General features: G+C 34.2%; 1 protein-coding gene across 1 annotated transcript; it reads right to left on the reverse strand.

Moving 5' to 3' along the window:
* Positions 1-37769: 37769 nt before the first annotated feature.
* LOC139859655 (sterol 3-beta-glucosyltransferase UGT80B1) lies at positions 37770-44807 on the reverse strand. The gene is made up of 14 exons (XM_071848434.1): positions 44356-44807; positions 43310-43470; positions 42889-43131; positions 42550-42661; positions 42124-42294; positions 41869-41932; positions 40946-41003; positions 40677-40851; positions 40068-40198; positions 39693-39795; positions 39119-39195; positions 38884-38931; positions 38527-38676; positions 37770-38274 (listed from the first exon to the last, which is right to left on the reverse strand). The coding sequence occupies exons 1-14, from the start codon at positions 44519-44521 to the stop codon at positions 38062-38064; spliced, it is 1872 nt and encodes a 623-aa protein (XP_071704535.1). The 5' UTR covers positions 44522-44807; the 3' UTR covers positions 37770-38061.
* Positions 44808-72089: the final 27282 nt, after the last annotated feature.

Raw genomic sequence — 72089 nt, forward strand, 5'->3', positions numbered from 1 at the left:
AGCTCCATCGAAAATGAGGGAAATGATGACTCAACTACAAGATTTGATAGATAAGGGTTTTATACGTCCTAGTAGTTCACCTTGGGGAGCTCCAGTTTTGTTTGTGAAAAAGAAGGATGGAACAATGAGAATGTGTATAGATTATCGTGAATTGAATAAGGTTACTATTAAGAATAAATATCCTTTGCCGAGGATAGATGATTTGTTTGATCAACTACAAGGTGCATGTTTCTTTTCAAAGATAGATCTAAGGTCGGGTTATCATCAATTAAAGGTGAAGGAAGAGGATATCCCTAAGACGGCTTTTCGCACGAGGTATGGTCATTATGAATTCGTGGTTATGCCTTTTGGGTTAACTAATACTCCGGCCGCATTTATGGATTTAATGAATAGGGTTTGTCGACCAATGCTCGATAAGTTTGTGATAGTATTCATTGACGATATTTTAGTGTATTCTAAAAGGGAAGAGGAGCATGCGTTGCATTTATGACAAGTGTTAGAAACTTTAAGGAGAGAAAAGTTGTTCGCTAAGTTCTCTAAGTGCGAGTTTTGGCTTCGTAAAGTTCAATTTTTAGGACATGTCATTAATAAGAAGGGTATTTGTGTTGATCCGACGAAGATTGAAGCGATAATGAGATGGGAACCGCCTATGAATCCCACCGAAGTTAGGAGTTTTCTAGGCTTAGTGGGGTATTATCGATGGTTCATACAATATTTTTCTAGAATAGCTACCCCACTCACAAAGTTAACCCGTAAGAATGTGCAATGGAAATGGGAAGAAAAGCAAGAACAAGCGTTTCAACTCCTTAAAGAGAAACTTGTTCAAGCTCCTATACTAGTCTTACCGGAAGGGAATGAGAATATGATGGTTTATTGTGATGCTTCTAAGAAAGGTTTGGGGTGTGTGCTAATGCAAAACGGGAAAGTCATAGCTTATTCTTCTCGGCAATTGAAGGTACATGAAAAACGTTATCCCACCCATGATCTAGAATTGACGGCCGTGGTTTTTGCCTTGAAAATATGGCGTCATTATCTTTATGGTGTAAAGTTCTCTATTTATACCGATCATAAGAACTTAAAGTATTTGTTCGATCAAAGAGATTTGAATGATAGGCAAAGAAGAGGGCTCGACTTAGTGAAAGATTATGATTGTGAAATTTTGTATCACCCCGTGAAGGCTAATGTGGTGGCGGATGCTCTTAGTAGGAAGTCGAGCCACCAACCGATTAAGGTAACGAGTTTAGTCATGGTAATATCACCACAAATATTCGATAGTATCCGAGTAGCACAAGATGAAGCATTAACCCTCGAAAACGTGAGGAAAGAAAGGATCAAAGGGCAAGTTAATGATTTTATGGTAGATTCTCGTGGTCTAAGGCTTAGATATGGAAGAATTTGGGTACTGTCACGACCCGGAAAATTTCGACTAATTTTGAACCAAACTCTCGATACGATTTAATATCTTTAACACGATAAGCAAAGTTTGTTAGGTTGGATCTCAAAAATTATGAACTGTTTCATATATTCATTTGAGTTCGACCATTTTCGACGATTCACGAACAATTAGTTTTAAATGAATATGTATATGTATGTATATATATATATATATATATATATATATATATATATACATATAAATATATATATACATATACATATAAATATATATATATATACATATAAATATATATATATATATATATATATATATATATATATATATATATAATAACTGTAAATATTGATATACAACTTAATCGTTAGAACTAAAAAATGTGAACTAAAACACAATATAATTAAATTGTTATGAAAATGAATCTATATGTATATTTAATATATATTAAAAATAATTATTAAATGATTTAGTTGTTATAACCAACTATGTAAAATAAAAATAAAATATGATATTATTATTAATATATATATATATACATATATATATATATATATATATATATATATATAACACTCGTCGCTAAACCATACGAAATAGGATAGTAGTTCAACCTCCTTGGTTTGATATCAAAAGTAATCTAAAACTATCTTTCAAAAACTAGTCATACGTAAATAATAATAACACGATTCCCTTAATAGCTTACCCTACTTGAAATTTGCTTGACTCCACAAAGTCTTCCATTGTTATTGGATCATGCCATAAACGCTCATACATACATCATAAAGTGTCGATAGGATGCTAACAAATAAAATGCACGGGACATAATTAATAAAGTGACTACTACTAAAGTAGTATTAACGTTTTCTTTCAACTTGTGCAATTATAATTGCATAAATATCTGTACTAGTTCTGTCTTCATTGAATTTAATCGATCAAATATTATTGTGTATCAATCATATTAATATTATATATAAACAAATGACTCACATGCATCCACCATTTCCATCAACACCCACTTTACAATCAATTATTTAATGCTTTCTGTTATCCATCTCAATCTATCATTGTTTATCTATATTTATCTACATATTAGATATATACATATATATGATACATGATTACCACACTCCCACACACCTCTGCATTTATATATATATACAAGTACTTATATCTTTTATGCAACTTAAAACCCATTACCTTCTTTCTGATTAAGTCTATCAAACCACCACGGCAACTATGCTAGATCACCTTGAACCTTCTCCGGCAACCAACACTTTCCAACACCACCACACCGCCACCTTTCACCATACAACACCCACCTCATCATTAACCCTACCACCCACAAACTCCTACACCTTCGTTAATTTTCCTGTCACCTTTGGGTACTACTACAACCAAACAAACATATCGCCACTTGTGCTATATTACTTCTACTTCTTTTATTTATTTATTTTTCTTTCTCATATAAACCGGTAGTTTACTACTCGATAAAACCCACCACCTTTAACAACTCTATTAGTCAATCATCACTTACAAACTAAAACCATCTACTCGCTGTCGTTTCTGTTTTCTGATGCTACTGTTATGCAGCCATGAACCACCCGAAAACCCGCTGTAACACCATCTTTAAAACACCATTATGTGCTGCTAATTTATTCGAACTTTTTCCTGTTGAAACCCACAAACCCACACAAGAACACCACCCATTTACAAACCACACTCTCAACTTGATCGATACCCACACACAACCTTCCAGTTATCTATTTCTGTCTCATGTTCGAATAAACCGGAACCCTCACCATTGAACACTAGCTGATCGTGAATGTTGGATTCTGGTTCAATTAATTATGATTTTGACAGCTGACTTATGTTTGATCCAGTGGTACCGAAACCCCACTTGCTAATAAAAAAACTACTGTATGAGTGCGTATTTAAATTGTCTTACTTTATGGCCGACAATGATAACTGATAATCCCACTTGAATTATTAAAGGAGTTTTTTTTTATTATTCTTTTAAAACAGAAAAATTACTACGGCGTATAGTTGTTAGATCAAAGGATCGGGCTAGTGATACGGGCCTGAGTAAGTTTTGGGCTTGTAATATTGCTTTTGGGGTGAAATATTGATGGGCCGAGGGATTCATTATGATGATGATATTTAGAGGGATATAAATGAGGATATAGATAGATGATATAGACGATTATGATAGCTGGATGACGATATGGGATGATGATAATGATAATGATGATGATTAGTGTGATGATAATGATCACGATGATAATGTTATGATGTGGTGATCATAAGTTTAAGGATGTTAGATGATACATGAAATCATAACGGTGATGACAACGAATACATGATGATGACGGGTGGCTAACGAAATAAATTAGGATTGTGATTTCATGTTTTATGATTTTATGATGAAGTTAATGAAAAGGAATGATGATAATGTTATATAACATTTATGATGATGAGATAAGATGATGATTTTAGTGATGGCATGGTATATGATGATGATGGTTAGATTGTTAAGGATGTTATCGGGTTAACGGGACGTCGCGGATTCAAACCCGGACTTGGGCATATTTTTTAAAGAGCTATTTCATTGAGGTTCGTGAATCCGAGGCCAAACCTACATTTGATAAATGACGTTATATGTATTTTTACTACAAAATACAGTATGGTGAGTTTCATTTGCTCCCTTTTTAATTACTTTTGCAATATATATTTTTTGGGCTGAGAATACATGCGCTGCTTTTATGAATGCTTTACGAAATAGACATAAGTACTTAAAATATATTCTACGTTGAGTTGTACCACTGGCATACTTCCCTGTAGCTTGGTAACTACCATTTACATGTGGTATTATAAACGCGAATCCTGTTGATAGATCTATCGGGCCTGACAACCCCAACCGGACTGGACAACCAGTATTCAACGGTTGCACAGTACTTCGTTTCAGTGACTACACTTGGTACATTGTAGTGAGATTTCATAATAAAGGGAATATGCGACGTTGATTAAATGTTAAGTATGGTTACCAAGTGCTCAACCACTTAAAATATTTTTATTAAAACGTTTATGTATATGAAATCTTGTGGTCTATTAATATATTGAAATGATTGTTACGATAAACCTATGAACTCACCGACCTTTTGGTTGACACTTTTAAGCATGTTTATTCTCAGGTATGAAAGAAACCTTCCGCTGTGCATCTGCTCATTTTAAGGACATTACTCGGAGTCGATCATCGTAATGGGACCAAATGTTGATGACTTCATCTAGATGGATTAGGACGGGTCGTCACAGGTGGTATCAGAGCGTTGGTCCTAGCGAATCAGGTCTTGCATTAGTGTGTCTAACTGATAGTTGTTAGGATGCATTAGCAAGTCTGGACTTCGACCTTAGCTGCATATTATACGTATTGTTTATCATTCCTAGTGGAATATTACCTGCTTATTATTCCCAAGTCTAGACACGACTTCCTGCACTTATTGTATAGATAGTGTATAGATAAATTCATATCTTAGCGTATCAGTTACTATAAACTTTGTCTGACCGCTTTCGAAGATTCCTCCGTAATCTATGGGATTTTGGTATTATATATACATATGTAAATTATGTAATAAAGAATACCAATCTAAATCCTATAATCTATTTCCTATCGAAAATCCTTTATCTGACCGTACAAGATGAATCCCGCAATCAGTTTAAATTCCTCGAATCCCGACAGCTATTCGGATATGGATTTCCACACGAACTCCGAAAGCAGTGTAACCGAAATGGATCAACCAATTAGCCATCATCAATTCTGGATGAATTGGTGAGGAGTTCGTAGTCGACTTAATCAATGGAGACGAGAAGAAGGCGATACATTCTATCAACCAAATTTCCCTCCTGGCGAAGAACCTGAAGCACTTACCGGTGAACCTATCCGAAACACCATTTTTAGCCTCATCTCCAGGGTAGCTCGTCACGATTATCTTCTATCTAAAATTCTAAACCTTATTTATCCGCTCGTTCCGACCGACAATCATCCAGGAATAATAGAAGAAGTTAACGAACTTCACGCTCGAGTAATCAATTTGGAGAATATGGTGCAAAACTTAACAGCTTCAGCAATATCACCGGCACCAACAGTACCACCAACATCAACACCAGTACAACGAGCAACCCAAGCCTCAACATCACATGCCTCAATATCACCATCTGTACTTCGAGTATGATCTTCGTTCTACATATCATTCTACATCGATTATCTTCGCTTTACGTATCGTTCTACCTCATTTATCTTCGTTCGACATGGCAATTATGTAATCTCTAATGTTTTAGAGATCATGTAATCTAGTACTAACGATAAATCTAATGAGTTTAATATCTTATTGACTCATTAAATCCATGATTACATCTGAAGAAAATATATATGTATGTATATTTTCATAAAGATTGTAATTAAATATTTTTTTGTACAAACTGTTAATGATGAGAATATTTTAACGGGTAGGTAATACCCGAGGAATATTTGAGTTACACATTAATAAGTTACACTGTACCTTCTTCAAATCTGATTCAACAGTCATTTACTATCCTACTTACATCCACAGAGATACAAATCCGTTCATCGCAGAATAACCATTTTCATTCAATTTCATATTTGGATTTTGACCTATCAGAATCCAACAAGTGGCATAATGAAGAAAACATCGGACAAAATAAAATTTGTTAGAAACAAACAAATTAACTATGAGAAATTTTGTTAAGAATCCACGCTAACAAAATCCTAGCTAACTGTTCCTAGCTAACTGTTAATTTCTTATTACATTTATCGCAATTTTAATTATCGCAATTTTATTTATCGTCATTTATTTACGCATTTTATTTATTGTCATTTAAATACTGTTATTTACTTTACGCACTTTATTTATCATTATTTAAATACAGTTATTTATTTTACGCATTTTAAATATCGTCGGACAAATCGGGACACATGTACACAATACGTCGGATTAATTCTGAGACAATAGTTTGTACAATGGGTCACGATGCGTCTTGATTAATTAGATTATATATTGGACTATTGGACTATTGGACTATTGGACTACTAACATTGGACAATTAAAATGAATTAAAATATTGATTATAACATATGAAACTAAACATCTCTTCAAGTTTGCCACTTGATTTCATCTTAAACCTCATTTGTATCTTGACGAATACAATCTGCATTCAAACCCTTTCAAATTCTTGAAAACACTTCGGATTGATAAATGACAATTCAGTTATGATAACTTTGAATGATGATGAAGCAGCAAAAACTGTAGATGGTCTTAATGGCCAAAAGTTTGATGATAAAGAATGGAGTGTTGGAAACGCTCAACAGAAAATGTGATACTGGAAAGCGAATTATGAAAAACTATGAAGGAGGCTGTGGACAAATCACTAGGACTAAACCTGTACTTAAAGAATTCAGATGATTATGTTTCTGATGAAATCTCTAGCGAATACCTTACTCCTTACTTATTCTAAATCCTTGCAGAAAAGTTCTGCAACATCCTTTAATTCTAGATATATTAAAATTCTAAGATATCATCGTATCTTTCAATAAATATCCTCAATATTTCTGATGATATTTTCATAACTATTCTCATATGAAATTATCTATCTTCTCGTGCTATCTATGTTACATCATAAAAGAAACTGTTTTAGTTTCTATATTCTGTAACAATCGAGTTTAAATTATGAATGATTTCCTAGAGAAGTGTTGGGAATTGAAGCATGAGTTAGTATAATATAATGACGTCAGGCCAACGTGGTTATATTACAATAAGTCATGATAAATTTCTAATGTAACGTGATGATGATTCAAAGACCTTATCCTCATCATGTGTCATGTTACACGACTCTTTCATTCTACTTAATCTCTAAACATATCACGAAAATATTTCTTTGATATTTCTGTTCTTTCGTAATTCCAACAGTTTGCTAATAAATTGTGCTATTTCATTTTCTTTCTGATTAGAAGATTTTCTTTAAATTCCATGAATTCCGGAAATTCACCATGAGAACATCAAAAGTTAAATCTCTATCTTTTGTGATAGCATCACTCATACGCTTCAAGTAATCGAATTGTTTTATCCATATTACTCAATGATGATAAAACTCTATTTATCAATTCATATTCGTCATGAAAACATTTTTATTGTTACCCATGACGACCTCGATCAAATTTCGGGACGAAATTTCTTTAACGGGTAGGTACTGTCACGACCCGGAAAATTTCGACTAATTTTGAACCAAACTCTCGATACGATTTAATATCTTTAACACAATAAGCAAAGTTTGTTAGGTTGGATCTCAAAAATCTTGAACTGTTTCATATATTCATTTGAGTTCGACCATTTTCGACGATTCACGAACAATTAGTTTTAAATGAATATGTATATATATATATATATATATATATATATATATATATATATATATATATATATATATATATATATATATATAATAACTGTAAATATTGATATACTACTTAATCGTTAGAACTAAAAATGTGAACTAAAACACAATATAATTAAATTGTTATGAAAATGAATCTATATGTATATTTAATATATATTAAAAATAATTATTAAATGATTTAGTTGTTATAATCAACTATGTAAAATAAAAATAAAATATGATATTATTATTAAAATAAATAAATAAATAAATAAATATATATATATATATATATATATATATATATATATATATATATATATATATAACACTCGTCGCTAAACCATACAAAATAGGATAGTAGTTCAACCTCCTTGGTTTAATATCAAAAGTAATCTAAAACTATCTTTCAAAAAATTGTCATACGTAAATAATAATAACACGATTCCCTTACTAGCTTACCCTACTTGAAATTTGCTTGACTCCACAAAGTCTTCCATTGTTATTGGATCATGCCATAAACGCTCATACATACATCATAAAGTGTCGATAGGATGCTAACAAATAAAATGCACGTGACATAATTAATAAAGTGACTACTACTAAAGTAGTATTAACTTTTTCTTTCAACTTGTGCAATTATAATTGCATAAATATCTGTACTAGTTCTGTCTTCATTGAATTTAATCGATCAAATATTATTGTGTATCAATCATATTAATATTATATATAAACAAATGACTCACATGCATCCACCATTTCCATCAACACCCACTTTACAATCAATTATTTAATGCTTTCTGTTATCCATCTCAATCTATCATTGTCTATCTATATTTATCTACATATTAGATATATACATATATATGATACATGATTACCACACTCCCACACACCTCTGCATTTATATATATATACAAGTACTTATATCTTTTATGCAACTTAAAACCCATTACCTTCTTTCTGATTATGTCTATCAAACCACCACGGCAACTATGCTAGATCACCTTGAACCTTCTCCGGCAACCAACACTTTCCAACACCACCACACCGCCACCTTTCACCATACAACACCCACCTCATCATTAACCCTACCACCCACAAACTCCTGCACCTTCGTTAATTTTCATGTCACCTTTGAACACCTTTGGGTACTACTACAACCAAACAAACATATCGCCACTTGTGCTATATTACTTCTACTTCTTTTATTTATTTATTTTTCTTTCTCATATAAACCGGTAATCGTCTCTGGTTTACTACTCGATAAAACCCACCACCTATAACAACTCTATTAGTCAATCATCACTTAAAAACCAAAACCATCTACTCGCTGTCGTTTCTGTTTCCTGATGCTACTGTTATGCAGCCATGAACCACCTGAAAACCTGTTGTAACACCATCTTTAAAACACCATTATGTGCTGCTAATTTATTCGAACTTTTTCCTGTTGAAACCCACAAACCCACACAAGAACACCACCCATTTACAAACCACACTCTCAACTTGATCGATACTCACACACAACCTTCCAGTTATCTATTTCTGTCTCATGTTCAAATAAACCGGAACCCTCACCATTGAACACTAGCTAATCGTGAATGTTGGATTCTGGTTCGATTAATTATGATTTTGACAGCTGACTTATGTTTGATCCAGTGGTACCAAAACCCCACTTGCTAATAAATAAACTACTGTATGGGTGCGTATTTAAATTGTCTTACTTTATGGCCGACAATAATAACTGATAATCCCACTTGAATTATTAAAGGAGTTTTTTTTTTTTATTATTCTTTTAAAACAGAAAAATTACTACGGCGTATAGTTGTTAGATCAAAGGATCGGGCTAGTGATACGGGCCTGAGTAAGTTTTGGGCTTGTAATATTGCTTTTGGGGTGAAATATTGATGGGCCGAGGGATTCATTATGATGATGATATTTAGAGGGATATAAATGAGGATATAGATAGATGATATAGACGATTATGATACCTGGATGACGATATGGGATGATGATAATGATAATGATGATGATTAGTGTGATGATAATGATCACAATGATAATGTTATGATGTGGTGATCATAAGTTTAAGGATGTTAGATGATACATGAAATCACAACGGTGATGACAACGAATACATGATGATGATGGGTGGCTAACGAAATAAATTAGGATTGTGATTTCATGTTTTATGATTTTATGATGAAGTTAATGAAAAGGAATGATGATAATGTTATATAACATTTATGATGATGAGATAAGATGATGATTTTAGTGATGGCATGGTATATGATGATGATGGTTAGATTGTTAAGGATTTTATCGGATTAGCGGGACGTCGCGGGTTCAAACCCGGACTTGGGCATTTTTTTTAAAGAGCTATTTCATTGAGGTTCGTGAATCCGAGGCCAAACCTACATTTGATAAATGACGTCATATGTATTTTTACTACAAAATACAGTATGGTGAGTTTCATTTGCTCCCTTTTTAATTGCTTTTGCAATATATATTTTTGGGCTGAGAATACATGCGCTGCTTTTATGAATGCTTTACAAAATAGACATAAGTACTTAAAATATATTCTATGTTGAGTTGTACCACTGGCATACTTCCCTGTAGCTTGGTAACTACCATTTACATGTGGTATTATAAACGCGAATCCTATTGATAGATCTATCGGGCCTGACAACCCCAACCGGACTGGACGACCAGTATTCAACGGTTGCACAGTACTTCGTTTCAGTGACTACACTTGGTACAGTGTAGTGAGATTTCATAATAAAGAGAATATGCGACGTTGATTGAATGTTAAGTATGGTTACCAAGTGCTCAACCACTTAGAATATTTTTATTAAAACGTTTATGTATATGAAATATTGTGGTCTATTAATATATTGAAATGATTGTTACGATAAACCTATGAACTCACCAACCTTTTGGTTGACACTTTTAAGCATGTTTATTCTCAGGTATGAAAGAAACCTTTCGCTGTGCATTTGCTCATTTTAAGGACATTACTCGGAGTCGATCATCGTAATGGGACCAAATATTGATGACTTCGTCCAGATGGATTAGGACGGGTCATCACAGTTACCTTTACAAAGTGGTGTTAGAAGTGAGCTCCTTGACTTAGCTCACAAATCTAAGTATTCGATTCACCCCGGTGCTACGAAAATGTATAGAGACTTAAGAAAAGACTATTGGTGGCCAGGAATGAAAAGAGATATAATAAAGTATGTTCATAAGTGTCTTACTTGCCTTCAAGTGAAAGCCGATCATCAAATTCCGTATGGTAAGCTTCAACCATTAGAGGTACCGGTATGGAAATGGGAGCACATCATGATGGATTTAGTGACTAAGTTGCCTAAGACCCCTCAGCAACACGACGCCATTTAGGTTATTGTTGATAGATTGACTAAGAGGGCGTTATTTTTGGCAATAAGAGAAGCTTCATCGTCGGAAGCAATGTCTAAATTATATATGAAGGAGGTTGTTGCAAGGCATGGAGTGCCGGTTTCCATTATTTCAGACCGTGACACCCAATTTACCTCACGATATTGGAGAAAGTTTCAAGAAGAGATGGGCACCATGTTGCATGTGAGTACCGCGTTTCACCCACAAACGGATGGTCAAAGTGAGCGAACTATCCAAACTCTTGAGGATATGTTAAGGGCGTGCGTCATTCATTTTGGTGGTAGTTGGGATACTCACATACCTTTAGTTGAATTTTCATACAATAATAGTTATCATTCTACCATTGGAATGGCGCCTTATGAGATGTTGTATGGGAGGAGGTGTAGAACCCTAATATGTTGGGGTGAAGTGGGTCAAAGGGAATTAGGAAGCACGGAAGTAGTACAACAAACAACCGAAATGATAGATCAAATTCATGAAAGAATGAAAGAGGCACAAGATCGACAAAAGTCATATGTGGATAAAAGAAGGAAGCCAATAGAATTTCAAGTGGGTGATAAGGTAATGCTTAAAGTTTCCTCGTGGAAGGGTATAATTCGTTTTAGAAAAAGGGGAAAATTGGGTCCAAGATTTGTGGGACCATTTGAAATAGTGGCAAAAGTCGGGAAGGTAGCTTATCGTTTGGCCTTGCCCGATGAATTGAGTAATATACATGACACGTTTCACGTGTCACAATTGAGAATGTGTTTGGCGGATGAATCAACATATGTTCCATTGAATGAGATTGAGGTTATGATAAGTTAAGGTATGCGGAAAAGCCAATAAAGATTTTGGATCAAAAGGTTAAACAATTAATAAAGAAGTCGGTTATGTTATTGAAAGTGTTATGGCAATTTAGAAAGGGTTCCGAATGAATGTGGGAACTCGAAGAATGGCTTATGAAGTATTATCCATCGTTGCACCGAGAGTGGTTCGCGAGGACGCAAACAATCCAACGGGGGGAGAGTTGTAACATCCCAATTATTTAAGGTATTATTTTATGTAATTTATTATGGATATTTATATTGTTGGTATGATTTTGTGTAAAATAAATGGATAATATTTAAAGTTTGTTACTTAAGTTGGAAGGGACTAGTGATGTAAACTTAGATTTAAGGACCTCCCATATTATAGTTTTGGTGGAGAGGGTAGAAAGTGCAAATGAGGCGAAGTTTATTAATTAAAAGAGTAAAATGCTGGAAAATCATTATCAGTTGCAAAAAAAATTAAAGAAGTGTGTGTGTGTGTGTGTACTAGAGTGGCGACCCAAACAAGAAGAGAAGGAGAAACCTTCAATTGGAAGGATTTTGTACATGGAATTGGAAATTTGTGTAATCTAGTGTGCTCTAATCATCATAGCAAGTTGCAATTCTTCAATTTCTTCTCCTTTTGTGCACAATTAGGGTTCTTAAATCCTTAGAGACAAGGTATGAACTTCTATGTCTAAGTATTTCTAAAATTGGATGTTTTAGATGAATCTCAAGCTTAAAAGTTGTTGTATGTTGAAAATGTGCACACTTGTATGATTAAAAACGAATTTGTGATTGATATTGGAAGTAAGTTCATGTATGAACTTTCATTTTGAGTGTATGGTATGAATTTGGTGAATTTGGTGATGTTTTTAGCTTAGAATCAAGTTATGCACAATAGGTGTTTGATGAAATGCCTCAATGAATATATATATATATATATATATATATATATATATATATATATATATATATATATATATATATATATATATATATATATATATATATATATATATATATATATATATATATATATGAGATTTAGTTAATTTATAAAGAAGAAAGTTTATGTGTAAATTGTTGATATTGTTGTAAGTAATGATATTTGGATGTATGATGATTTTAAGGTTGCTAGTATTTAAAATGGGTTTATGCACTTTTGATGTTTGATGAAATGCTTGAAAGAATTGCAAGTAATGTTTGAAAGAGATGAACTAGAGAAATTGTGTAATTAAGGAAATAATGTTTGTATGGTAATTTTGTTATAATAGAAAGTGAAAAGATAAGTTAAACATGTTATGTATGTAAGTGTTCATGTGAATGTTGGAGTAAATAGGGGATTAAGTCAATGTGTAAGTGTATGAAAGTGTTGAAAGCTTTTGAAAGTTGTGATTTCATTGAGTTATGTTATTGATGAGATTAGCTCACGTATAGGTGCTAATCAAGGCAAAGGAGCTTCAAGTGATCAAGGAACCTCGTTTAATCAAGGTGAGTTTATAGGGGGTAAATTGGGCGGGTCAAGGGTGACTTAGTGTTACCGGATTGCATCTGTGCAAGAGGACAACGACTAAGTGCACTAAGTGGACAGCTTAGATAGAATTATTAGGCGAGCCTAATAATTGTATCTATGGTTGATGATTAGCTTAGGCAAGGTCACTAATCTTGCTTAATGATCTTGTCTATGGTATGACTTAGCTTAGACACCTTGGGTGTCTATGTATGTATGTATGCAATGTGATTAAGGTAGCTTAGGCATATGTGTATGCCTATGGTTATGTTAGCTTAGACATAATTACTAGGATTGGCCTTAATAAGTTATGTCTATGGTAAGGAAAGGAGTCGGATCGGAAAGTAAGAAAGCAACCGTTTGGGTTGGAAAGAGTAAGTGATGAAATGATGGTGCCCAATGTCATATGTTATATTATTCACCTATAACTCACTAAGCGTAAAAGCTTACCCCCATGTTGCTTTTTGTTTTATAGGAACGAAAGGATACCGTGAAGGTAAGGAGCCTATGTGAGGATAGCGGAGCTTTGGGTTTTAGTAAGTGGTACTGCAAGTCCCTATTTTGAATCTAGCTCTAATGATACCGCTTATCAATGCCAAGTCTTTTGTATTTGAAAATTATGTTTCTTTTAAGTTTTGGGACCAAATGTTATATTTAAGATGTGTAAACACGTTGCATCATGATTAAAAGATTTTCGTAATGTTTGACGATGTAAGAAACTGCTTAAATTAAGTTTGTTTATGTGTTATGTTGTTAAAACAGGTTGGAACGGAGTTGTTATGTGTTGATAGTCAAACGGGTCACAAGTATTAATTTGGTTGAAAAACTACCATGTCAGGGCCTGATCCCGAAATGGGATTAAAAGATCCCGGAATGGAATCAAAGGTGATTTTTAAGAAATCCGATCAGAACCTGATCCCATAGTGGGATGATGGGATCCCATAGTGGGATCTAAAAAAAAAAATTATCGTTTAAAGGCGTTAAATTTAACCCCAAACACCGTGCTCTAGGTGTCATTTGGAACTTAAACTCTAATGGTCGAAACTTGTATTTTTGAACGAAACTCGTAAAATGGGCGATTGTGGGCTCGATGATGTTAAACATATTTTGATGTTGAAAATCTAATAGTTTTACTTATATTGATATGTTGTAAAAAGGTTTTCGTTTAAAAGTATCGGGAAGCGGGATTTCCGCTCATGTGAGTTGGACCCGTGAGCAGAATCTGGTAGGCCATTTGGACGCCGTCCAGATCTGCTGGACGACGTCCAAGCTTTCTTTGCTGGACGCCGTCCAAAAATTTGGACGCCGTCCAGATGTGCTGCACCAGAAGAAAAAAAATTGTAGTGTGTTTTTGGTAAAGCGAAGTCGGGTTGTTACAAGTGGTATCAGAGCATGGTCTAAGGGATTTAGGCGACTTGAGATAGGTGCCTAGACTTAGACTTATTTATGTATGCGCTTTATGCGGGACTTGTAGGAGACGGGTCAGACCGGGGATTTGTTAGTGCCTAGTTTTAGGTGAACTAACTATGCGCTAATTGTTTTGTGTTGTGTTTAGCAATCATCAAGCGAGATAGACGTTGTACTAGTAAGTTAATGTGGCGTGCTCGCGTAACAATGATTAGCTACCATTGTTACGGGTTTAAATTGTGTCAAACAAGCGATGTACGACGATTGTTGAGCAAGATGGGGTAGTGTGGTGTATATGTATATACATATGTGTTAAGTCCTTTCGTTTCGTTGTTTAATCTTTTTCATTTTATAGAATGAAGATGAGAAATGGACATGACACCAATGACGGAAGTACGAGTGAGGACGTTGAACTTACGGCCAAGGTTGAGGCCATCTTTAAAAGGCTAAAAACGGAATTTCTTGACGATGTCCGAAAGGTTTTCCAAGAGTCGGTTGATGGGCAAGTAACCGAAATGATAAATGAGCGAATGAATGCCGCGATTGAGGAGGCATTAGAAACTAGAAACATTTATCCTCGTGGCGAAGGGGGTGATGGTAACGGTGGGAATGGAAGGCGGGACTTCCATTACAAAAATTTCAAGGATGCTCAACCCCCGATGTTTAATGGGGTACGAGATCCGTTAAAAAGCACATGTTGGATCTCCGATATCGAGAGAGCTTTCTGTACCGCGGAATGTCCTCCTGAGAAGAAGGCGAGGTATGGTTCTAGCATGTTACAAGAAGAGGCGAAGTTGTGGTGGGATGATAAGATTCAATTGTATGGTGAGGAACAATGTATGAGCTTGACGTGGGAGGAGTTTAAGAAAGAATTTTTCAAAGAATACCGAACTTCTTCCAACCTTGATAGAATCCGAGACGAGTTGCACAATTTGCGACAAGGTTCAATGGACTTGGTTACTCTCAAGTCTACCTTTTTGGCAAAGACTCGTTTTTGTCCGGAATATGTTGGCGACGATCACAAGTTGATGAAGGATTTCTACTGTACCATGAATGATGAGTTTAAGGGTAAGATTAGTCGAGGAGCGGCTAAGTCTTTTGAAGAGTTATTTGAATTGGCTCGGGATTTTGAGCTGGAGGTTCCAAGAAAAAGCGATTTCACTTTTTCTAAAAGAAAATTTGAAAGATCAAGTCATTCGAACTTTTCAAACAAGAAGTCAAAGAAAGGTTCCGAAGGGGCAAATAGCGTGAAGAAGGGTGATGCTCCGGGTTACGGGCCCATGTGTTTCAATTGTAAACAAAGAGGACACATGGCTCGTGATTGTACCAATGCGCCGAACAAAGTTACTTGTTATAATTGTGGTAAAGAAGGGCACAAGAGGCCGGAGTGTCCCGGTTTGAACACCGATCATGTTAAACGGTTGGAGAAAGCGGCGGGTACGGCTAGGGGTCGCAATTATTTGATGACCAATAAGGAAGCCAAGCAATCTAACGAAGTTGTCTCAGGTACTTTCATGGTTAATTCTAATCCGGCAAGGATACTCTTTGATAGTGGTGCAAACTTGTCGTTTGTGTCACCAAAATTTGTGCCTAAACTTAATAAACCGTTAGCTAAGTTAAGTCGTCCGATAGAAGTCGAAATAGCGGATGGCAAGACGGTGCTAGTGATCGATGTGTGTAAAAATTGTAATGTTGTGTTTGGTGCCAAAAACTTTAAGATTGATCTTATCCCGATGACTTTGGGTGATTTTGATATCGTTGTTGGTATGGATTGGCTCGATCATAATAAAGTCGATATTGCATGCCATGAAAAATTTATTCGTGTGAAGACCCCAAGTGGGGGAGAGTTAATTATTCACGGTGATAAGCGTAGAAGACTTGTGCTGATATGCACTTTTGCACGGGCACGTCGTTTCCTTGTTAGTGGTGGCATGGATTTTCTTGCCCATGTTGTTGATACTCGTGATGAGCCACCATACATTCGTGAAATTCTGGCGGTTAGTGAATTCGAAGACGTTTTTCCGGACGAGTTACCGGGTGTTCCGGCGAAAAGACAAGTTGAATTTCGCATTGAGTTGGTTCCGGGGGCTACCCCCATTGCTAAGACTCCTTATCGCTTAGCGCCGATGGAAATGCAAGAGTTGTTAAATCAAACCCAAGAGTTACTTGAAAAGGGTTTCATTCGACCGAGTGCTTCGCCATGGAGCGCTCCGGTTTTATTTGTGAAGAAGAAGGATGGTAGTATGCGGATGTGCATCGATTATCGGGAGTTGAATAAAGTGACGATCAAGAATCGTTATCCATTGCCTAGGATTGACGATTTGTTTGATCAACTCCAAGGTGCAAAGTATTTCTCTAAACCGGCTATCACCAAATGCGGGTCCGTGAGGAAGATATTGAGAAAACGGCTTTCCGAACACGTTATGGGCATTTTGAGTTTGTTGAAATGCCTTTTGGTCTTACGAATGCACCGGCGGCATTCATGGATCTTATGAACCAAGTGTGCCAACCTATGTTGGACAAGTCGGTAATTGTGTTCATTGACGACATACTTGTCTATTCGAAGAGCATGAAGGAACATGAACATCATTTGCGGTGTGTGTTAAAGACGTTGCGGAAGGAGAAGTTGTATGCTAAATTCTCCAAATGTGAATTTTGGCTAAGGGAAGTTCAATTCCTTGGCCACATTGTGAACAAAGACGGTATTCAAGTAGATCCGGGGAAGATTGAGACGGTGAAGAGTTGGGGACGGCCGACTACGCCTACGGAAATTCGAAGTTTTCTCGGATTGGCCGGTTATTATCGTCGATTTATCCAAGACTTTTCTAAGATTGCTTCTCCATTGACGAAGTTAACAAGAAAGAACGCAAGATTTAATTGGGAGAACGAGCAAGAAATTGCTTTTCAATTGTTAAAAGAGAAGCTATGTCAAGCTCCGGTGTTAGTGTTGCCGGAAGGGGTAGAAGACATGACGGTTTATTGTGACGCGTCTTTAAATGGGCTCGGGTGTGTTCTAATGCAAAGAGGTAAAGACATCGTGTATGCCTCCCGACAATTAAAGGAACACAAAACGAGATATCCGACTCATGATCTTGAGTTGGCGGCGGTTGTTCATGCGTTGAAAATTTGGTGCCATTACTTGTATGGTTTCAAGTGTATGATTTATTCGGATCACAAGAGTTTGAAACACCTTTTTGATCAAAGAGATTTGAATTATCGTCAACGTAGATGGATGGATGTGGTGAAAGACTATGATTGTGAAATACTTTATCATCCGGGTAAGGCGAATGTGGTCGCGGATGCGTTAAGTCGAAAGAGTCAACATCCGGCGATACAAGTAGGATCGTTATGAATGATTATTACTAACGATTTTCTTGTAAAGCTTGGCGAGACTCAAATCGAAGCTTTTGTTAACAATAAGCATGAGGAACGAATTGTGGGACAAACGGAGTTTATTACCTTAGGTCCGCATGGTTTGTTATCTTTTCAAGGAAGAGTGTGGGTGCCTAAAATGGGTGATCATCGACGAGTGCTACTTGATGAAGCACATAAGTCCAAGTATTCCATTCCCCCTGGCGCGACGAAAATGTATCTTGATTTGAAGAAAGAATATTGGTGGCCGGGCATGAAACGTGATGTTGTAAAGTATGTTGAACAATGTGTCACGTGTTTGCAAGTTAAAGCCGAACACCAAAAGCCGTATGGTATGTTACAACCGTTGGAAATTCCGAAATGGAAATGGGAGCACATTACCATGGATTTCATGACAAAGTTACCAAAGACGGCAAGAACCCAATTTGATACGATTTGGGTGATAGTTGACCGATTGACGGAAAGTGCTTTGTTTCTTCCCATTCGGGAAGTGATATCGTCGAAGACCTTGGCTAAATTGTTTATCAAGGAAGTAGTCGCTCGACATGGGGTTCCTATATCTATTATTTCGGATCGAGATACCCGTTTTACATCTCGGTTTTGGGAAAAGTATCATGACGATATGGGTACACAATTGAAATTGAGCACGGCGTATCATCCTCAAACGGACGGTCAAACCGAACGTACTAATCAAACTTTAGAGGATATGTTACGGGCGTGTATTATTGATTTCAGCGGTAGTTGGGATGAGCACTTACCCTTAGTGGAATTATCGTACATTAATAGTTACCATACTAGTATTGGGATGCCACCTTACGAGATGCTTTATGGGCGAAGGTGCCGAACTCCGATTTGTTGGGGTGAAATTGGTCAAAGAGAAATAGGGAGTACCGATTTGGTTTTAGAGACGAATAGCAAGATTGATATGATTCGGGCTCATTTGAAAAAGGCTCAAGATAGAAAAAAGTCGTATGCCGACAAACGTAGGTGAATGATCGAATTCCAAGAAGGTGACATGGTGATGCTTAAGGTTTCGCCATGGAAAGGTATTATTCGGTTTTGAAAACGAGGAAAGTTAGCTCCTCGGTTTATTGACCCATTTAAAGTTTTAGCTCGTGTTGGCGAAGTTGCATATCTTTTGGAATTACTCGAAGAACTTGCGGGGATCCATAATACATTTCATGTTTTCCATCTCCGTAAGTGTCTTGCGGATGATTCTTCGTGGGTGTCATTAGACGAAATTGAGCTAAACAACAAGTTAGAATATATTGAGGAGCCGGTTGCTATACTTGACGAAAAAGTGAAAAGATTGAGAAATAAAGAGGTGAGAACTTTTAAAATTCAATGGCGTCGTAGTATAGGTTCCGAGTTTACTTGGGAGCCCGAAGAGTTTGTTTTTGTGTATCTTCCTGCTTGTCATGCGGCTTGGATTGCGAGGTCGCAATCCTGTTCAAGTGGGGGAGAGTTGTAAGATCCAGTTTTTCCAAGTTATGTTGGACGCCGTCCAACAGGGTGGGACGCCGTCCCAGTATGAAGGGCTGGACACCGTCCAGAATTCTGGACGCCGTCCAGTTGAACTGGCGAGCCAGCTTTTGTGTTTTTGGATATTTGAAAGGGGTAACTTGGTAATTTCATAATGTGGACGACTTTAAGGCCCTAGATCAGTTTGTGGAGCCTCATTTACTCCATTTACAACCACCAAACCTCTTCCACTTAAATTCTAGAGAGAGAGTGATTCAAGTGTGAGAAAGCCCAAATCGAAGTAGAAGAAGCTTGTTTCTGGTTAGAGCTCGAGCATTAAAGTTGTTCATCTCCTCACTAGCAAGATTTTGATTGTAGTGGTAAGTCTTAACCTTGATTTCCTTACCATTAATTGTTTAAGGGTTAGGGTTTGGGTTAGTGATGTGTATAAAACCCATTTGTTAGTGATTTGGGGATTTTTGGGTGAGTTTGGGTCATGAAGACTCAAAGGATGACTAACCTAGGGTTTTGAAATGTTAAATGTGTTTATGAGTCTTAAATTGGTTAGTTAACTACTAGCACACCTAAATGTTATGTAAGTGGGTGTTATTTGGGTATGTGGCGACCCGAATGAGTGTGGAAACCTCGAATGGGTAAAACGGGTCTTTGATGACCTAAGTTGTCTTGTTATGGTGAAAATATGATAACATTGTAATTATATGCGTATTAAGACCATAAATGGCTAGAGTTAGGGTTTTTGGCAAAGTTGACCTAATATTTGGGTTAAGTGTGCAAATGGGTCGGAATTGCACCATGGGTCAAAATGACTCTAGGATGTTGAGTGAGTTGGTTGACCAACTTGATTGTGTGATTAATTAATTGTATACATAATGTAATAGGTGCTTTAAGTTGAAGGTTGCGAGCTTGGTTTAACATTCACCGACGGCGTTAAGGTGAGTGGAATAATTATGCGTACATGTATATGGCGTGTTTATTTGTGAATGTTATGGTATGAACCACGTGCCGGTAGTGCCATGACATGTATGTGATGAGTATTATGATGTGAACCACGTGCCGGTAGCATCAAGTGTGAACCACGTGCCGGTAGCACTATAAAATTTGGATGTGAACCACGTACTGGTAGCATCAATTGTGAACCACGTGCCGGTAGCACTATAAAATGAGGCGTGAACCATGTGCCGGTAGCGCCAAAGTGTGAACCACGAGCCGGTAGCACTATAAGCAAGTGTGAACCACGTGCCGGTAGCACTATAAAAGAGTGGGACTCAAATGCGTATGGTGTGAACCACGTGCCGGTAGCACCATAGCGTTATGGTTAACCATATTATATTGTTGGATATTGTTTAGCATGCTATGTTTATATATACATTGTGATGAGTATATGCTAATGTGATGTGGTGATAGTGTACGAGTTGTTAGCATTATGAGTAAGACGGCATGCTATTTGAGTTATATTCTCGTATGAGGTATTTGGTGGGTGCGAATGCAAATAGATGGGTTAGATATGTGCATGTATAATTGTTGCACTCACTAAGCTTTGCTTACCCTCTCGTTGTTTATCCTTTTTAGGCTCCGGCGTAGACAAAGACAAAGGTATTCGGTTGGATTAGTGGTCTCCCGCTTGTATTGATAGGGGATGCTTTTGGGTGTTTAGCTTTTTGAAGTTTGACCGAGATTGGGTAGTTTAACCCCAAACACCGTGCTCTAGGCGTCCTTTGAAACTTAAACTCTAATGGTCGAAACTTGTATTTTTGAACGAAACTCGTAAAATGGGCGATTATGGGCCCGATGATGTTAAACTTGTTTTGATGTTGAAAATCTAATAGTTTTACTTATATTGATATGTTGTAAAAAGGTTTTGTTTAAAAGTGTCGGGAAGCGGGATTTTCGCACATGTGAGTTGGACCCGTGAGTAGAATCTGGCAGGCCATTTGGACGCCGTCCAGATCTGCTGGACGCCGTCCACGCTTTCTTTGTTGGACGCCGTCCAGATGTGCTGCACCAGAATTTTTTTTTTTTTTTGTAGTGTGTTTTTGGTAAAGCGAAGTCGGGTTATTACATCTTCGCAGAGTATTTCACTAATGTCATCAATACTTCATTATCTATTCTTATTGACATTCCTCGGTGAAGGATATTAGTGCTTGTGGAATTTTGTGAACTCGCAAGGTACGAGTGATGTTTTCTAGAAAGTTTCAAATACATCGAAGATGAAAGTGTAAAATCAAACATGTAATTGATTAATACACTTAGTTTATTATGAAATGGAATTCATTGAGTTGAAACATAGATTGTAGTTAATGATGGTTAAGTCGTTTAACGAAGGATGTACATCATAGCATATTAGTAATATGAATTAACCGAGTAGTACTTACCCTTTAAAAAAAAAATTCATACATAATAGCTTAGTACGAAAAGATATATTATGGTTTCCAAAATTCATATATATAATATATAAATTCTTTGGAAATAAGGAGTTAATACTCCATAACTCGTTATTTTAATATATCCGTTGGTGATTGTGGTGTCGATATCGTCGGTGGTTATGGAGTTGGTGGAGTTTGTGGTGCTACAGGTGTTACTGGTGTTGGTAATACTGATGGTGATGCTGGTGATGCTTGTATAACAAGTCTAGCTTGTAAATCATGCACTATTCCTGTCAGAGTTTCTATTCTCCCATCTATCCACTCATCTGATTTACGGTCAAAACTAGAAATAGTAATCTCTAAAACTTTTAGAAACTACATATTCTCTGCAGAATATTTCTTCAATGAAGTGATGAATTAATACTTCATCGTTTGTTGTTTTTGGTACTCCTTGGTACCTATGGTGCGTATGATGTTGATGCCCGAGGTACAGATTGTGATGTTGAGGTCTGTGATGTAGATATGGTTGTTGGTGGTGGTAATGATCCTTTTGGTGTTGATGATGGTGATGCTGCTGGTGTTTATGGTATTGAGGCTTGCGATGTGGATGTTGTTAGCGGTACTTGTGTTGTTGATGGTGCTTGTAATCCTTGCACCATATGTAGTGACCCAAACTTTTCCATGATTATTCCATGATTATATATTAAATGAAAACTATATTTGCATGATTAAATGTTTCCAACATGTTAAGCAATCAAACTTGTTAAGACTTGATTATTTGAAATGAGTTTCATGTAGACAATTGACCACCCAAGTTGACCGACGATTCACGAACGTTAAAACTTGTAAAAACTATATGTTGATATATATATATATGGACATATATGTAACTATTATCGTTGTAACGACATTTTAAAGTATATATATCATATCAAGATATATTCATTGTTGGTGATTTGTGTCACCAATATGATTTAATTGTAATGGGATTAATTTGTTAACCAAAATAACCTTGTTAAATATCGAACAAGTATGGGGAAAGTGTGGAGTGCACAATTGTTTGAACTTATCTTGATTATGACGGGGGTTCAGGGGCAGCGCCCCAGATAGCGGGGTCCAAGGGGTGGCAACCCCTGGCTGGGGTCGAGCTGCCAGGTCAGCTTGGAAAAAAAAATTTGGGTTAATATCGCTTTATTAAAAATGTGTTAAAAATTTGATTTTAAGATTTCAACAACATTAAATAAGATCGTTAACTAAGACACATATCAAAGTACTTCTACTTAGCAAAAATGCTTACAATTACATTTCCATTCTTTTTCCATCAACAATTCTACTCGTAGTCATTCAGTATTCGTACCCGTATTACACACAGCTGCTAGACGTACTTACTATGAGTATATACCAATAGTAACTAGCATGAGATTCCACTCTTGATTATTTCATGCATGACTAATCAAATTTAACTTCTACCATGAACTAGTCAACTAACTAGAGCTCCTTTTAACCCCACTCACCACTCATCATTCACCACTCACCAATCAATCCATTTCACTTCCAATTCTCTTTCTAATTCTCTCTAAAAACACACACACACTTAGGAACGAAATTTCCAGTAAACTAATCATCATCTTCATCAAAAATTACTTCAAGAATCAAGCTATAATCATCATAGGAAGAACACTTCAAGAACACTTCGAAAATCCTTTCAAGTTTGCTAGTTTACTTTTAATCTTGCAAATCCATTCCAAGTAATCATCTAAGATCAAGAAACCTTTGTTAATTATAGTAGGTTATCTTTCTTATTTAAGGTAATACTCATATCCAAACTTTGATTCGATTTCTATAACTATAAACTATCTTGATTCGAGTAATAATCTTACTTGAAATTGTTTTCGTGTCATGATTCTGCTTCAAGAACTTCCAAGCCATCAAAGATCCATTCAAGCTCAAGATTATTTTTGTCATTTCCAGTAGGTTTATATACTATACTTTAGGTAGTAATGATGTTCATAACATCATTCGATTCATATATAAATAACTATCTTATTCGAAGATTTGAAAACGTAATCACTAGAACATAGTTTAGTTAATTCTAAACTTGTTCGCAAACAAAGTTAATCCTTCTAACTTGACTTTTAAAATCAACTAAACACATGTTTTATATCTATATGATATGCTAACTTAATGATTTAAAACCGGAAAACACGAAAAACACCGTAAAACCGGACATACGCCGTAGTAGTAACACCGCGGGCTGTTTTGGGTTTGATAATTAAAAACTATGATAAACTTTGATTTAAAAGTTGTTCTTCTGGGAAAATGATTTTTCTTATGAACATGAAACTATATCCAAAAATCATGGTTAAACTCAAAGTGGAAGTAGGTTTTTCAAAATGGTCATCAAGACGTCGTTCTTTCGACTAAAATGACTACCTCTTACAAAAAGGACTTGTAACTTATATTTCCGACTATAAATCTATACTTTTTCTGTTTAAAATCATAAAATAGAGTTCAATATAAAACCATAGCAATTTGATTCACTTAAAACGGATTTAAAACGAAGAAGTTATGGGTAAAACAAGATTGGATATTTTTTGATTGTTGTAGCTACGGGAAATATTGTAACAATTCTATACAAATCATATTCTAGCTAACTTATATTGTATTATACATGTATTCTAATATATTATGTAATCTTGGGATACTATAGACACGTATGCAAATGTTTTGACATATCATATCGACCCATGTATATATATTATTTGGAACAACCATAGACACTCTATATGCAGTAATGTTGGAGTTAGCTATACAGGGTTGAGGTTGATTCCAAAAATATATATGCTTTGAGTTGTGATCTAGTCTGAGATGTATATACACTGGGTCGTGGATTGATTCAAGATAATATATATCGATTTATTTCTGTACATCTAACTATGAACAACTAGTTGTAGGTTATTAACGAGGACAGCTGACTTAATAAGCTTAAAACATTAAAACGTATTAAAAAATGTTGTAAATATCTTTTGAGCATACTTTGATATATATGTACGTATTTGTTATAGGTTCGTGAATCGACTAGTGGCCAAGTCTTACTTCCCGACGAAGTAAAAATCTGTGAAAGTGAGTTATAGTCCCACTTTTAAAATCTAATATTTTGGGATGAGAATACATGCAACTTTATAAATGTTTTACGAAATAGACACAAGTAAATGAAACTACATTATATGGGTGAATGATCGAAGCCGAATATGCCCCTTTTAGCTTGGTAGCCTAAGAATTTGGGAACAGACCCCCAAATTGACGTGAATCCTAAAGATAGATCTATCAGGCCCAACAAGCCCCATTCTGGAATTTGGAATGCTTTAGTACTTCGAAATTATCATGTCCGATGGGTGTCCCGGAATGATGGAGATATTCTATATGCATCTTGTTAATGTCGGTTACCAGGTGTTCGCCATAAGAATGATTTTTATCTCTATGTATGGGATGTATTGAAATATAAAATCTTGTGGTCTATTATTATGATTTGATAATATATAGGTTAAACCTATAACTCACCAACATTTTTGTTGACGTTTTAAGCATGTTTATTCTCAGGTGATTATTAAGAGCTTCCGCTGTTGCATACTAAAATAAGGACAAGATTTGGAGTCCATGCTTGTATGATATTGTGTAAAAACTGCATTCAAGAAACTTATTTTTGATGTAATATATTCTTATTGTAAACCATTATGTAATGATCGTGTGTAAACAGTATATTTTAGATTATCATTATTTGATAATCTACGTAATGCTTTTTAAACCTTTATCGATAAAATAAAGGTTATGCTTGTTTTAAAAAAATGAATGCAGTCTTTGAAAAACGTCTCATATAGAGGTCAAAACCTCGCGACGAAATCAATTAATATGGAACGTTTATAATCAATATGAACGGGACATTTCACCATATTCTCCAAAGCCGTCACGCGAGCGCGAAGCTCGTTGACTTCTTCTATCACGCCGGGATGATTGTCGGTTCGGACGAGCGGATGAATAAGATTCAGAATTTGAGATAGTATATAATCGTGACGAGATACTATGGAAATTAGAGAGAAAACGGGTGTTTCGAATAGGTTCGCCGGTAAGTGCTTTAGGTCCTTTGCCAAGAGGTGAATGTGGTGGATGGAAGGGATCACCTTCTTCTTGTCTCCAATGATTAAGTAGATTATGAACCCATCCCCAATTCATCCAGAATAGATGATGGCTAATTGGTTGATCCATTCCGATCACACCGCTTTCGGAGCTCGAGTGGAAATCTATATCGGAATAGCTGTCGGAATATAAGGAATTTGAACTACATACGGGATCCATCTTGTGTAATCAGGGAAATGATTTTTGATGTGAAATAGATTATAGGACTTAGATTTGGTATTATTAAATACATAATTTACATATGTATATATAATACCAAAATCCCATAAATTACGGAGGAATTTTCAGAAGATGTCAGGGAAAGTTTATAGTAACAGATACGTTAAGATATGAATTTTGTCTATACACTATCTATGCAATAAGTGTATTAAAACGTGTCTAGACTTAAGAATGATAAGTAAGTAATTTTCGACAAGAAATGATAAGCAAAAATCGATAAAAACATATATGGTCATAGTACAGACTCACTAATGCATCCTAAAAATTACCAGTTAAACACACTAATGCAAATTCTGGTTCCCCATGACCTCAAGCTCGGATACCAACTGTGATGACCCGTCCAAATCCATTTGGACGAATACATCATTCATCGATTTCACAGTAAGGTATTGACCTCTACATGATACGTTTTGTAAACATTGCATTCTTTTGAAAAGGCACACCATAAATGAATATCTAATTCCAAGGTTTTTGACGTCTAATGATTTCTACATATAGACAATCACCGTAAATAATAGTTTACAATACTACATCCGTTGACAATGCAGTCAAAATAAGATACATGGTGATGAATTTGTGAATACAATGTTTTCTCGAATAAAGCATGTATGACTCCATGCACATAGCTTGTATAATATATAAGCAAACAACGGAAGACTTCTAGGAACCTGAGAATAAACATGCTTAAAAGTGTCAACACAAAGGTTGGTGAGTTCATAGTTTTAATGTTGCGCATAGTCTGTATATAAAGGTGGATCACAAGATTTCAGTTGTTTCATCCAGAAACGTTTATCAAAATATTCTACAAAATTGAGCACCCTGGTAACTAAACTTAACGTATATATAATAAGTACCCCTGTTTTAACATACATGCAACCAACATGTACAATACATGCAAACCAACGTGTATTAAACTCAAATAGCATACGTCCGCTTTATAGTTCAGGCTAGGGTCTCTATACCTGGAACGGACGGGAATGTCAAGCCCTATGGATCCATATACTACTACTCGCGCCCACCAGTTCTTATAACCGGCAGTTACTAGTTACCAAAGCTAAGGGATTTTCGGTTCAAACTCAGTGTAGAATTTAGTATGTACTTGTGTCCATTGCGTTTAAAATAAAGTGCATGTATTCTCAGCCCAAATATATAGATTGCAAAAGCAATTAAAAAAAAGGGATCTATAAACTCACCTTAGCAGCACATAAGGTCATTCACCAAAATGTGACCGAAACTCGGAATGCAAAATAACCGTAGATCTCAACCTAGAGAACATATGTTGGTCAATACATGTCTAACAATCTAGGTCAGGTCATAGTGTATCACAATCCTAATGCTCGAGACCGACATGCAAAAGTTAACAAAAGTCATTTCAAAAGTCAATCTGACCCAATATGATCTTTAAATCTATACAAGTTTATTATATTAACATAGTATAAGTCTTGAAAATTGAACGAATTTATAGTTTATCAAACTCAAAATATTATTTATTTTAGGAGTTATATTATATTTAAATTATCATGGCAATCGAAAATGTTTTATTATTTCATATAGTTTTCCAATACTTGTAAAATCAGATTATAGTGTTTATAAAGCTTTAAAACATGATAAGACAGTCAACTTTGACAATTGTTCAACAAAACGAGACGTGTCTTATATAAGAATTCATTTACTCGACTAGTAGTATCCAAAAATCCAATTTATTAATCTTATAAACAAGTTGTTTAAATATTAATTTACAGTTTCCAACACAATTTCAATTAACGTCAAACATAATTCAGTTGACCATATCTTTTAATCCGTTCATCGAAATCACGCGATTTCTAAATGAAAACTTATTAATTTTTCGTCAGCTTTCCAAAAACATGCATATCATATATCTTATATCAGTAGTATATATATTAAATTCGTGATTCATCATAAAACTATCTAACGACGAAATTTAGCATACAAGCATGTATAAATATATATACTCGAGCACTAGACATGGATACACTATTAATATATAAAAGATAAGATATGAATGCTCACGTATCAATATTGTGATTCAATATTGCAGGAAAGTATGTAGACGCAACGGAGATGATAAATGCTAGGTTGACCTTTGACTCATGATCATAACCCCCAAGCAATACCCATGACCTCCATAGTTATAACCCATAATTTCCTTAGCTTTAACCCGTTTTGAAAACACTCGAACATCACTTCGTCGTAGTATTTTATGTATATACTAATAATAATAATACTACTAATGATAATAATAAGATTAATAATAATAATATTAATCTTAATAATAATAATAATAATAATAATAATAATAATAATAATAATTATTATTATTATTATTATTATTATTATTATTATTATTATTATTATTATTATTATTATTATTATTATTATTATTATAAATAAATAATATACGGAGTAATGTGAGATAGATAGATTGAAAGTTTTGTGAATTCATCGAACCAGAATTCGTTCGATATATATAGAATAAATATAATAATATAAATATAATATAATAATAATATAGAATCAAAAGTGACAATTAACATTCAATAATATCTGCCGACAGTTTTCGCGGACCGGTATTTCGTACTCTGTTGCTAATAATTGACGGGTAAAAGTATAAATAAAAAATATTTCACTTTTTATAATTGAATACATATATTTATTTTGGTCTTAAGCTTTATAAAACTAGTTATAAAAAGGTTCATTTATTTATAAAATTACTATATACGTTCGATGTAGAGTATACGTACTAGTCTGCTGATCATTATGTGCCACCGTGAATTATTGAATTCGTTTAATTCAAACGAATTAACGAATTTTAATATTTTTAAAAGTCGTATTTATTAAATACTTCAGGGGTATTTTATGTAACTTATAATTAATAATTTCTATCATGTCGCTTTCATGTGAATAGTAAATTAATTAATTTCGTTTCATTTAGTATTCATATGAATAGTAAATGAATTAATTTCGATTCAACTATTTAAGTTACATTGTTGTACGTTGTGCTTTACAACTTGTACATCTTTGAATTAACTTCGTGTCTTCTTAAAAACTAAAAAAAATACATCATAAAAATAAAACGATTATATACGTAAACTTTTTAATTCGAAACTGCATCATTCAATAGTAAATTTTTATCATTTCGTATATAAATATTATTCGCATATTTCCGTATATATATATATATATATACACACACACGCACACACACACACAATTATATAATTATCATAAGTTACGACGTTCGTGAATCGTCGGACAAACAAGGTGGGCAACCGTTATATAAAACTCATTTACAAAAGTTTTAAAACTTGTCAAAATGCATTGCTTATCATGACGAAAATATTAAATCATATAGAGAATTGGTTTAAATAAGTCGAAATTTTCCGGGTCATCATAAAAACTTTGTTCACGAACATTATAGATTGGATGAAAATATGAACATTTAATAAAGACCAAGGTTGTAAAAGTTGACGCGTCGGCCGAGTCGGGGGACGCGTCGGGGACGCATCGGTCGTTGACCAACGTTGACTTTATTAATAATTTCTTAAATATATACTTATATATATATATATAATAGTTGATTATGTACCATAAATTTCTTAAATAAGAACTCGAATTTAAAAACAATCAAACTTCAAACTCAATTAATGTTACCGATTACATAATCAGTAAGGACACAGAGAAAAAAGCGACCCAAAAAATAAAAACAACCCATAATTTAAAAATATATCAAATCTTGACAAAAAATTTGACTGACTTTGACCATTTTTGACCGTCTTTGACAGACTTTGACCGAACTTTTAGCTCTGGCCGTCTTTTGAGTCGTTTTCTGAAAAACGGGACGGAGAACCCAAAAAAACGACGCATCGGCCGACGCGTCGGCCAAGTCGGCCGACTTTTACAACACTGATAAAGACACTTTGTGATAAATGTTTTTATTTTGGCGGGAAAACGCTCGAAGAAGTAATATATAACAATTATCGTGTTTTTCGAGCGTATGTTGAGGTTTTATATATTAGGGTTTATAGGGTTTAGATATAAGAGTTTAAAATTTTAGGGTTTAGATTTAGGGTTTAGATTTAGGATTTAGATTGAGTTTTTAACACGAACGGTTTAGAGTTTAGGGTTTAGGGTTTAGGGTTTGGTGTTTTGGGTTTATGGAATAAACCCCAAACACCAAACCCTAAACCCTAAACTCTAAATCGGGCTAAATTTTACTTCACAAAACATGAAGAAGAAAAAAACGTTAACATTTTTCACGAACAATATTATCTTGAATGTTATTTTTATCGATCGTTTTCCCGCCTAAATAATAACATTCATCACGAAGTGTCCTTTCTAAATGTTCATATTTTCGTGTGATCTTGATGCCTGAAAAAAAAATTCCAAAAAAAAAAACGGAAAAAAAAAATTGCTTTCCCCCGCTTCCCCCCGATTGGTTACTTCCCCATTGATCCTGCCCCTATATATATATATATATATATATATATATATATATATATATATATATATATATATATATATATAGGGGCAGGATCAATGGGGAAGTAACCAATCGGGGGGAAGTAACCAATCGGGGGGAAGCAAAATTTTTTTTTTTTTTGTTTTTTTTGGAATTTTTTTTTCCGGCATCAAGATCACACGAAAATATGAACATTTAGAAGAGACACTTCGTGATGAATGTTATTATTTAGACGGGAAAACGATTGACAAAAATAACATTCAAGATAATATTGTTCGTGAAGAATATGAACGATTTTTTTTCATGTTTTGTGAAGTAAAATTTAGCCCGATTTAGAGTTTAGGGTTTAGGGCTTAGGGTTTAGTGTTTGGTGTTTCGGGTTTATTCCATAAACCCAAAACACCAAACCCTAAACCCTAAGCCCTAAACTCTAAACCCTAAACTCTAAACCGTTCGTGTTAAAAACTCAATCTAAATCCTAAATCTAAACCCTAAATCTAAACCCTAAACCCTAAATTTCTAAACCCTAATATCTAAACCCTATAAACCCTAATATCTAAACCCTAATATCTAAACCCCAATAGCTAAAACCTCAACATACGCTCGAAAAACACGATAATTGTTATATATTACTTCTTCGAGCGTTTTCCCGCCAAAATAAAAACATTTATCACAAAGTGTCTCTACTAAATGTTCATATTTTCATTCCATCTATAATGTTCGTGAACAAAATTTTTTCAAAAAACGAAAAAGAAAAAAAAAGTTTTTTCTTCCCCCCGATTGGTTATTTCCCTCTTGATCCTACCACTATATATATATATTGGATTTTACTTCACTAAAGAAATCATCATGAACTGAGAACAAAATCAAGTACTACGTATATTGCTTGGCCAAGTAAAGCAAAGCTGCAGTTGGTACAAAAGCCGCTTGCAGTATGACCACTTATTTCCAATATGAGCTAGTTTTTATCTTTTAAAAGACAAAATTGCTGAAATAGTCTATGTGGTTTGTACTAAAATACTGATTTAGTCACTGTACTTTTTTTTCGACTGATTTCATCCTCGTGGTATGTCAATGTTGCTGATTTAGTCCCTATAACTGACGGTCGTTGATTATTGCCGTTAAGTCAAGTCAAGTGCAAAACATGTGAGGGTAAAATTGTCATTTTAAGTTTTCTTCATCTTTTATCACCTCCATCTTGTTGTCCCTAAATTAAAACCTAATTTCTTTATCAGGTGACATTTTCACAAAATCCACCAAATCTACAGACTAAATCAAAACCCATTTATGTATAACCAAATCACAAACCCATTCATAACAAATTACAAAACCCTAACTCTTGAATTAAATCTCATTCATTAATCGATAACTACATGTAAAGAACCAAACAAAGAACAAGTTTAACCAAATTGACACCATCGTTAAACTCCAACAATTTGTTCACAATCTAACCATATACACATCTGTTCCTTATCTTTTTCAGTAACAATGAAATAAATTAGAAACATAACAATAACAACATCATGACCCTGTGGGCAATTCTAAATTAGAATAGCTGTAAAAACATAGAAACATAAGAATAGCAGCAGCAGAAACATATAAACATTAGAAACATAAATTAGAAATATGTGAAATAAACAAATTATAAACAAGTTTAACCACAAAATCGTTACTGACATCGTAACCCTAAATCGAGATGAAAAAACACAAAATCGCTATTGTTCAAACCCGATTGTTCTTCGCTTCAGATTCGATTCTTCAGATCCGATTCTTCAGACCCGATTTTTCAAACCCGATTGGTTCTCAATTTTGAATAGTCGGAGTTTTGAGTCTCACCGGAAATTACGCTGCTGTCTCTGTCTAATCTCGCCAAAATTACGTTTATAACGATGGTTCGCCGGAGTTCGTTTAGAAAAAAACCAACACATCAGATCTGTTGAAATCGATGGTCCCCGGCGAAACAAACCACCACCACCCAAGTTCGAAGGCCCCATCGTTGATTATATATCATTGATTTTTAGGTTTTATTTCAGTATTTATGGTTGAATGTGTTTATCATTAGATTCAGATGAGTTTTTAAAATGGTAAAGATAAAAGATCAGATGTGTTTATAGATGTGTTTATGCTCTACCTTCAGCATAGGTTTTTGAAAGGAGTAAGAATAAGAAAAGAAAATAATAAAAGAAATAAAAGGAAAAAAGATAAATAAGGATAAAATGACTAAATTACCCTCACATGTTTTGCACGTGACTGGGTTAACGGTAATATTTAGACGTCCGTCAGAAATATGGACTAAATCAGCAACATTGACATACCACGAGGACGAAATCAGTCGAAAAAAAAGAACAGGGACTAAATCAGCATTTTGGTACAAACCACAGGGACCATTTCAGCAATTTTGTCCTTTTAAAACTAATACTCGTACTCCGGAATCTATCGAACAATAAATGTCCACCACAAAATATTTTCCAATCCTTCGGTGAAAAGAACTCGTGATTCCAATCACTACAGGCTATTTTGTGAGGATTATATATATTATATGTGTTGCAAGTGTGTAACTAACTTCTATTGGAGTAGTAGAAATATATGAAAAATGATCGTGCATTCTACATAAAATAAAATATAAATAAATTAAACAAATAATAATAATAATAATAATAATAATAATAATAATAATAAACAAATAATAATAATAATAATAATAATAATAATAATAATACACTTTGCATCGTCTCGCCGGAGGTCCCATGTTTTCTTGCTGATCTTACACTTGCATACCAGTTGGGGAAGAAATTGCAGTTGAGCTTTTCATTTATCCAATCAATTGGATCTTTAAATGTTTTGTTATGAATGCAATTTTAATAATAATAATAATAATAATGATCTGATCCACCACCGCTGATCTGATCCGATGAATACCACCACCGCCGGCCCAGCTCCGATGAATACCACCACCGCCGGCATAAAAAAAAAATCAGGGATGTTGTACCTGGCTTTAGAAGCAAGATTTGCTGCAAACGATACATGTTTAATTCTTGGAGTCTTCTGGTAGAGAGCTTGAATTGAGACAGAATTAAGATATATGGGTTTATGATGATGATGGGAGTTAAAGATTATAAGGGAACGTAAACATGGGGCAAACCAATTGCCATTTTCAGACTTGCTCTACCAATTGCCATTTTGTAAGCTTCCTTTTTCTTGTGAGTGCTCAAACTTAATCCAAGTCGTGATCATTGTTTAATAGAGTCATCAAATTATTATTTTTGGGTGCGCACCAGGTGTTTGTTAAAAGTCCCTGTGAGTTTTATCTTGGCTTCATGATTATAATTATTTTACGGTGTATGGGGATTTTGCATCTGTCATTTTAGCTATGCACTACAAATAAAGGTTGTGTGTAGCTATGTCGCATGCCGCTGTGAAGTTTTATTGTCCCTTTGTGGGTCTTAGTGGCTGTCATAATGGGAGTGGAAATGGGCTAGTTAGAAGTTCTCTTATCAAGCATCTTAGTGATCGTCATTGTGGTATCGATGCGCGGGATATCACTCGACATTCTATTACTTCTAATTTGGGTGTTTATACTGAGGCTGATGTTACTTTTAGGCGTATGGGGATTTGGTTATGTGGTGTTTGCTACAAAACACACACGGTACGTGCTAAGTGCCGTCATGGTAGGGGCCCGGATGTGCCGCCCCCCGATGAGGGAAATGGTGTTGTTCGTTTTGTGCTTCATAATTTTACCAAGCCACTAGCTCCCTCTTCTCCTGCTCGACTTTGCATTGAGGATGGTTCGGTGCGTGATCATAACGATGGTTTTGACGTGGCTCTCATTGATTGTTTGTTCTCTAAGGGGTTTCGCACGGTTAAGTCTATCCCTCCCAAGTGTCGTTTGGGGTTTTCTCGGGTTTTGAAAGGTGCTCTTGATAAGGTGATCTCTAAGCCTGATGACATTTCTAGTTGGGTCTCTTTGTTGGTGTTACCCCTTTGTACCCTTAAAACCTTTCGGCCACGGAGTAGTCGTGAGTCTAGGTCTTCGATAAAGCGTCGGCATCAGGAAGAGAATATTTCCCGTGCTATTTGCTCTTGGGGGACAGCGGGTGGAAGTTTACAACTTGTGAGGGAGTATTTGGCAGAGGATTCTCCTATGTTGTCAGTGGTTGATGATGAGGTCCTTGATTTGGAAGTGCGTAATATTAAGCAGTGTCGTAGGAAGATTTGTGATGGCCATTACACCGCTGCAGTTCGTGTTCTTTCTTCATCAGGCGTTGCTCCTTATAATGAAGCCACATTAGTGGACTTGCTGTCTAAGCACCCTTCTTCTATAGCTCCATCTTTGCCTAATATGCCGGTTGATCACCCTCACCTCGTTACGACTTCTGCTGTTGTTTTGGGCCAGATTAAAAGTTTTCCTCGGGGCACATCATGTGGTAGGGATGGTTTACGTGCACAACACCTTATGGATTGCTTGAGTGGTGCTGCTGTGGCAGTCTCGGATGAGTTGGTTGGCTCTATTATCGGGGTCGTTAATCTCTTTCTAGCTGGAAGGTGCCCTGTGGAATTAGGAGAGTATATAGCTAGTGCTCCCCTCACACCGCTTGTCAAGCCCGGCGGGGGTCTTCGTCCTATAGCTGTGGGTACTGTTTGGTGACCTCTTGTTTCGAAGGTTGGCGCTGCTATGGTTGGCCAGTCTTTGGGAAGTTACTTCGATGGTCTACAATTTGGTGTTGGGGTTTCGTCAGGTGGCGAGGCTATTCTTCATACTGTGAATCGGTTGATTGAGGATCGTGGCTCTGATGTTGGCCTCTCTATGTTATTAGTTGATTTTCAAAATGCATTCAATCTAGTTGATCGTACGGTCATGTTACGTGAAGTTCGCCGCCTTTGTCCGAGCATTTCTCGGTGGGTTGAATTTTGCTACTCTAATCCATCCAGATTGTATTATGGGAACCACACCTTATGGTCTTCTCAGGGGGTGCAACAGGGTGATCCCCTTGGTCCGCTGCTTTTTGCTTTGGTCTTACAACCCTTGGTTTCTAAAATCAGAGATAATTTTGAGGTTTGTCTTCAGGCGTGGTATTTGGATGATGGCACTATTATTGGGGACACTTTGGTGGTGGGGAAGATTTTGCATTTGATTATGGAGGATGGGCCTCGTTTTGGGCTACATCTCAACGTTGAAAAAACTGAAATTTTCTGGCCTACGGAGGACCCTCGCAGCAGGCAAGTAGGTGTCTTTCCTCCTAATATTTCTCGACCTTTAAATGGTGTTAAGTTGCTTGGGGCCCCCGCAAGTTTCGATCCTGGTTTTTGTAGTGAATTGGTGATGCAAAGGGTGACCAAGTCCATTGCGCTTATGGATAAGGTTGCTAAGCTTGATGATCCTCAGTGTGAGTTGTTGTTGCTTAGGGCATGTACGGGAGTTTCTAAACTCTACTTTACCTTGCGTACTTGTCCTCCTAGTATATTTGAGGCGGCTCAACGCGCTTTCGATGGAGCCCTTCGATCTTCCTTGGAGCGTATTGTTACTGCTTCAGGGCCTGGGTTTGGTGATTGGCAGTGGCGGCTTGCCACCTTGCCATTTGCATTTGGAGGGCTTGGTGTTTATTCTGCGGGAGATGTTCGTCATTATGCTTTTCTAGCTTCTCGATTACAGTCTGCTGGGTTGCAGACCAAGCTCCTACGTCATGCGGGTATTGTTGGTCTTGGTCGTGCTTTTGAAGATGCATTGGGTCTGTTTAATAAAACGGTTGGGTTTGATATTTTAGGTAATCCGAGTGAGGTCGCTGTCCCAATACTCATGAAGAAATTGGCAGATGTTTATTTCACAAAGGTTACCGCTTCTGCAGAATCCTCTTTTTCGTTATCTCCCCGACAATCGGCCTTATGGAAATCACAGCAGGGTGATCACACCTCTGATTGGCTAAGGGCAGTCCCTATTTTGGGGTTGGGTCAGACGATGAACGCAAAGACTTACCGATGTGTGTTGTGCTACTGGTTGGGTGTTCCATTGTTCTCTATCTCGACGGCATGCTCTGCCTGTTCAAGGGTTTTTACTGGGGATATTTTTGGGGATCACGCGGTGTCTTGTGCTGGTGTGGTGGGTATTAAGCATCGACATAATGTTGTTCGGGATTCACTTGTTGATGTTTGTTATCGATCTGGGATTTCAGCGAGGAAGGAGGTTGACATTGGGTTGTCTGGAGAGAACGACAGAGCCCTCAGACCTGCAGATGTGTTACTTTATTCCTGGGATTGTGGTCGCGATGTTTGTGTTGATTTGACAATGTCTTCTCCTTTGACACAGTCTGGGCTTTCTGACTTTGTCCATGGACGTGCTGTGGTTGATGCGGCTCGTCGGAAGCGGGTCAAGTACGGATCTAGCTGTCAGGCGATTGGTTATGGTTTCATTCCTTTCTCATTTTCTTCCCTTGGGGAATTAGAAATGGAGGCTGTTTCTTTGCTAAAACGGGTTCAGAAGAGTTCGATGGCTCAAGATATTGGTGCCGGTGCTGCTGCTCATATTTTTACTAGGATAGGTTTTGCTATTGCTAGAGGTGTGGGGACCCAGATTGTCTCTAGGCTTCCCACTAATTTTTTGTAAGTTTTAAAACTTTTAAGTTTATTATTATTATTATTATTATTATAATAATAATAATAATAATAATAATAATAATAATAATAATCATCATCATCATCATCATCATCATCATCATCATCATCATCATCATCATCACGTGCAGTCTACAAATAAAAAAGAATCACTTCTAAAGAAATGTACAACTATCAGTGCACAATGTACAACCCTCACCACACCTGACCTACATAGAAATAAGATCTTTTTGAATACTGTTGCAAACCATGACCATGTGAACAATTTAAGCACTTATTTTCTAGTGTTCAAAACCATGAACAGAACGAATGAAATGTATGAAGAAATCAATCAAGTAGGAAAAAATGGGGACAAAGATCGTCTATACATACATTCACGTGATAATCTAGGTACCACAACCACAATGTAATGCGATCTTAGTAAACAACCATTGAAGAGCGTTTGGATAATCATCATCGTCGTCATTATCTTGCTTTGAAGGTGGAGTTGACGATAGTGGCATATCTGCAGGCAAATGGCGGTGAAATGCATCAACTGCATTTGCAACTCCATCTTCGTTCTCTATTTGCCTCGCCAAATCCATCGCTCGAGCTTTTACCTAATACAATCCATTGAAAAAATCTATTTATTTACACGTATAATTCATAAAGCAATTGCTAATTCATTTGATTTTTCCAGACACGAGTTCTGAGAGCAATTATGTTGTTTGAGTTATCAGAAAAATCATTTTTATCAACTTTTAACGCACAGTATAAACTTTTGGTCAACTAATAGTAGCAAAAATCTTGAAAATGAGTAGGTAATGAAAATTTTCCTAACCAAATAAATGATGGTATCAATTTTTACGTACCTCAGGTTGCAACATGAAATTGATTGCGTCTGAAAGAGGTTCAACGGTGAGTTGTGATATTGGTATTGGATTTGGGCCAAGTCCTCTATGATATATTCTATCACCCCAAAAATATTGATCTCCAAAGAAGGGAACGATAGTTGTAGGACACTGCATTTTTAATTAATATTACAATGAGTATATGTAATAAAATCAATATAACTTGATGAACATGTTTATGTTACAGGGCACAATGTAAATTACACAAATTGATGAGCATTTGTATCACAAGTTATTTCACAGAAAGAAAATTACATGAAAAAATTACTAAAAGATTAACATTCACAAACAAAAAAATAAATTGGAATAAAATATTACCCCGGCTCTCAGTCCTGTAGCAGTCGTTCCAGCACCTCCATGATGAACCTGCAAAATTTGCAAGATATATTATCAGAATATATAGAAAGTTGAGTTGTGTATTAATTGGTGGTATACTGTTCAGTTGGACCATTTAAGCATTTAACATGTTCGTATTATGAATCGGTTTTATATGATTCACAAGAATTAAAATGTGAATTCATGAGTAGAACACAATAAGAAACTAATAACTCACCACGGCAGCACATTGAGGGAAGAGCCAATCATGAGGGCAATCACTTAGTAGAAACACATTTTCCGGAATATCTGGAACTGCCGATCCAAATTTTACACAACAATCAAGAAATCATGAAACAATAAGATGTCAAACAATCTAACAGAACTCAGTTTCATACTTGCAATCAAATATTGACTTCAAAAGGCATTTTTCTAATTCAAATGTAGCTACATAGTATATTCAAAAAAAGGGTAAAACCGACACTCTGGCAGCCCCACGCCGATTGGTCCCACAGCCAACATGTGAGAGGAAAATCGTGTAGCCCATGCTTAAACGGACAAGTGATAACTCAGCCTCAATAAAATATTTTAGGTGTGACCACTACATGTATATGTGGTAGCAAATGATAACTTTTACATGCTATTATAACTAGATATCTAATCCAATATAGCAGAGAGTGCAATTTCAACCCATTTACATACGAAAGGTTCGATATGTAATATGTCTCATCCCTATGAAAAGGCAACTATATTAATTTGTCTTTTATTAGATTAAAAAAAAAAAAGCAGAAGTAATTGGAGAAGAAACTTACAAGTCCCGAGATCTCCCCATCCACGGTCAAGTATCCCTCTTTGTCCTGTTTTTCTCAAGGCCTCCAGAATTATATTAGTGGTTTTTGCCGAATCCTCAAGTGGCTAAAAAGAAACAAGTAATTTTTCATATATTATAATAATCCAAATAAAAACATGATCTAAACTCCTAAAAATTGAATTCACTTTAGTTGTACTCATGTGCTATTTTCATATATAAACAAATCATATCTTCAGAGTTAAAATTTGTTTTGTTTGACCTCAAAAGTTAAGGTATACCGATTTGCTGTACTACACTAAAATAAGGTTCATATAAAGATACGAACTTAAAAAATTGAGTACACAACCAAGTTATGTTAAAGATTTAATCTTCATACCATGCTGCCGAACCCGATATATATGGGACTTGTTCCTTTTCCAATCCATTTGATGAATTCTTCGGGTGGTTGATACTTAGAAGCAAGATTCAAGAAACAATAACCAACAACATCAACTAATGGACCCCAATCTGCATATGATACATATACAAGCACTCAGAACCCGTATCCAAATTCTATACGACATAACTTGGAAGTACCGATTACGTATCATGTTTTATTTATAAAATCTTACACAATGATATTTCAAAAATTAAAGAGAACGGGTCAGATGGGTAAACCAAAAATAATTAGCTAAAAGGATGTAGGTCGAATAAAATTGGAAGCCGCCCAAAGTCTCAAACTTTTATTGCCTTAAACCTCCAAATCTTCGATTAATAAAAAAAAAAAAAGTGTTATTATGAGAAGAGTAAACTACATTTATCACATCACACATTAAGTACTCATTTACAATAAAATAAAATAAAATGAATGTTTGGGAGATAAAAGGTGTTAAACTCAACACAACTTGAACCCATTCTAACCATATAAGAAGATGACACGTTTTACCCATCATATGTGACCCTACATCCCAGTTTAAAAGGTGCACGATAAACAAACTATTGTTACCATTAGGTTTAGATACGACATGAGGACTCCACATGTAGCCAGTTGGGAAATGAGATATTGAACCACGATACATGCTAAAGTAAGCAATGGGAGCAAGATTCAACTTTTTCCTGAAGTCATTTATATATCCTCTAATGCCCCACCATATCAGAAGATCTACAACTATATATGAGAGCTGGATACAAATGAAACATCCGAACAATAATGATCTTAAAAATTAGAAAGGTCACAAATAACTGCAAGTGAAAAATTCATGCGTTAAAACGTACCCAATAACCAGCACTTTGAGGCACACGTGCCAACGGAGAAGGAAACTCGGATGTCGGCCTGCCTATACAGAAGATATGTAAGAGCTAAGAGCCTAACACTAAACCAGTTTTAAACAAGAACTACAAGAAGATTAAAGGATGGGTCTTTTTTAATTATTACATAAATAGATGTGAAAAAATGGGTCAAAACTAGGTAATTGGTTAAAAATAACCAGTTAAAGATTAGAGATCAAACCTTACTTGAATAAGTAAAGTGAACATCTAATAAGTTAAGTAATGAAGCCAATAATAATTTACTAGATTTTATGCTCTTTGGTAATACTATAATATAATTGAAGGCATATTATGAAATAGGATCAAGTTAAAACGAGTCATTTTCTAGTACAAGGGGAAACAAGTTAGGCTATCATTGAATCTATGGACAATAATTTCATTAAAATTATATTGAGAATTATGAATTTATGACATAACAACAATATATTACAACATAAACATAAATGTTTAATTTTGAGGGTTGTGCATTCAAAAAAAGAGTCCGGGCAACTTTCAACCTCGTATTTCTCTATTGATCCATTGGACTAGCTCGAATTAAACACAACCAAAATCGAACCATTCACAAGTAAATGGGTAAACTTGCCACTTCGAAATATCGTGGCCCTATATAAATAATCAGTGTTATGATCAGTTATCTGGGTTAAAAAAAAAAATCCACTTATAATCTGATCTTAAATTAATTAATCAAAACCTATTAGTTATCTAGACCACCATAGTGGTTTGCAGCAAGTTCCCTATTGGCCCACATGGTATATCGATTTAACGTATTTATTACTACAATGGAACTCTAATGGCAAGCAAGAAGCAAAATATATATCAGGAAAAATGTCAAAATGTAAGAGAAAAACGGAGATTCGGTTACAACTTACGTCCAAGGCATTGTGAAGAACATGTGAAGAGGTACTCCAAGTGCTTCAGCAACGTGTGCATGCCCTATTAACCAGCGACAAGAAAGTTAACAAAACAAGTTTACGTGTTACTACCTTTTCTAGCTTTCAATTGTACATTGTTTACGTGCAAAGAACATTCACGCAAATAAGTAGAAACAATGCCACCACCTTTGTCTTGATAGTATACAAGAATGCATATATAAGCGAAGCTAAAATGAGAGCATATGAACTGACCATAGGCAGGAGGATTTGCAATGATTGCTTGAGCTCGAAAAGATTTCCCAGTTTTTAAATCTGGTTCGGTGCATGCTGGAAGAAGAGATTCAATTATTGCTTTTAATTGCTTCCTCTGTATAGATATTTCACCAGGTGCTGATGGGATGAGACCTTTATTTCTAGCCATATCTGAATTTCAAAAAACAAATATCTTCAAGTATTAATACCAAAAAATTATTCTTAAATATAATAATAGCAATTCGAAATATATTTTATGTATGACACCTTTGACCTGTTAAAAATTAAACAAAATATCAAATCTATTAACTCACAAGTAAATGACTCATAAATAGTTACTAATAGAGTAATAGAGTTGCAATGAAAAAAAAAAAAAAAAAAAAAAAAAAAAAAAAAAAAACTTGACTAGCATCAAAGACCTCTTACATCCTGCCAAAATACGAGGATCACCGCCCAAAGGATAAAACTCTACACCGGCCGACTCCACAAAAGAGCGGAAATTTGCATGTGTTGCCAACCTAACATGATGACCAAACTCCTGTAAATAAATATATAACAATCTTAGTGAGAACAAGGTCACAACAATGTATATTTAAAATGATCAAACTACTTGTAAATGTTTTATTATGTATTTCTTGGGGCAAATTCAACCCGTTTGGTCCCCTTGACCACTCCCTTTTTAGCTGACTTTTTTCTTTTTGAATTTGACCCATTTGTTATATCTCTATTTTAGAATGTATAATTGTAAGAGAATTGTAGACATGCCTGAAGTCTCTTAGAGATAGCAAGAAAAGGCTGAACATCTCCTCTAGTTCCGACCACAAGAACTGCAATTTTTAACTTCGGTATCACTTTATTAGTATCAGTGACGATTAAATCCATATCTGGGTGATACCCTTCAATGGATTGATACTCAAACAACTCCGAAGCTACCGGTGCACTTTTAGATAGATCCACCTCCACTGTACCATCACTTTGGATCTTTACAAGTTCCACAATAAGCTTTTGCTGAAAAAATAAAAAGTACATATGCAAAGAGAAACTTAAATTTTATAAGCCATCAAAATACAAGAAACAATTTAATTTTTTTAATAACAAAGGTAGAGATTCATATGCTCGAATACATATGCTTATGCAACGTTAAACCAAATCATAGTATAGGCGGGTGAGAAAGTGTAAGGACAACCTTTTCACGCTCTGATAATCGATCTAATTTAAGTTCGTGTCTCGGGATCCACGATTGAGTCCACCACTTCTCAGTCATGGACCTAGAATATGCAGCCTCCTTATTATCAGGAAAAAGACTTCTGCGAACAGTTGCCGGTGCGGTAACGCTATGATCCAAGGCTTCAAAAAACAAAAAAATATGTCAAAATTCTAAAGAGCTTAACTATACAAATGGCCTAACACTTTTTAAGTGTGATAAAAGTTACTTACATGCAACCATTAAAGTTCAGATATATGCATATAAAGTGAGAAAATATTTTACTCTTAATTCTGGAAAATAACTTGTTATACAAATAGTTACAGAAAGATTACATATAATAAAGTTAGAAAAGGTAGCTTCAAAACACCTATTCTATCTTGATTTTTCATTTTTGGAATTAGATCCTTTGTTGGGGATAAAGATTGATTATAAAGTGGGCCCACTTTTGAAACCAACCAAATTAAACCACAAGTGTGCACGTTGTATTAAGGACTAACCATACATTCGAATTAACTCGAAAGCAGCATGTGTATGAACTCAGAAACAGCATGTGATATGATCATTTACCGATTTCCACCCGAAATCCCATTTAATATACATGAAAAGTGAACACATCATTCGGCAACTTCATCTAAAGTCAGGGGATTGTTTTCGTCAACCCTAAACTTATTTTTTTTCTTGGGATATCCTTAACAAAAAATTTATAATAAAAAAGATACTAGAACTCATAATACAAAAAGCCTGTAAAAAATGATCAACCTCAATGTTAAGAACAAAGCTGTAAATGCATATTTAAATGATGTTAGGTTCTAACATCACTGTAGGGTCAACAAGGTTTACAACAAAGTCTTTACAGTAAAGTCGATTAAATACAGATGCCACTACATACATACAAATATACAGTTATAGGACAACAGCTGGCTCAAAATTGATCAATGCACAAGATGATTAATTGAATTTTGAATTTAGGATTATAAGCAACTAGCAAAAACTAAATATTGCAGAGTAAGAATATGAGAACTAACCCTTTCTAGGATGTGGCGGAGCACTAAAACTTAATTCCTTTATGGGTTTAAAGATCTCTTTAGGTGTTGAAACACCTTCATTAGAAGTACTTGCCCCATAAGATTCTTCATTTGTAACTTTACTTACTTTTTTGTTTAAACCCTCACCAATCCCGTCGCTATCCATTTCATTTGATAAACTTCAACAGCGCAAAAAACCCTAAAAATCCTATTTTTATGACTAAATTCCCAAATTCTTGAATTTGATGAGCTTTATTAAGAAAAACCCAGTTTAACACTTGAAGGATAATTGAAACCACAGCTCACCTAATTCTTGTAGTTGTAAAAAGTCAACAAAACCCCACCAAAACCCTTCAAGAAACAACTTCCTTTAAATCTTGAAATTGAACAAAGATTGTTAAAGTCGACACCTTTTGAGATCAACTTCAACAAATACTAATTCAAGAAAACACGACAGCCTTGAATCAAGAATACCCACAAATTTTTTTTTTTTTTTTTTTTAATATAATTTACAAGATTGACACGTGAATTTTAGTGAAAGAAACACAGCAGAACAAAACAGGGGTCTACAAAGAAAATGATATCAATTGACCAGCTTTCCGTCAATTAAGGTAAACTGGTAAAGATAAAAATATAATATAAATATAAAAAAAATTAATATAATCATAATCATATTCATCATATCATATAATTCATAATAATAATAATAATAATAATAATAATAATAATAAAATTTATACTATAAAAAGAGCTAAAACTCTAAAAGGGCATAAAGCATGTACTTGAGAAAAGAGAGATGATATTTTCAACCTGCGTTTTACTTGTTCTATCATAATTAAGTTTTTTCCCTAAAATATTTCTTAATATATTATAACAAAAAGTTTTAAAATATTTGTGTAAACATATCATTAATGGTATTTTAGACATTTTACGTGGAAGATGTAAAAATCATGGTGGAAATATCAATTTTCGAAAATATCTTGATGGCTTTCCACATGATTAATTGAAATGTATATAATAATCTTATCATCAATAATTAATCATGACACAAGAAAAAAGTTTGATTTGTGATCTGGCATGGTGATATATAAGAAAAACTAGTCCGGGTCCGGCCCGGGAGATGCGGCGGCAGCTTTCGGCTTGCGTATTCATGTTTAACGTAGCGTTGTGTATATACAGACGGGAAAACGGCCCGTTTGTTAAGACCCGTTGTAGATGTCGGTGTGGTTAGCGTTTTTTAAAAAGTGTCCATTTCGGGCGGAGTTAGTTTCGTTTTGTTCATAAAATTATTTCAAGTCTAACGGTGTTGTTGAAAAAATTTAACTCGCGGCGAGCAGGAAGATAGGGGTTGTCGTTGTGTTTAGCTTTTTTAAAAAGTGTCCGTTTCGAACGTACTTAGTTTCATTTTTCTCATAAAATTATTTCGAGTCTGACGGTGCTGTCGGAAAAAATTAACTCGCGGCGAGCAGGAAGATACGGGTTGTCGTTGTGTTTAGCATTTTTAAAAAGTGTCCGTTTCGAACGTAGTTAGTTTCGTTTTGTTCATAACAATATTTCGAGTTTAACGATGCTGTTGGTGAAATTTAACTCGCGGCGAGGAGGAAGATGCGGGCTGTCGAAGTGTGTGGGTGGAGTTTTTATTTTAAATAAGAGAATTTTATGTTTTATTCCCCTGAAGTTTGGTGTAGTTTTTGTAAGTTGATTATACATGAGGGGGTTTTTTGCGTTTTTTGTTTTTGAGTTTAGGTTGACTGCCGTTTTGACCCTGTTTTAGTCTGTGTGATGTGTCAAACGACATAATCCCGCATGAGATTTAGTATATTAAGGAGTTAATAATGAAATAATATGATGACAAAATTACGTTTGTCGTCCTTGAACTTGTATCCAGCCTTCTCAGGTCATCCTTAAACTTTTTTTCTTGCTGGCGTCATCCCTGATGCCGTAAATTATAACGTTGGTCGTCCCTCTGTCTAGTTTCCGTTCCTTTTCTCTGATAAGTTGAATCATGTGTATATAATATGCGGGTATTTTAGTCTTTTTATCTTTTCTTCCTTATATTCATCCCAATATTTCACAAATCCTATTTTCTTCTCCATCTTACCTCCTCATTCTCTTATTACAAAATCATTACCTCCTCAGACTCTTATTACAAAATCATAAATACTAGTATCTTAACAATTCCAAACCCAATCCAAATTCAAATCCAAACTAAAACTTAAAATTAAATATAAATCGAAACATAAACATAGATGTTTCAGCAAAGAGTTCTCTATTAACAATACCCTCATGTACCTCGCATTACACAATCAAAATAAAAATCAATATTAACAATACCATCATGAAGAATACGAACGTTTGACCGGAGTTCAACGTAGATATGGAAATCGGCAACCTGCAAAACTTAAATCAAGATCTCAAGTGAAAGAGAGAAATCCGACCACCTTCACCAACAAACAATTGATAATCGAGTTCTCTATTCAATGACGGTAACAGCGGTGGTGTGAATAGTGTTGGCGGCGGCGGTGATTTCAGCAAAGAGACGAAGAAATAGATCCACCATTTACTTTCAGCAAAGAGACGAAGGAGATACGTTTTAGATCCACCGAACGACATAAATGTTTTCATAGAAGTTGTTTAAATAAAAAGGAAAAAAAAAGCCACTGTTATGTGTTTAAAATAGATACTCCGTCAAAAGATCTTATCAGATCTTGTTTTTTTTTTTAGGGTATATGTTCAAATCTTGTTTGTTTCAAATATGAAGGGTGTATGGTTTGAGTAGATCTCGTTTTATGTTTATGATTTCTGAAATATGAAGTTTTCTGAAAAATGATTTAAGGTTTATGATTCTGATTTAATTGCACAAATTGTGTGATTTTTAGATTTGGGTTTGTAGATGTGAATTTGGTTAAAATTAGGGTTTGTGATTTGGGGATAATGAAGAAGGAAAGTGGAGGAATGGAAAATGATATAACAAGAATAAAATGACAGAACTACCCTCACATGTCTTGCACATGCTTTAGTTTGACGGAGTATTTAGACGGAATGTAGATGGAGGGACGACCGACGTTATAGTTTACAACATCAGGGATGACACCAACAGATAAAAAAGTTTAAGGATAACCTGAGAAGGCTGAATACAAGTTCAGGGACGACGAACGTAATTTTGTCTAATATCATTATGTTATGTTTGCTATGTATATAAAGGAACATGTGACTGAAACGTTTGGTTGTTGGATTTTTTTAAAGAATTTGACCAATGGATATTAGTGTCCTAAAAAGTAAAATTTTACTATATGGATCACATAACAACATTGTGATGTGGTCCAACGGTTGGTGGTCTGCTTTCTTTAGGGGAGGTTAGGAGTTCGACCCCCACTGGTTACATATTAAAAACACAATTTCATCTCTGTCATGAAGTATCCACCAATTGCACATTTCTCATATCGTTTGAGGGGTAAAAGGGAGGGGTTTTTACTTGGCCGTGCCCTTGGATCGGTTTCAAGGTTTCCTCCCGGGCAGCGATGGGGGCGGTGTTACTATCGTTGCATCAGCATAGTCGAAACGGGAGATGATCGCAACGAGTGGTTTAGTCCCCCTCGGGTGATCCAAATCGTTGTCCAAAAAAAAAAGAAAAAAAACGTACTCCATAATCTATAATCTATTGTATACAAAAATTAAATTAAAACTAGTTTTTTGGCCCGCGCTTTCGCTGCGGGTTGGTTTCGAAAAAAAAATACTGTAGCTACAGTAGCGGGTATTCGGGTCTGGTTGGTGGAGCGGGTCAGAGAATCCGGATGGTATTGTGTTAGTGGTCTGGGGAATCATGTTTTGAAAAAAAAAATTACTATTCACGGATGGTGTCAACCAATCATAGGTTGACACCATTTACCACAATTTATATATATATATATAAATAAATCTAATTATCTAATTGAGTAACAATTAATTTGGAGCTATCGGTATGAATTAGTCGTTGATGTACGTATGTACTTATATAAACTATTATAATTGTTTTTAAAATATAAAGTGAAACTATTTCCCGCAACAACGCAAATGCACCTCATCGCTAGTTTATACTAATGTAAACAATGAATTATGGGAAGCTGACATCACGTTTGGCTGAGGAGTGCGAATCTGTTGATGAATCCGCCAATGTATTATAATACGAGATAGAGAATAGGTCCGGAAAGAATATTTTGAACGAGACGGTTAATGGTAAGTTAAAATGGTCGGAGTTAAAGGTTGATTTCACTTAGTTCGTTTGGTTTGGTTCCTGTTTTTATCGAGTAGTTTTCGATTTGGTATTTGTTAATTTGTTTTATTTTTTTGTTTGTTTGTTAGATGATGTTCGTTTATAGATAGTTTTCGTTTAGTTGGTTGCTTTCTCTGTGCAAGCTTCCCCGTTTATCTGTATTCTTTGTTGATAGCGTTTTCCTTTGAAAAACGACTTTGTTTCTATATGATTTTCGTTTTCTTTTGTAAAAAAATAATAATACAAATGTTACTACCTGTATAGCTATACTTGTTTTATGAGCATGTGCGTTGCACGGAAGTTGTACAATTAGTATTCGATAACGTTGGTAATGATCAAATGTATAATACAGTTACACTGAAAAAATCAATTATTACTAATATTATTTATATAGAGAGCATTAGTATTGTATTCTAACATGAGCTCGTGCATTACACGACACTTGTATAAATTAGTATTCGATAACGTTAGTATTAATATGTATTAAATGTATAAAGCGATTACAATGAATTTTTTTTATTACTAATAACATTTGTATCGAAAATACTAGTATTGAATACTAACATATAGATTATGAGCCTGTTTATGTGGCAGATTTTGTATTTAAAAATATAAATATCGTAGCTTTTACTTATTAAAATATTAAATTTAAAAAATAATAATTGAAATTTGAAAAATATTAGTGGATAATATATGAGTCCTTATTATATAATATTATAGATAAAAAATTATTTATTATGTGATAGCATAAAAGTTTAATGAATTACAATAATTTAATCTATATAAGAATATAATTCTATTATTATGATATAATGTTTAAAAGTTTCACTTTCTTTATTATACTTATATCTATATCTATTATTAAAATTCACCATAAATATGTCAAGACTTTACTTAATACTCCTAAATGTATAATAATTACGTACATCTTTTTTATAAATATATAGAAACTTTAAATTACATACCTTTAATTCTAGGAAGTTATTTTAGGGAGTTACTAAGAATAATTCAAGTTAATTAAGAAAATAACACGTGGATTATTTGGATTCAGATTAATCGAGAAATTTACATGTAGGATTATTGGCACGTGCTTTATAATAATGTATAGATAGATATATTCCATCTTCCAACCACATTTATTTTCGTCACTAAAATCCTTTAATAATGTTTTCCTTACAATTCCTTACAATGCCAACTAGTACTTCAAATTTAAGGAAAAACATTTATTCGCCATTTAATGTTAGGTTTGGTTAAAACTTAAAACGCCTTCAACCAAAAATCGTAGAAGGGAAGAACCCCAAATCCAATACAAACCATTGGTTAGACGAGGTGTAAAATATATCCGATATGTTTGATACAACAAGTGAAATACATCACGTAGTCGGTCAAACTTCAACTTTAAAAAAAGTTAAACTCAACGGGCAACAAGTCGGGGAAAAAAAATTGACATAGAAAGAAGAAATGCTCAAATTCGATGTAATTATGAAGAACATGGTAGACGATGAACCTCTAATAAACGATCCAACACAATGAGGATCGCCTCGAGTATGGGAATTTTTGGTGGTACATTTCAATGATCAATGTTCAAATTGTCACAATCCAAGAAACTGAAGTGAAAGAGCGTCAATTGTTTTTTGTTGCATGATGTTTGGGTCAGTCTCACAAAAGTTGGATGGTAAACTTGCCGACAGTCTACTCCTTTCTTTTAGGCACAATCCTGTTTCAAGTCTTTATATCAATTTGATTTCATTTTGGTAGTTTGGGGTATACGGCTCAATTTGGGGGCTTTTGTTTTTGTAATAGTGGTGAGGACCTTTGTCTTGGGCCCAAAGCAAGTGGACATGTTAATTAGTTTTTTGAGGCCCATTGTTTTCCATTAAACACAAATTACAAGGTTGACGATATTCGATAAGGGCACTTCAATGGTGTAGACAATTTTTTGTCGGGTTAGCAAAAGATGGAGGTCGTCTGCTAAGTTTGGTTGTTCATTAATCAATTATTTCAATGTTTTCATATACATCGTTGGAGAATCATATACGATTCTCCTTCTTGTAATCTCTCGGGTTTTCATATTTCGATAAAAATTTTCTGTATTATTTGTATCTTTATGTTTTTTGCCAAAAAAAAAAAGAAAACTTAAAACGCCTCTATAATACTTCTATAGTTCTATTGTATATCGAGTGTATAGGTTATGCTAAAAACGCCCGTATAATACTCCTATTATTGATCTATATCAAACTCTAAGGTCGGATGCAATCATCCGTTAGCCACCACCGCCACCCTTTCACGACCACCACCAGCGAATCATTAAGGGGCCGCCAGTGGTCCCTACAACGAAGGTAACGAGCCGATTCTGTGGGTCCCAGTTGAGTTTTCAAATATGACCCGTTGTTTTTTTTTCTTTTTTCCAACCCATTATATATATATATATATATATATATATATATATATATATATATATATATATATATATACAAACACACACACACACACCATTATCATACCATTTCACTCTCATTATCTCCACACTCACACATACATTTTTCACTCTCAATGTTTACACAAAAAATGGTTATCACAAACATGGTTACGTTTGAGGTTCACGGCGGCGGGTTGTTTTCCGATGACATAGACCGATACGACGGTGGGAGGGTTGATACCTTAGATGTGGCGGTTACCGGCCTTTCGTTAGCGATTTGTTCAATCATTTAAGGCGAACCGCTGATTGCGACGAGGTTTCGCATTTTGCATACTGGAATGACGAAAAGAAGGTCTTCGAGTGGCTCGAGGATAACAATAAATGGACGTGCTACTCGGAACCGCAATAATCAACTCGACAAATGTCGTGTTGTATACGAAACATATTTGGGACGATCTTCTTCACGTAACTGATCGTAGTGAGGATGATTATTATACTGATTAATCGGTATTTAGTTTATTTACTCGTGTTTTTTTATGTATTCGTAGTTTAATTTTAATTAATGTAATCGGCTTTTTTATTATTTTTTCTTTAATCCGTATTTTTTATTTTTTATTTTGTTTATAAATGTTATTTATATTTATATTTTAAGTTTTAAATAATAATAAAAAATGGATAAAGTGGGGTGGTGAAGTTATGATTGTGAGGGTTTAGTGAAAAGAATGTGAAAAGAATGTTAACGTATTTGTGCTGATGTGACGCTGATGTGACGGATAACAGTAGTGTTAAACTTGTACACCATTGTATGTGGCCTAAATCATTTCATGCGGTCAATAAAAAATCATGAATACACATGGGTTATTAACTTAAATATTGAGAGCCTTTTTTATATATATTCTCTAATGTGCGTGATTTTTATATCTGAAATTCTTAAACCATCTTTAACAATGTTGGGTAAGTCTGGGGTGCTTGATCGGTGGCGTATTGAGTGACATTTTGCTGGGTAGGAGTAAGATATTTTTTAATTCTTTTTTTATTTTTTAAATTTATGATTTTATTTTAGTTTTTATTTTTTAATTACTTATATTATTATTTGTAATTATGAAAACAAACTATTATAATGAAACACACTTAAAATGAAAAGTCCTAATACAATTATTGTACTAAATTATTATAAATTCTAAAAACATAAATAAAATTACCAATTATTAAAAATCCTAAAAACATAAAATTGCAATTATTAAAAATCCCAAAACATTAAAGAGTCCCATTCAATCAACGATCCCGATTCGGGACTACTTCCAGAATCGGAAGGGACCAGATTAACGGTCCACATGTTGAAATCCACAAGATACAATTGAATTCGATTACGGGTTACCCTGGCGTCTTTCTTAAGCTTCTTCCAAACGTTATTATGGCAGCGCAATATTTCATTCTTCTCTTCGTCTAGATCCAAAATATTCGACCATGGGACACGTATTTCTCTTCTAAGTAATTTTTCCAACTCTGTAAAATCAAATTCGTTAATGTAGAAGTCGTTAAAAAGCAGTTTCTGACCGCCTTCGTATGACTTCATGTTGTTCCATAGGCGACCTCCGTAATGAACATCGAAATTAGCTGACATCGTTGCCATAGAAACGAAGTTGAACTGTATATGTATGTGTATGTATATAGTTGAAGAGTATGGTTATCTTCATCAGTATGTACATGTATATATATTGTTGAAGTAAATATGTAACCGTTGCAAAAACATAGTAAATATATCCGTTTAACTTCAAATACATACACAACCAACAAATAAAAACACTCCACGTTGACAAAATGGGTAAAAAACGCTCAAAACCTTCCCGTGCAGGAATCCAGCACGCCATCTTCTTAACCCTGCAACACGCCTTGTTAACGCCGTGTTACAGGTGTGTTTGATCCAACACTGGTGCAACACACACAATTACTCATGGTCTAGTAACTTAAATTCGTGACTTAATTTCAAACTACATTATTGGATCATATTGATACATTCTAAACCCTTATTTTAACAAGGCACATTTTTCAAGATTTATGTCTATTAAACTTGTACATCATGCATAAAAGAGATACGTGACTCTGCATTTTTACCTCAGCCTTTCTTTAGACCATTTTTAACTCTCAGGGACGTGTTGGCGTGTTACTGAGTGGGGGTGGGGTGCTTGATGAGCGTGCTGCCAGACTGTTGTGTAATGGGTGGCGTGTTGCTGGGTAGGAGTAGGGTATTTTTTATTTCTTTTTCATTTTTCTTGTATTTAATTTATTTTGTTTAATTAGTTATATTATTATTTCGAATTATAATAACAAATAAATTTAATAAGACACTAAAATTATTATTAAAAATACGTTTACAATCCTAAAAATAGAAAATTACAATAAATAAAAAGACGACATAAAGTTACTTTATTTTTTTTTTAAAGTCCTAAAAATTTAAACTTCTACTCGTCGTCTTCATCCGACAACTGAATTAAGTCGCCGTACTCTTGGAGCAAGTTCTTCTTCATCTTCATGTAAAGCTTTCTCTCTTTCGGGTTCGGGATGTTATTAATGTCCAAGTTCGACATAAATTTTGTGGCTTCGAGTGCGGCTTTCATACTTTCTGCTTTGGTGATTGCGTCCATTTGTTGAAGCTTTTTCTGTGCAACTTCGGACTATACCCGCTAACTTGTTCACATAACTCTTCAAACTTTGAAGAGTTTGTTGAACGAGAGCTTTGCGTTGCGTCGGAAGATGCGGAAGTCCTAGCCGCCTTCTTTGCTCGATTCCTTCCCATGGGCCTTTCTATCGGATCATCATCTAAAAGCACGTTCACGTTATAAGTACGATCATCCGCGATATCAATCGTGTGTACCGCGACCTCCTCGTCATCCTCATCACGTAAACCTCCATAAACCGTTCCACCAATCGCAACAGGCACAAGCCACTTTGGTTTATCCTTTAAAAATTCCCAAGCATCTTTAAACGCCCACGGCTTCATCTCATTGGTACAATACGCCTTTATCGCACCCTCATAAAAGCACTGTTTGGTTTTCCCACTAAGCCTTGGATTGCGTTTTTCCGCCTCATAATAACCTTGAAAAGCTTTACAACCCCTGTCCACATAACGCCATTTCCCCGATAACGCATCTTCATTTCGACGCCATCTGTGCTTGTTATTGTTGAATTTGTTCATTACAGTGTGCCACAAAGATTGATATTTTTGAGAGTTTCTGACGATCGGATTTTCGGACGCATCAAGCCAACATCTCGCCAACTAAACCTCTCCGGCCGATGTCCAAACTCTTTTTTGGATTGGTTCAAGTGCCTTTTCTTTGCCTTTTCGTTGGTGTTTTCTTCTCCTCACTCCATCGGGTTGTTCGGGCTCATCGTCGGATTGAGTTTGTGGTTGAGTTTCTGCTTGTGTTTGACCTTGAAGTTGTGAGAGTTATTGCGGGCTAAGACCGAGCTCTCTTTGAATCTCTTGTAATTTTTGGATTTCCTGTAATCTTTTGATTTGTTGCTTAATTTCTTGTTGGCTCATATTAAGCGAGCTAGTAGTATAGTTGGCAAAACCAAGAGATGAAGGTCGAGATGAAGATGATGAGCCCGGAGTAGTCGGTTTACCAGTGCCGTTCATAATATTGTTATAAATCGACCACTCATTCGGATGAAACATTGTTTGTGTTTGATTTTGATGAAGTGTTTTTGAATTGTGTTTGAGTTTGAGTTGTGTTTGAGTTGTGAATATGTAGTGTATATATATTATGTATATATGTATTTATAAACTGAGAAATAAAAAAAAATAAAAATTACCGTTGCCATATATGTGGTGGAAAGGAGTACACGTCGACAATTACACACGAACACGCGACCAGAACTTGTGTGCTGAGATGCAGCACGCGGCAGTTTCAACCCCCCAACACGCCGCGCTAACCCGTGTTGGGTGGGGAGTTGGGTCCATTTTGGGTGCAACACGTACGCGTTACAAATGTTCTTAAAGTACCAAAGCTCAAAGCTTTTTTTGCTTAAGAGTGATAGATCACAAAAAATCTCTCTCTAAACCTTTATAATTTTGCAACTTTTAGGTGGGAAAAACAAGAAGGGGTTCAATGGAAGTGAAGTATAGCAGCGTTGTGAATATGATGATGGTTTTGAGTATGATGATCACTCTGTATCTACAACAATTTGGTCATTCAGCAACACTTGTTGTTGATGGTGTTTCTGAATAGAAAAACCAGACTCCATCAGTAAGTTACTACTTTTTTTCTTTTTTATCAAATAAATTAAAATCAAAATAAATTGTATAGTAGCAATTTCAATTCAAGAAAATGTGTAGCATTTGCATAATTTCACATTTTACCCTTCAACTTTTGTGAGCTATAATGACGTACGTCACGCCACGCTGCGTCACGTGCAACGCATGACGTCCAGCCCACTAAAGATCCTTGGTCAGGAACGTGGAGGACGTGAAGTAGGTTGTAGGCATGATTAGAAGGTTTTAATAGCAGTTATAGAGAGTGGGCACTAATATAGCGGTTATCATACATAACCGCCAATTATCCATCTATAAATAGTGCCCCTAAGCCTCATTTGAAGGCTAATAAATACACACACAATCTTCTTTTCATATCTACCTTGGAGGCTCGGCAAAAGACAAACAACACCACACCTCTCATATTCCATTTAACCGGAGGAACCCCTTCCAAATGTTAGATTTTTCTTTTTATTCACTTGCACTCGAACCAAATAATTTTGGTTCGATCAAGCTATAAACTCAATTTTTGCTCAATACTTTTCTTCTCATTATGTTGAACAAATCCAATCGTTATACAAATGTTGTCAAGTATATGCGCTTTGATTATAGTTATAATTAAATAATTAAATTAAATGTGACAAATTCTTGTAGGTTTCTAATTTATACTCCTTATGATTGCGAATACGGTAACACATATCATCTATAAAACACCTAAAAGTGACTACATGTAATTATGAATGGGATTACACACCAATGAATAGTATCTGTAATTATATTATTATATTTGTCATTGCATGCAATGTTAGTTGTTATTACTTTCATGACCCGTCCTAATCCATCTGGACGAATACATTATATTTGGTTACATCGCGAGGTACTTGACCTCTATATGATACATTTTTACAAACATTGCATTCGTTTTTAAAAGACAAACTTTCTTTACATTGAAAGTTGACGGCATGCATACCATTTCATAATATATCAAACTATAATTGACTTAATAATAATCTTGATGAACTCAACGACTCGAATGCAACGTCTTTTGAAATATGTCATGAATGACTCCAAGTAATATCTTTAAAATGAGCAAATGCACAGCGAAAGATTTCTTTCATACCTGAGAATAAACATGTTTTCAAGTGTCAACCAAAAGGTTGGTGAGTTCATTAGTTTATCATAAACAATCATTTTCATTATTTTAATAGATCACAAGATTTTCATTTCATTTCTCATAAACATCATCTCATATCAGGCATTTCGCAAACTGCATAGAGATAAAAATCATTCATATGGTGAACGCTTGATAACCGAACTAACAGGATGCATATAGAATATCTCCATCATTCTGGGACTCTCATCGGACATGATAATCGAAGTACTAAAGCATTCGTAACCCGAATGGGGCGTGTCAAGGTCCATAGATCTATCTTTATGATTCGCGTCAATTAGGGGTCATTTCCCTAATTCTTAGGCTACCAAGCTAAAAAGGGGCATATTCGATTCGATAATCCAACCATAGAATGTAGTTTCGATCACTTGTGTCTATTTCGTAAAGCATTTATAAAAGCAGCGCATGTATTGTGACGACCCGGAAATTTCTGACCAAATTTAAACTTAATCTTTATATGACTTCATGTTTCCGACCCGATAAACAAAGTCTGTAATGTTGATGTTTCAAAAACTTTGATCTGTGTTCATATATTCAATTGACCTCTGACTATTCCCGACGATTCACGAACTATTGTCTGTAAATAAAAATGTAAAATATAATGTTATATATAAAATCTGATATAAATTGTTATATTACTATTATTGATATTATCATATCTGAATTATTATTTTTATTTGATTTAGTATTATTACTAATATAATTATTAGTATTAGTATTTTATTATTAATAACATTATTAAAATTAATGTTTATGAAATATATACATATATAATCAAATACATAAAACATATATATATATATATATATATATATATATATATATATATATATATATATATATATATATATATATATATATATATACACACACACAACTACATATTAGGAATCTGTAATTTGGAATATGTATTATATACAGATACGTATATTATATATAGATATATACATATAAATACTGGTATGTACAACTATAATTGCATAAATATGTATTCTGTTCTCCATCTCAATCCAACTTTATCAAATTGTTTTCCTGTCTGATCGATAACTTTATCACTTACAGCAATTATATGAATTAGTTTGATGTCTCCATCTAATTCCTATTAATTTTCTGTTTTTATTCTACTGGAACGAATATTTTTCTGTCTATTTTGTCCTGCAATTCGTTAGAGGTCTATATCACGAATCAATTGAAATCAAACTTAACTATTAAATCATGTACACCACATTATATGATTTACATACTGCAAAATGATATTTAAATAAAGAAATTCAAAGAAAACACCCACGAAACCTCTGTTCTTTGTACATTTTGCAAAAACCTCGAATCCAAAACAAATTTCAAAATCCTTAAATGCTGTTTCGTTAGGAATCTCTTACTCAATCTATATGCAAAATCTCAACTTCCAATCCTTCAAAACGAGTTCTATTTTTCGAAGTCAAACTTAATTTTCAAAAGTCAAAGCCTTTGTTCTTGGTAAAATTCGAGTTCAATTGTGTGTTTCAAGTTAAATTAAAGCTTCAGAAAGTTTCTAAATATGATTTAAAATCCTTTTCATGTTATAAGTTTAATCGAATACGTCCTACAAATCTGAATTTGATTCTGGGTTTAATCGAGCTGTAACAGTTTCTTCTTTTTCTTTTTCTTTTATTTTCACTTTGTTTTTAATTAAACCAATAGGTCTCTAAATTGTTTCTGTAACGATTTATATCCTAAAATTAATAAATTTAATTGTTATAACATGGTTGTGATTCTGGTCGACTAAAATTTGGGGAAGAAGAATAGGAATCAGGAAATTAACAGAAAACGAGTCATAATACTTTTGGAGGGTTTATAAAATAGAAAAATGGGTGCAGCCCAATGGTTAGGTGTTAGTCGGGTTATCGAGAGGTCTCAAGTTCGAACCTAGGCATGGACGTTTTTTTAAAAAGGGCCTATATCTTGAGGTAGTAACTTATTTTTATTATTTTTATTATTATTACTATTATTATTATTATAGATATTATTATTTTTGGTTATTGTTAGTATTGTAACTAGTACCAATATCACATTTATATTAATAAGTATTAAGAACATTATTATCATTATCATTAGTATTAGTATAAGTATTATTTGTGTAATTATTATTATTGATTTTATCATTTTAGTAATTATTATCATTTTTAAGATTATGATTATTATTATTAATTAATATTATTACTACAAGTATTATAATTATTAATACTATTATTACTACTAATCTAAGAATTATGATAAAATTTTCATTTATTATGATTATAAATACAAGTATGAATATTAATATTATTATCACTAACAGTTGTATTATTATTATTATAATATTATTATTATTATTATTATTATTATTATTATTATTATTATTATTATTATTATTATTATTATTATTATTATATTATTATTATTATTATTAGAATTATTATTATTATTATCATTATTATGAAAATAATACAAGTTATCATTATTTTCATTAATATTAGTATTAGTAACACTTTTGTAATTATTAGCATTATTATTAACAATATCAATATTATTATTATTATTATTATTAATATTATCGTTTTTAATAAAGTTATTATTATTATTATTATCATTAAATCATTAATATCAAAACTATCATTTTTAAATAAATAAATATTTTGTAGATAAAAATATACCTATTACACATATTATAATTATATTAGCATTTCACATAATTTTATATATATATATATATATATATATATATATATATATATATATATATCAAATCTACTAATATTATTTATATAAATACTTACATATAACAAGCTATTGATTTATAAATATAACACTAAACAACTATATATATAAAAATAGGGATATATTAATATAACTATATGAATATTAATCATTTTGAATATATACACAAATTAAATATATATAATATATAAATTGAGATATAGTAAACAAATTTGTTCAGTTATGATTATATGTTTTAATATATATATACAAATGATATAGGTTCGTGAATCCGAGGCCAACCCTGCATTATTCAGTTGTTCAATACCGTCATATGTATTTTTACTACAAAATACAGTATTGTGAGTTTCATTACTCCCCTTTTAAATGCTTTTGCAATATATATTTTTGGGACTGAGAATACATGCGCTTTTATAAATGTTTGACGAAATAGACACAAGTAATTGAAACTACATTCTATGGTTGAATGATCGAAGCCGAATATGCCCCTTTTTGCTTGGTAGCCTAAGAATTAGTAAATCAGTCTACTAATTGACGCGAATCCTAAAGATAGATCTATTGGGCCTAACAAACCCCATCCGTTGTAGCGGATGCTTTAGTACTTCGATGTTGTTTTATCATGTCCGATGGATGTCCCGGAATGATAGGGGATATTAATTTATGCATCTTGTTAATGTCTGTTACCAGGTGTTCAATCCATATGAATGATTTTTGTCTCTATATATGGGACGTATATTTATGAGAAATGAAAATAGAAATCTTGTGGTCTATTAAAATAATAGAAATGATTGTTATGATAAACTAATAAACTCACCAATATTTTGGTTGACACTTGAAAGCATGTTTATTCTCAGGTACGAAAGAAATCTTCCGCTGTGCATTTGCTCATCTTAGAAATATTAATTGGAGTCATTCATGACATATTTCAAAAGACGTTGCATTCGAGTCATTGAGTTCATCAAGAATATTATCAAGTCATTTATAGTTTAGATATATTATGAAATGGTATGCATGCCTGTCAACTTTTGATGAAATGAAAGTTTATCTTTTAAAAACGAATGCAATGCTTGTAAAATGTATCATATAGAGGTCAAGTACCTCGTGATGTAATCAACTATTGTGAATCGTTTATAATCGATATGAACGGGTCCTTTCAGTTGGTATCAGAGCGGTGGTCTTAGCGAACCAGGTCTTGCATTAGTGTGTCTAACTAATAGATGTTTAGATGCATTAGTGAGTCTGGACTTCAACCGTGTCTGCATGTCAAAAGTTTTGCTTATCATTTCGTATCAAAAATTACCTGCTTATCAATCTTATGGAATCACTTGCTTATCATTCTTAGTTTAGACACATCATACTGCAATGATTGCATGAATAGTGTATAGACAAAATTCATATCTTAGCGTATCTGCTAATTCATATCTTAGCGTATCAGTTATTGTTACCTTTGCCTGACAGATTCCGTAGATTCCTCCGTAACTTATGGGATTTTAGTATTATATATGCATATGTAAATTATGTATTGCAGGGTAATAATCTACATCCTATAATCTATTTCTTATCGAAAATCCTTTATTCAATCATACAAAAATGGAACTCGCCATTAGTTCAAGTTCCTCGGATTCCAATATGGAGTTTCACTCGAGCTCCGAAAGCAGTGTAATCGGAATGGATCAAACAATTAGCCATAACCTATTTTGGATGAAATAGGGATGGGTTCGTAGTCGACTAAACCAATGGAGACAAGAAGAAAGCGATCTCTTCCATCCACCACCTTTCCCTCTTGACAAAGAACCTGATGCACTTACCAGCGAACCTATTCGAAACACCATTTTCTCTCTCATTTCCAGAGTATCTCGCTACGAATATATCATAACTCAAATTCTAAACCTTATTCATTCGCTCGTTCATACTAACAATCATCCTGGAGTAATAAGTCAACGAACTTTGCGCCTGAGTTGTAGCCTTGGAAAATATGATGCAAAAACTTACCAGCTTCAGCAACATCACCGGGACCAACAGTACCACCAACAACCCAAGTTTTAACATCACATGCCTCAACATCACAATCCGTACCTCGAGCATAATCATCGTTCTACACGACATTCTACCTCAATCATCTTTGTTATACATGACGATTATGTAAACTCTAATGTTTTAGAAATTATGTATCATAGTTCTAATCGTAAATCTGATGAGTTTAATATCACATTGACTCATTAAATCCATGATTACATCTGAAGAAAATATATATGTATATATGTTTTCATAAAGATTATGTAACGACCCGACTTTTTCGACTTGCTTTTGTGCCTTGTGTTTTTGCGAAACTGCGTATTTGTGCGTACTATGCTACTTTATACTCTGGAACCTTTATATACATGGTTTACTTTCATTTATATATTAAAACATGCCTTAGAGTACGTAGGATACTTAATTTGTTCATTGGAAACCTTTATGACCGTTAGTGTCACTTGACGTTTCGAATAAACTGCGAACTACGTACACGTTTAACTTTTATCGTAATCGAAATATTATGACTACGAAATCTTAATTATTATTTTATAATAATAATTACTTGGGTTTATGGATGCTTAATTACGCGTAGTAATTTAATTATGCTTACTAGTTAGTCTTGTTGGACTTTCTACCTTGTTGGACTTAAGCCCACCCTACTCTAGCTAGTAGCCCATTTATTTAGCCCACTTATTAATTACTAGTGACCCAATAATAAGTAAGACAAATGCCCATTTATTAGAGGAAACATACTAGCATTTATGTCAAGTATTATCCTTAATGTTACATGGGATCCTAACATAAGCACCAACTTTAGACAACCATTAACCAAAAAACAACTTTTTGTCCCAAAACTCACGGCCAAGAGGCCTCCCTCCCACCTCATTTCCCTATAAATACTAGCCTTATTCATCTCATTTTACACTTGCTCTCATTTGTATTTCACACACACTTACTCTCTTATTTCCTTTCTAGTCTTTCTCACTCTAAAACTTGTAAGTTTTGAATTTCTTCTTCTTCTCCTTTCTTTTTCGTGTTCATCATCATCCATGGAGGATCAAGCTTTTTAGCTTTGATCTTGATTACATCTTGTAGATTCAAGCATGAATCCTTCAAGAACATGGAAGATTCAAGCTTTCTATCTTTGAATCTTCACCCACTTTGTAGATCTATATTGATATTGCTTTAAACATACATATATTTCGACGCAATATCATTTATATTTCATCGACTTTTACCGAAACGAAGACATTCAAATGCATAATTCACGAGAAAAACGGCAAAAGTAAACTCGAGCTTGAAGTTTAAAGAAATGATAATAAACGACGGGTTTTAACCAAATATATATCGACATAACGTTTATCCGAATGAAAGTCCAAAATGATCGAAGAGAAAAAGTTCAAATGAAAGTTCCAAGTCGATATACGTCAACACGGGATCAACAAAGAACAAATGAAAAAAAATAAAATTAAGAAAACTGTCGATTACTCCTACGCGGATCGTGTGGTGTTCTAGCCTTACGCGGATCGTGTGGTGTTCTACACGAAACGCGTAATGTTGAGACCAGATTCAGATCCAAATTCACATGGGACGGTTTCTTTTTAGTATAATACTCCTACTTTTTCAGCTTTACAGATGATTATTACAGTTCAACATCACTTTTGACCTACTACCTCAACTCTTCAATGCTATAATACGGAGTACGAGTGCAAGGGATAGAAAAAAAAATAATATACAGAAGAACATCATTCATCGGTCCCATTGCGAGGTTTGCCCTCTATATGATACGTTTTACTAACATTGCATTCATTTCAAAAGACGCGCTTTCTATATAAGAAAGTTTTAAAATCTGTATACATTTTTAAAACATGTATATAAATGTTTTCGACTTGTGGTGATTTCTACATATAGACAATCCCAATAAATGATAGTTCATAATAATACATCAATAGACTAAACAGTCAAAATATAATACATATTAATGTTTGAATGCAAAGTTTCCTTGAAAAATATGCCATGTAAGACTCCATGCACATAGCAGTTAAACAGCGGAAGCTTCTTTAATACCTGAGAATAAACATGCTTTAAAGTGTCAACCAAAAAGGTTGGTGAGTTCATAGTTTATCATAATCAATCATTTTTATAATAGTAATAGACCACAAGATTTTATTTTCCATAAATATCCGTACACTCGCAAGTGTATAAAAGTATTATATAAGTTGTTGAGCGCTTCGGTAACCATACTTAATAATTAATGTGGCATATTTCCTTTATTATGAAATCTCCCTACACTGTACCAAGTGAAGTAAAAACGAAGTACTATGCAACCGTTTACGATACTAGAGCGACTAGCCCGGTTGGAGTTGTCAAACCCGATAGATCTATCAATAGGATTCGCGCTTACATGCTCTTACAACATGTAAATATTAGTTACCAAGCTATTAGGGAAAAATATGCAAAGTGGTACAACTCAAAGTAGAATATGTTTTTAGTACTTATGCCCATTTCGTAAAACAGTTATAAAATACGCATGTATTCTCAGCCCAAAAATATATATAAAAAGGGAGCTATGAAAACTCACGTATGAATATTGTGGTTCAATATTGCAGGAAAAGTATGCAGACGCAACGGAAATGATAAATGCAAGGTTGACCTTTGATTCACGAACAATACCCCCGATCAATACCCATAACCTCCTTTTTTAATACCCATGAATTCCTTAGCTTTAACCAATTTGAAAAATCCATTTTGAAATCACTTGAACATAACCCCGTCGTAGTATTTTATGTATATTACTAATACTAATATTAATGATACTACTTAATAATAATACTTAATACTAATATTAATATTAAGAGTAATAATAATAAAAATAATAATAAGAATTTAGTACTACGGAGTAATATATCTATATCTATCTATGTGAATGAATTGAACTAGAAACATAATCGTTCCATATATATAGTATAAATATAATAATTTAATAATATTGAAATAAAATAAAATATTATAATAAAGTAATAATATAATAATATTAAAATAATATAATAATAAAAGGAATCAAATGTGTGAATTAGAATTCAATAATATCTGCCGACAGTCTTCACGGACCGGTATTTCGTACTCTTGTTGATAATAATTGACGGGTAAAAGTATGAGTAAAAATTCCACTTTTTATATTTGAATACATATATATCTGTTTTGGTCTTAAGCTTTATGAAATTAGTTGTAAAAAGGTTCATTTATAAAGTTTATAAGCGTAATATGTGTTTTCCAAGTTTTTAACTGGACAAAGATATATAATATAATATAAATTTTAATATAATAATATAATAAGTATAATAATATAATAATATTGAAATAAAATATAATAATATAATAATAAATTTAGAATTAATCGTAAACTTTTAAAAAGTCGTATTTATTAAATACTTCAGGGGTATATTATGTAACTTATATTTAATAATTTCTATCATGTCACTTTCATGTGAATAGTAAATTAATTAATTTCATTTCATTTACTATTCATATGAATAGTAAATGAAATGAATTTCGATTCAACTATTTAAGCTACACGTTGTTGTACATTGTGCTTTACAAATTGTACGTTTTTAATTTAACTTCGCTTCTTAAAAAAAATTACAAAAATTATATCATAAAAATAAAACGACTTAATGCGTAAAATTTTTAATTTAAAATAGCATCGTTTAATAGTAAATTTTTATCGTTTCATATATAAATCATGACGGGTTCGAGTTTTAAATTATAGGTTGTTCGTGAATCGTAGGGTAAAGTCCAATGGTTAATTAAATGTTTGAAAAAATATATTTTAATGCAACACATCAATTTGCTTATCTTGTCGGAATTATCATAGTTTAAATTTGACCAAAATTTTCGGGTCATGACAGTACCTACCCGTTAAAATAAATTTCGTCCCGAAATTTGGCTAAGGAAAGTTGATAACGAAAACGAGGATATTTTCGTATCACGAAATATGATATAACTTGAATTCTTTAAATAAATTCGATTGTTAGTATAATCATTATCAAAGAAAATGATAAGATCGATGAATGGAGTATTTCGAGTACCTTAAATGGGTCGGGTTCCGTTTTATGATAAGCACAAGTTTAATAAATTTCTCACTATTGAGAAATACAAATGAAATGATAAAGATTTCTATGGAAATACGATAGATAGAATTTCAAATGAGCATAACTAGTGTTATAAGCAGAAAGAAAAATGTAATGGCACGATTATATTAGCAAACTACTGGAATCACGGAAAGTATAGAACTATCAAGAAAATACATTCTTGGTATGTTCAGATGTTAAGTAAAATAAAAGAGTCGCGTAACATGGTACATGGTGAGGGTAATGTTGATCAAGTACTACCTTCATCATGTGCCATTAGAACTTCCGCATGACTTACTATAATATAATCACGTTGATCGGGCGTCATTATATTACACTAACTCATGCTTTCATTCCAACACTACTCTATAATTTCAATGAACTTAAATTCGAATGTTACAAAATTTTTGAAACAAAAACAGTTTCCGTTATGATGTAATATAGATAACGCGAAGAGATAATTAATTTCAGACAAGAATAGTTATGGAGGTATTTTTCAGAAATATTGAGGATATTTATAATGGAAGATACGATGATATCTTAGAATTTAAAAAAAAATTAAAATCAAAAGATGATGAAGAAAATTCTTCCGCAAGGATTTAGAATACGTAAAGAGATTGCATATCTTCTGAGATTTCCATCAAAAACTGAATTATCTAAATTCTTTAGGTACGAGCCTTCATAGTTTGCTCAATCCATTTTTCAGTTCCAAATTTCTTTTCTAACATACTTTTCTTTATTATCAACTATTGACTATTAAGACCATCAACAGCTTTGGCTGCTTCATCCGCATTCTCATATATAACGAGTCTGATTCGTTGATTTTCAATTTGAGGTGCTTTCAAGAATTTTTGAATTCGAGTGTTTGAACGCAGGTTGTATCCGTTAGTATATAATGGTGGAGGTGAAATCATCGCGAATTATGAAAGATACGAATAATATTCTCCTCGGTTTTATGAATAACATTTTGAATTCAAAGTATGGTTTCGACGGATGTAGGAATTTAAGATTGATGACAATTCTTAAATCTTGACTTGGATTTTGGTTTGTCAAAATCAGAATATGTAATTGAATTGGCATGGAAAATGGTTGTCTTGATTTTTATGAAATGATGTATATTGCTATGAAAGGAGAGAGTATAATTAACGATTGTCGAAACATCAACGTAACATATTAATGTGAACTTAAGTATTTCTCGGGTATTACCTACCCGTTAAAATAAAATTTCACAAGTAATATTTTGTACAACAGAATTTTTATTACAGTCTTTATGAAAATATATGTATGTATATTTTCTTCAGATGTAATATGGATTTAATGAGTTAATATTATATTAATCTCATTTGGTTTACGGTTGGAACTAGAAATGAATAATCCCTAAAACTTTAGAGATTACATAATCTTTGCGGAGTATTTCACTAATGTAATTAATACATCATTATTTATTCTTATTGATATTCCTTGGTGAAGGATGTTGATGCTCATGAAATACTTGTGAATTCCGCAAAGTACGAATGATGTTTTCTGGAAAGTTTCGAGTATATCGAAAATGGGAGTGTAAAATCAAACATGTAGTTGAATAATACACTTGGTTTATTATGAAATGGAATTCATTAGTTTGAAACAGAGATTGTAGTTAACTAAGAATGTACATCATAGCATATTAGTAATATGAATTAACCGAGTAGTATCTACCCTTTTTCAATTCATACTTAATAGCTTAGTACGAAAAAATATATTATGGTTTCCAAAATTCATATATATAATATATAAATTCTTTGGAAATAATGAGTTAATACTTCATAACTCGTTATTCCAATATACTCCTCGGTGATTGTGGTGTCAATATCATCGGTCGTTATGGAGTTGGTGGAGCTTGTGGTGCTACAGGTGTTACTGGTGTTGGTGATTGTGATGAACCGAAAAATTTCGACTAATTTAAACCAATTCTCTTTATGATTTAATATTATGTAAATATACATATATGTATGTATATATATATATATTATAAGATGTACAAGTAAAAACGACTTTCCTACAGTAAAACATTAATTGCTACAGTAAAAATGACTTTACTACAGTAAAACACTATTTGCTACAGTGAAACCGTATTTTGCTACAGTGCTACAGTGAAAACGACTTTGCTGCAGTAATTTGCTACAGTAAAACACTATTTGCTACAGTAAAACACTATTTGCTACAGTAAAATACTATTTGATGTCGACGAACTAGCAAACAAAAACAGAAAAGGCGGCCATGCGATCGCATGGCAAAAACACTAAAAACTCATGCGATCGCATGAGCTACAGTAAATCGAAAAGTACTATAAAAGGTCAGTTTTGCTCGACGTTTTTTTTCATTCTTATTCTGTACTTAAAATTATATTTATAATTTTAATTATAATTTTAATTTTAAGTTTAATAATAATAAAGTATATTCGAGGGTATTTTTAATTCGGGTTTCAAACCGTTTTAAAATAAGGAAATATTGGGTATTGTTCGGGGTATTGTTCTTGAATCCAAAGCCAACCATACAGTCGTCTACCATCATTACGTCTACGCAATTTGCCTGCAATATTGAGTCTCAATATTGAACTGTGAGTTATAGTCTCCCTTTTTAAATACTTTAAATATTTTTGGGCTGAGAATACATGCAATTTATTTTAAACGCAATAAGACACAAGTACATACAAAATTCTACACTGAGTTAAACCGAAAATCCCTTAGCTTTGGTAACTAGTAGCTGCCAGTACATAGGATATGGACTGGTGGGCGCGAATAATTGTATATGGATCCATAGGGCTTGACATCCCCGTCCGAGCTAGAGCGCTAGCCTTTTAACGGACGTATGTTATTTGAGTTTAAGACACGTTGGTTTGCGTGTATTAAAACGAATGGGGTAATTATCACTATAGCGTTAAGTTTAGTTACCAGGGTGCTCTGTTACGTAGAATCTATTGATAAACTTTTGATGAAATCTTGTGGTCTATCTTTATATATGTTTATGACTCGAGCAATTAAACCTATAACTCACCAACATTCGTGTTGACTTTTTAGCATGTTTTATTCTCAGGTCCTTAGAATGCTTCCGCTGTGATGTGCTTGTTGCCTGCATGGAGTCTCTCATGCTTTGTACAAAGTTTATTGCATTCAAAATAAAACTGCGTTGTGTAATAAATAATTGGACTGTGATGTCAACCTGTAAATTAAAGACTTATGTATTTCGGGGTTTTGCTTATACCTAAGCACTCGCCCACATGTTTATAACTTTCTATGTTTAGAAAGTCACTTATTTTAATGAATGCAATATTTTATCAAAACGTATCATATAGAGGTCAAAACCTCACTGTGGAATCAATGATTAATGTGCCGCGTCAATAGCGATTTTGACGGGTCGTTTCAGTTGGTATCCGAGCTTGAGGTCATAGGGAACCAGAAATTACATTATTGTGTTTAACTGGTAATTGTTAGGATGCATTAGTGAGTCTCGACTATGACCATATCTGTTTTTCCTGATTTTGCTTATTATTTAGTCAAAAACATTATATGTGATATATTTATATGCTAACGTAATTGTTGTTTCAATTATGTGATAGATGACTTCCTCTAATCCTATCATTTTGTACGACTCGGAATCGGACACTGAATCTATTCTATCCACAACTGAAAAGGGCGTTCCAATACCTATTAAAGAAGAAATTGTGTTAGCCGGGGAATCTCAACTCCCGGTAAACCCAGAGGAGGTTCCAGCTCCACCCAGCTTTAGTTTTCCGGAGCCACAGTATCGTTGGCATGGACCCATGATCCCTGGAGTAAACAAGGATCGTCCATTTCTAAACAAATATGGACATTGGTCCAGATATACCGCCGACGGGCGGGTTGTGCCGATTACGCCTGGCAGATTTCGGTTCATGACCACCGGTACATATTCTTGCAGTTCGTCATCATATTCTCCTACACATGACTCAGACAGTTCATCATCAGACGAGATCAGTAAGGAGGAGGATTTCGCTAATGAAATAAAAGAGATCACTAAGGGGAAATTCCCACTTGCTATAGATAATAAAAACAACCACAATAATAAAATGTCCTTAGTTATTAAAAAAGAACAGGACCATTCGATCCGTAACCACCCTTATTGTATTAAACCCACTGAGGCAACGAGTACCTAAAAACCCCAACTAAAAATAAAATACACTGCCAGAATGTCTGTCGGACCATGTGCACACAAACAATTGGCAGAGAGAACCAAATGGGAAGAAGTTTCTGATAGTTCTGAATGAACGACCTCGCAACCATAAATCTTCCATGCGCTATTTTATTGCTTATGTGTGCTACTCTATCTTGTTATGTAAAATAAGCATATGTAAAATATCAGTATTGTATGGTATTGTATTATTTTGGTTTATTAATAATAAATGCATGGAATGATTATTTGTATTATTACTACTTCTTATTATTATTATTACATAATAATGTAGTAACTCGCTATAATTTTTCATAGTGGAATATTATTAGGATTTTAGTAGTTAATTCCTGGTACTAGCTATTATGTATGAACTTAACGGGTAGGTAATACCCTAGAAATAATTATAAAATGCTAATAAGAAGAAAAGACTTTTATAATAATCGGTTCATATTATTAATATGCTACGATTAACTATTGACAACTCATTTTACCTATAATATTCTATATGATTAAATTATATCTGTTGTGTTTATTGAAGAAACATGTCTCAAATGTCGGATGCTGAGTTTGAGCAACTAGTCGAGAAACGTCTGAATGAAAGAATTGCTGCAACCGAAGCAGCAAAAGCAACAGCCGAAGCAGCAGCCAAAGCAGCAGCCGTAAACACAAACTCACGAAACGGATGCTCATACAAAACTTTTCAAGGATGAAAACCACAGACGTTTAGTGGAACCGAGGGACCAGTCGGTCTAACCCGATGGTTTGAAAAGATGGAGTCCGTTTTCAAAATCAGTAATTGTGCGAACGGAGACAAGTCAAAGTATGCTTCGTGCACGTTGCAAGACGGTGCACTTACTTGGTGGAACAATTATGCTAAAGCGGAAGGAATAGATACGGCATATGATATCTCTTGGGAAGAACTGAAAAAGATGCTAATCGAGGAGTACTGTCCTCGAAACGAGATCAGAAAAATGGAATCTGAGTTACGTAATCTGAAGGTTATCGGCACGAATCTCAATAACTATGAAAAGCGTTTCATGGAACTAGCCTTGTTGTGTCCCGAATTTGTGCCAAACGAGAAACGAAAGATAGAAATGTATATTGACGGTTTATCGATCAATATCAAAGGAAATGTTACATCATCCAAACCAAATACGATGCAGGAAGCCATGACAATGGCACACCAACTCATGGACCAGATCACAGAGAGTTCGATTAAGGCACCAATTACCGAAGTCAAGACAACTGAAGGAAAGAGGAAATGGGAAGACTATAAGGGCAAAAGTACTCAACTGAAGAAACAAGAAACTTTTAAAGGTAAACAAGATGGGGCAACTGCAAGTCCAAACTATAAGGGACCCCCTCCGTTCTGCAAAAGATGTTACACACATCATGCAGGTTATTGCCAAGTGGTCTGTGATAAGTGCAACAAGAAAGGACATGTGGCGAAAGATTGTTATGCCACCGTTTCTGAAGTAAAGACAAAACTGACCGATGTCAAGAAATGTTTTGGATGCGGGAAGTCTGGTCACTTTATAAATCAATGCCCTGATAAGGAGAAGAACAAAGAACCCGCACGTGGGAGGGCATTTAATGTTAGTACCAGTGAAGCACGTGAGGATCCTAATCTTGTCACGGGTACGTTTACCGTTAATAATCAAATAGCTTCTATTATGTTTGATACGGGTGCTGATAGAAGTTATATGTGTAAAGACTTTAGTTCTAAACTAAAATGTGCATCATTACCTCTAGACGATAAATATACTATAGAATTAGCTAATGGTAAACTGATAAAAGCTGATAAAATTTGCCATGGTTGCGAAATGAATCTCGCTGGTGAAACCTTCAAAATCGATTTGATACCCGTAGAATTAGGAAGTTTTGACGTAATTGTTGGCATGGACTGGATGTCCAAAACAAAAGCGGAAGTTGTTTGCGCTGAGAAAGCAATTCGCATCCCTCGTAAGGATGAAACGTCATTAATGATTTATGGGGAGAAGAGCAACTCAAAGCTGAACTTTATCAGCTGTATGAAGGCCCAGAAACTTATAAGAAAAGGTTGTTATGCTATTCTGGCACACATAAAGAAGATCGATACTGAAGAAAGAAGCATTAATGATATGCCGGTTGTAAGAGAATATCCCGGAGTATTTCCAGAAGAATTACTGGGGCTACCTCCACACAGATGTGTAGAATTCCAGATTGATCTCATACCAGGAGCCGCACCTGTAGCCCGATCCCCATATAGACTTGCACCTTCAGAAATGCAAGAATTACAAGACCAGTTGCAAGAATTATCGGACCGTGGATTTATTCGTCCCAGTTTTTCACCTTGGGGTGCTCCTATTCTGTTCGTCAAGAAGAAGGATGGATCTATGAGAATGTGCATAGATTACCGAGAATTAAACAAATTAACGATCAAGAATCGGTACCCATTACCGAGGATTGATGGTTTGTTTGATCAATTGCAAGGATCAAGTGTTTATTCTAAGATTGATCTACGCTCCGGATATCATCAGCTGAGAGTGAAGGAAGAAGATGTTCCTAAAACCGCGTTCAGAACCCGT

This window comes from Rutidosis leptorrhynchoides, chromosome 7, assembly GCF_046630445.1.
Source record: "Rutidosis leptorrhynchoides isolate AG116_Rl617_1_P2 chromosome 7, CSIRO_AGI_Rlap_v1, whole genome shotgun sequence".
NCBI classification, from domain to species: domain Eukaryota; kingdom Viridiplantae; phylum Streptophyta; class Magnoliopsida; order Asterales; family Asteraceae; genus Rutidosis; species Rutidosis leptorrhynchoides.

Excerpts from the sequence above, each read along its gene's own strand:
- LOC139859655 (XM_071848434.1), bottom strand. The coding sequence starts at position 44,521 with ATGGATAGCGACGGGATTGGTGAGGGTTTAAACAAAAAAGTAAGTAAA. Across the intron at positions 41,933-42,123 it reads TGCAAATCCTCCTGCCTATG|GGCATGCACACGTTGCTGAA; the intron begins GTCAGTTCATAT and ends GCTGGTTAATAG. Across the intron at positions 41,004-41,868 it reads TTCTTCACAATGCCTTGGAC|GCCGACATCCGAGTTTCCTT; the intron begins GTAAGTTGTAAC and ends CTGTATAGGCAG.